Consider the following 65,290-nt stretch of genomic DNA (forward strand, 5'->3'; position numbering starts at 1 on the left):
TGTTCTGAAATTCTGTCTTAATTAATGTTCTTCTCGAATATAAATTTTATGTTACCAGTTTTATTTTTTACTAATTCCATATTGATATTATCTAACAGCAGATTACATGAAGGCAAATTGATAGGAGGCTTGAAGCTCGGTTTGACAAACATCTGGTTGTTTTTGTTTTTTTACCTTCAAGAATCTTTCCATCTGTTTAGAGTTGTGGCAGAGTACATTACAATACTCCTGGGTCTTGTGTGGTGAGGGGGTTGATGGGGGGGATATGACATGGTAAACCTGTGTATTGACCAAATTAAACTTGCACTGTCAAGAAAATATGAGGTAAATGTGTAGTTATTGGTGTGTATGTCAAACCTGTAAAGTTATCACAGGCTTAAGCACTTCAAATGATGTTGAGTTACACTGGAAAATAATTTTTTTGTATACATCTTTCTAAGAACTAAGACTCGTGTTTCCCATGGTGCAAGTATTTGAAGACGGGCTATGCATGTTTCATGTCAAATAAGTTTTTGAGAAGACTGCTTTCAGTGGTGTGACTTTTCATACATTTCAAATGTAAATGGGAGGACATGGCAACTGTACTTAATTAATCACTGTTTACCAAACAAGTTACCAAGAAAACTGCATCGATCGGTGTTTCTCAACCTTCAGACATCTGATCAGCTGCTCACTGATATAGGTAAATATCCTAGAAATAATTCTGCTCCATGTTTGCTTTCATTTGGGTATGTCATTTTAGGAGAGATTTTTTTTTAAAGGGGCGGATCCTTTATCACACCCACCCCTTCCCTAAACTGAATGCTCTGCGCCCCAGCACCAAAGGGTTGTACATACACCAGCGCTTGCGTGCGCGATAGTTCCCTTTACTTTTATTTATAGGCTACATAACCTGGTCTAAGCAACGTTTGAGGATATATTGTACCGTTGGTTATCAAAATATGGTCTTTCAGTATGAAAAGTTGGAAATGTTCTTTGTTGTGAAATCGAGAGGAGAATGACATCACTGACCGAGATGCAGATGACCACCTGCATAGGACATAGGGAAGGCTAAAATATGGCCAACGAAAATTTGTACAAATTACATTTGAACCGGGCCATATCATAGTTACTGTGGGAAAAGTGGTTTCTGTCACTATAATGGAATATTATTAATGTAGTACATGGCACTACATACCATTTCATTTGTCTGGGAATTTTTGTTAATGTTTAGGAATTAAACGTCACCCTCCCAACTCAGCGATATCTCAGCATAACTTCCTGTAGCAGCATTATGACCAGACACCTTTTGCGCTGTAATTATTCCAGGAGACATCCCATTGGGTCCTTGAGCCGGCCTTTCTCTTCGGTATTGAATGAGAATAATTAAATAGTGCAAAACGATTGGGAACTGCGAGACAGGTGATCACATGAGACATAAACATAAAATCCAGATGGAGCTGAATGATGGTTAGTCGATTAATCAGGCTGTAATACACAATTAATTGGTATGTACAGCCTGAAACTAATGCCTGCAAAATAGTGTAAATGTTCCTTACAAGCCAGAATGTTAAATAAAATTACATTTAAACTTACTCTACCGGTTGTCTATGTGGTCTGTTCTTCAGCTGCTTGAAATTTGAGACAAAATATATACAGTAAAGTATTGTAAGATACATTTACATGATTTTGCAGTCATTTCCCCTATTCATCTGTAACTACACTAACATTCATACCTATTTTTAAATTACATGGTATATTTGGATTTTTGTGTGTAGTTTAAAGTACAGGTAGGCCCTACATCCAATTATTTACGATGCATTTGGAAAGTATTCAGACACCTTCCCTTCCACATTTTACATTACAGCCTTATTCTAAAATTGATTAAATTGTTTTGTATTTTCCTCATCAATCTACACACAATACCCCATAATGACAAAGCAGAAACAGGTTTTTTGAAAAAATTTATAATTTATAAAAAATAAGTGAAATATCACAATTACATAAGTATTCAAACCCTTTACTCAGTACTTTGTTGAAGAGCTTTTGGTAGCGATTACAGCCTCGAGTCTAATTGGGTATGAAGCTGTATTTGGGGAGTTTCTCCCATTCTTCTCTGCAGATCCTCTCAAGCTCTGTCAGGTTGGACAGGGAGCTTCGCTGCACAGCTATTTTCAGGTCTCTCCAGAGATGTTCGATCACATTCAAGTCTGGGCTCTGGCTGGGCTACTCAAGGACATTCAGGGACTTGTCTCGAAGCCACTCATGCATTGTCTTCGCTGTGTGCTTAGGGTTGTTGTCCTGTTGGAAGGTGAACCTTGGAGCAGGTTTTCATCCGCCCTGGAGCAGGTTTTCATCCAGGATCTTTCAGTACTTTGCTCCGTTCATCTTTTCCTGACTAGTTTCCCAGTCTCTGCCGCTGAAAAACATCCCCACAACATGATGCTGCCACCACCATGCTTCACCATAGGGATGGTGCCAGGTTTCCTCCAGACGTGACGCTTGGCATTCAGGCCAAAGAGTTCAATCTTGGTTTCATAAGACCAGAGAATATTGTTTCTCATAGTCAGAGAGACTATGAAATGTTTTAAATTTGAGATTCTTCAAAGTAGCCACCCTTGCACACTCTTGGCATTTACTCAACCAGCTTCATGAGGTAGTCACCTGAAATGCATTTCAATTAACATGTGTGCCTTGTTAAAAGTAAATTTGTGGAATTTCTTTCCATCTTTATGTCTTTGAGCCAATCTGTTGTGTTGTGACAAGGTAAGGGTGGTATAGGATAGCCCTATTTGGTAAAAGACCAAGTCCATATTATGGCAAGAACAGCCCAAATAAGCAGAAACAACAGTCCATCATTACTTTAAGTCATGAAGGTCAGTCAATCCAGAACATTTCAAGAACTTTGAAAGTTTCTTCAAGTGCAGTCGCAAAAACCATGAAGCGCTATGATGAAACTGGCTCTCATGAGCACTGCCACAGGAAAAGAACACCCAGTGTTACCTCTGCTGCAGAGGATAAATTTATTAGAGTTAACTGTACCTCAGATTACAGCCCAAATAAATGCTTCACACAGTTCAAGTAACAGACACATCTCAACATCAACTGTTCAGAGGAGACTGTGAATCAGGCTTTCATGGTCAAATTGCTTTTTGGACACCAAAAAGAAGAGATTTGCTTGGGCCAAGAAACACGAGCAATGGACATTAGACCGGTGGAAATCTGTCCTTTGGTCTCATGAGTCCAAATTAGATTTTTTGGGGTTCCAATCGCTGTGTCTTTGTTAGACGCAAAGTATGTGAACGGATGATCTCTGCATGTGGGGTTCCCACCGTGAAGCATGGAGGAGGTGTGATGGTGTGGGGGTGCTTTGCTGGTGACACTGTGATTTATTTAGAATTCAAAGCACACATAACCAGCATGTGTATCACAGCATTCTGCAGCGATACGCCATCCCATCCCAGCAGCCAACAAGTGCTTAGCTTATGTGGGAACTCCTTCAAGACTGTTGGAAAAGCATTCCAGGTGAAACTGGTTGAGAGAATGCCAAGAATGTGCAAAGCTGTCAAGGCAAATTGTGGCTACTTTGAAGAATAAAGTATAAAAGATTAAAGTATAAAATATATTTGTTTAACACTTTTTTGGTTACTACATGATTCCATATGTGCTATTTCATAGTTTTGATGTCTTCCCTATTGTTCTACAATGTAGAAAATTGTAAAAAATTAGTAGGTGTGTCCAAACTTTGGACTGGTAATGTAGAGTTTTGTCCTGTATAATTTTATTAATTCTTATGGAAGACTGCTCCTACTGGAGAGTGTCAATATGGCTGACCGGTGGCTACAAAGTCTTTTGATGGCCAATTCAACCACACCAGCCACTGCCTGCTCACCCTGCTATCATCCAGAATGCGAGGTCAGAACAGCTGCATCAATCTGGGACCGAGAGACTGAAAAACAGCTTCTATCTCAATGCCATCTGTTAAATAGCAATCCCTAGCACCTTCAGAGGCTGCTGCCCTATATACATAGACTTGAAATCACTGGACACTTTAATAATGGAACACTAGTCACTTTAATAATGTTTACATCATTTGCATTACTCATCTTATATGTATATACTGTATTCTATTCTACTGTATTTTAGTCTATGCCGCTCCGACATTGCTCATCCAAATATTTATATATTCTTAATTCCGTTCCTTTACTTAAGAGTTGTGTGAATTGTTGTGAAATTGTTAGATATTACTTGTAAGATATTACTACACTGTTGGAGCTAGAAACACAAGCATTTCGCTTCGCCCACAATGACATCTGCTAAACCTGTATGTGAGCAATACAATTTGATTTGATTTACATCGTATCAGCAATCTAGGTTTTGTAGGTTTTGTATCGTTGCCTACGTCAGATGACAATTCTCCTAATATGGACTATTCCGGTGCTAGGACCCAGAGCCCTCCTGGCTGCCCGCAGCGTGTAAACTCCAGAGACGGAAGAGGAAGCGAGACAACCCATTCGCTGTTTTATTTATTTTTTGTCAAATGACAGTCAATGACCTAAGTAGACCAAACACAACTGCTATTGCATTGGTGTCTATGGGAGACCCACCCCGTTAAGTCGACCGGAACTGATCATTATTTTCAATAGTAAACGGCCTGAGTGAACTATCTTCATTTATCCGTCGGCGCACCCATTCACTTCTTCTTTCGGCTCGATGTATTTATGTTCTGTGATCATGGCTGCGATAGAACACAAGCCATGTTTGCTCATTTGAAACACGAAGGTTAGCGAATACCTGTTTATTTACGTCACCTGTACCTACTTCAACCATATTTGTTCACTCGGATGATAAAAGACATCAGTGCCTTTGAAATCCAAGGATTACAAGGTTAGTCAGTTTTTATTACATTTTCTGTCAAACTTTTGATGTGTGTGTGTGTGAGGGAGGGTGATGCGGTCTCACAATAACTCAGCGAAAACAATGTGCGTTTATTAACTAACTAACAAAAAACACATCAAAAATGTTCAGAAACTTAAACGATACTCCAGGACGACTGATGTTGTTACTCTCCACGTGTTTCATTAACTAGCTATCATCGCAAAAGTTTAAAGAGCACAGACCTGCTGTGACTATTATAAACTAGTTTTACACTGCGTTGTAGTGAACTTCTGTTGATTATTGTCAATAACCTTGAATTTAGCATGATCTTATAAGGGCCTAGAGGTGTCGAATGATATGTTGAAACTATGGGCAACTTAACTTTAACCCGATTGTGTTAAATGTAGTTACATCTCACCTAACGAACTCACTGTTGGATTGTTTTTGTTGCAGTGTACAGTAACGTTAGAAATATATCAGATTCTAACTAGATAACGCTAGATAGGCCTAACGATAGTTGGAAATGAAGTTAACTCGCCACCCGATGGTTTTGAATGAAAGCTAATTTAGCTAACTAATCAAGAAATGGACAATAACAAAACTAAACATGTTTAGCTATGCAACGGCTCGTGCCACCTTTTAATTAAATTACACAACAAGCCCTGACGTTTAGCCTTTTTTGTTTTCGTTATTGACAGTTTTGATAAGCAACTGGATAGCGGGATGGTCTAGCTAGCTAGCAAACAATCAACTTCAATGTGACAAGTTAAATAAGGAGCCAATTTAACCATGACACGTTATCATGAAAGACTGCAATAGCTAGTTTGCTGACTAGTTGAGTATTGGATGAGAGATTCAGGTCTATGCAGAGGGGCGCTATCAGCAACAGCGCATGGTCACGTGTAGCAGACAGCCTTGCTAGTAAGCAATGACAACCGAATCAAAATTTCTGTCGTTAGAAAGTAGGTAATAAATGAATAACTACGGAAGTTGTCTGTTTTCTAATTGCAATTATAATATATTTGTGATATGGCTAAGATTTGTGGCGATCTAGCTTGCTAGTAACGTTATAGCTTAATGAAACCAATGTTTTCAACTAGCTAATGTTCGCTGCTTCAAGCTAATATGCGTTTATCGTGGGATGGATGTTGAAAAACGCAGTTAAATATGAGGAGGAAGGAGGACCATCTTCATCTGTGAATTTCATAAAAATTGTAAAACATTTAAAAAGTTCTTTTTTTTTTTTTTTAGATAAAACTATACTAAATATATTCACGTCACCAAATAATTCATTAAAACCCACTGTTTTGCAATGAAGGTCTACAGTAGCATCAACAGCACTCTGTAGTGGTAGCGTCATGGTGTAGCTGGGGCGATAGCTAGTTTCCGTTCTCCTCTGGGGAGGCTCATGGTTCTCACCCCCTTCCATAGACTTACACAGTAATTATGACAACTTCCGGAAGACGTCCTCCGAGTGATCAGAGCTCTTGCAGCATGAACTGACTTTTTTTTCTCCACCCAATCAAAGGATCAGTGAATGAATCTAGTACTGAATGCATAAGCCACAGCTAGCTAGCACTGCAGTGCATAAAATGTGGTTACTAGTTGACTCGAAGAGAGAAAAACAATAGTTTAACTAATTAATTTCTTCCAAAATGAAGGAGAAGCAAGGGAGAGAGAAAGAGACTTTGTTATTTTTTTCTTCAGTTTCTCATACTTAGCTAGGAAATGCAACTAGCTAGTTCAGCCTACTCAAACACGCTTCTCAAACAGAGAGATGCTATGTTAGCTAGCTGGCTATGACTATCCAACACAACACACAAACTCTTCCAAGGCAAGGTAAGCTTTTGATTTCACAAATGTATTGCCACCAGGGCCCGCCGGTGTAAGTGCTACACTGCTCACTGACTGTATACTGTAATGTTACTGCATAATTGTAGCGCGTTTACTAATGCATCAGTTCTATTAGCTATGTTGACTGTTACTTTAGCTAATATGGTGACAACGATGTAGGCTGTGTGTAGCAGTTATGATATTATATGGTTTGGCTTGGAATGGTTTTTTTTGCCTGGTCACATACAGCTGAAGTGTTGTTCATTGAAGTCCACAAGCAAAGGGGAAAGGTGAGAGGAGGAGAGCGCATGGATGCGAGAAGGAATACAGTGTGGCTACTAGGGACTGTGTTTACGCATGATCAGGGGTGTGTTCATTCCGCCGGTTCTGTTGAAAAACGTTTCTTAAACGGAAGCAAATGGAACGACACAGGGATAAACACCTGAATTTGTCCTATATAAACTGTTGTTTGCAACTGATGGACTAATGATTACACCCTAGATCAGCTAGATGCAGGCAAAAGTGTGCAAAATGGTATTGAATGTGTCACTGTCTGTCCAAAATGTTTCTCTCGACCTGTGTGTGCCTACGTTGTAAACTTTCATTCATAGGTTAGGTTGTAGCAACCTCATGATGGCTATAGGGCAAATAAGAGTATCATGTAGTAGCCTAATCCTATCGCTGTTAGATATTCCATTCCCCCAGTTCAATGTAATAGCGATAGGATTAGGCTAAAACATGATACTCTTATTTTCCCTTTACCCATCATGAGGGTGCTACAACCTAGCCTATCCACAGTCATCCAATATGCTATAATATTAATACGAACAATCTAGAAGAAAAAGAAACGCACACCTATTTAGGCGAGGTGCTGGCTAGCGGAGTAGAATACTTATGTTTATCAAAATTTTCAACGTTGGTAAATTAAATATTTTTGCATCTGAGCTCCTAGAGTGTGCGGCTCTCCTTTATTTTTAAGTATAATATTAATAAGGCCATGCTCATGATGTACAAGCAAAGCTAATTTTATATTGTTTTAAAGTAGCTAGCTAATAAATTAATAACTACTGAAGTTGTCTGTTTTCTAATTGCAATTACCATAGCTTTGTTATATATGGCCAAGATTTGTGGTGATCTAGTGAGCTAGCATAGCTTAATGAAACCAATGTTTTCAGCTAGCTAGTGTTAGTTAGCTCTTCATGCTAATATTATGCGTTTATCGTGGGATGGATGTTGAGAAACGCAGTTAAACATTAGGTTTACGAACGGGCAGACGTTCCATAAAATATGTAGCTACTTGCTGAAAACCACAATATACCTTTTTCAACTTTTAGCTAGATTTCTTGAAAACATGTCTCGCAGACCAACATATTGTCGTTCCCCCGCTGTCAAAACGGGTTCGCTGTGCTTTAACGTGGATCAACCCGTGACGTTCATTGTCCATGAGTGTGCTTGCCAGAGCATCCTATCTGCTGCTCTAACTGCGACATGTTGTGGGAGTGCAACGTTTGTGATGTCGTCAACGTGTCATCATTCATAGCCATCTTCAGGCTTGCCAACGCCTGCATTGTAACCAATACATTTTAGTGTATAGTTCTAGCTAGCAATTTTATTATTTTATTCAAAAAAAAATCACATAGTATTTGTTTAGTTTATACTGCTCACTTATTTTATTAATGGAAACCATCCATTGCATGTGTATTCTGCTTGTAAGAATAGACTATTATGAGACAGCTGCAGGGAATTTCTGTGAATTTTATTTTTTGTTCAGAGTCAAATATTTTTTCCCTTAAATATTTATTGTTTCTCTTCATGGCTTGTGGTCTTTGCTACCTGTTTTTCAGATGGAGGCGAACAACCATTTCAACTATGGCACCCACTCCTCTGTGTCTGTTAACTCAGGACTGAAACTCTCCTCAGGGGATTCTGTCTATACTAACGGGTCCTCCATGAGTTTCCCTCAGCAGGAGAAGAGTGAGTACAGACCCAATTGTCTGTGGTTACGCTGCCTCACTATTTCTATAGTGAACAAAAATATAAACTCTATGTAAAGTGTTGGTCCCATGTTTCATGAGCTGAAATAAAATATCCCAGAAGTGTTCCATACACACTAAAATCATATTTCTCTCAAATGTTGTGCACTATTTTTGTTTACATGCCTTTTAGGCAGCATTTATCCTTTTCCAATATAATCAATCTACCTGCCAGGTGTGGCATATCAAGAAGCTGGTTAAACAGTGTGTTCATTGCACAGGTGCACCTTGTGCTGAGGACTATAAAGGGCCACTCGAAAATGTGCAGTTTTGTAACAAAACACAATGCGACAGATGTCTGAAGTTTTGAGGAAGCCAGCAATTGGCATGCTGACTGCAGGAATGTCCACCAGAGCTGTTGCAAGATAAAATGATGTTAATTTTTCTACCATAAGCCTCCTCCAACGTCGTTTTAGAGAATTTGGCAGTATGTCCAACTGGCCTCACAACCGCAGACCATGTGTAACCACGCCAGCTCAGGACCTCCACATCCGGCTTCTTTACCTGCAGGATTTCTGAGACCAGCCCACCGGACAGCTGATGAAACTAAGGCGTATTTCTGTCTGTAATAAAGCCCTTTTGTAGGGAAAAACTAACTCTGATTGGCTGGGCCTGGCTCCTGAGTGGGTGGGACCACGCCCACTCATGTTAAATCGACAGATTAGGACCTAATGAATTTGTCAGTTGACTGATGTCCTATGAACTGTAACTCAGTAAAATTATTGCATGTTGCGTTTTACATTTTTGTTCGGTGTATGTCAATAACTGATTTAAATGAATAACGCTCTGCCCCAGTCTTTTCACCCCTTATAATGAGCAAGAGATTGTATCTAACTCTAGAGCAGGTTTTTGGTTCATAAGCAATTAATTAATGTAACCTCACACCTCAAATTTGCTAGACAATTTATGATTGTGCAGGATGCATGATGTGTGAATTGAACACACTGAAACATGAATTATCTGACCTATCTTCTCTTACTCTTGTCCCTGACCACCTTTGCAGATATGAACGGCGAAATGAATGTGAATGACAGCACTACTGTAATTGGGTCCAGTGTGCCTGGCTCCCACCCACCAACAGCCCCATACCCTCATATGAGCAACCACCACCACCAGAGTAGCATGGGCTACGACTACCTGTGGGGAGGACAGCCACAGTACAGCCCAGCCATGAGCTTGTCTCCTGGGCATGGCATGCACCAGAAGCAGCCTCCCACTGGGGTGATGCAGCAACAGAGCCAGCAGCATTTCCAGGGTCACGGAGAGTACCTGCTGAATGGGGGCATGCCTGGGTCCCGTCAGCCGCCCCCACCAAACATGACTCTTACAGGGGGCCAGTACTGGAACAGGGTTAACCCGGGACAACAGCAGAGCAGTGCATCCATGGCAGTAGGGTATAACTCGCACAGCGTGTACGGGGCCTACCAGTGCCAGGTGCACCCTGGGATTGCGCCCTCACAGCATCACCAGCAGCAGCCTCCACAGCCACCCCCTCACCAACAGACACAGCAACACCACCAGCAGCAGCAACCTCAGCACTACAGCATGGTATCCAATGGGATTCCCTACTACCAGCACCAGGCCCAGCACCCACCTCTTCCCGCTCCACAACCTCAGGCTCAGATGATGCCCCCTACCTCCCAGAATTTCACCCCTCCACGGGGAAGCCCCCAGCACCACCAGATGGGCCGGGGGGGCACAGGCAGCCCTCTCCCCATGGCGGTGTCCTCTGTCCCCATGATGTCACCCTCGACAATGGCGGATAGTGGATCGCCCCAGAGCCAGACCAGGGAGAGGAGTCCCCATGGTGGTTCTGTAGCGATGCCGGCTGTCATGCAAGGTGAGCTGCACATATTTACACAGGTTTCAAGTCTTCTGAGTAACCTAACCCCTTCTATTTTTATAGCACAGAAGAAGTGTTTCATTTTCATATTTCTGTGGTCGCTAGATACAGTATCTGTAGAAACAGAGCCATGTATCACAAGAGTTTGAAATTCCTGTTTCAAAGCAATTTTTCTTTTCAATGACTCAACTTTCTTTCAATTAGGCCTTATCTGCTAATTTACTAATCAGTGTCTCGGCTGTCAGTAATTTCATTTTCTAAGCAGATTTTTTTAATGTCAACACTGTAAACTGTTTCCATGACAGAACTGAAACCGTGTTTGCATATTCTGTCATCTCAGCTTGATAAGGGACATTTTCTGACGAGATGACATTTTTTGTGGAGAGGAATAAGAATGTGTCAACTGGATTCCTTCTAACACAGGTTACAGTATGGACAAGTCCCAAAAAGTTTAGGAAAGTCACCTCTTGCAGTGGTTTGAGATGTAGGCTTATCTATAGGTCATTCATTGTTCCTGTTTGACTGTAGTTAGCTCTCCATGTCAGAGAACCGTACTGGTTTCCTGGTTTGGACCCTGGCCTGTATTTCCTGGGAGAAATCATGTTGTAAATCTCACTTCACATATTTCCTGATTCTCAACCACTGTAGTCGGGTGTGGCTCACCTCAATTTAGTGTGCACCACAATACATAGAGAAAAACTCCTGGCCCTTGATACAGGTAATGATACAGGTGTCACGTTCTGCCCATAGTTCTTTTGTGTTTTCTTGTTTTAGTGTTGGTCAGGACGTGAGCTGGGTGGGCATTCTATGTTTTGTGTTTCTATGTTGGGTTTGTTGTTTGGCCTAATATGGTTCTCAATCAGAGGCAGGTGTTTGTCATTGTCTCTGATTGGGAACCATATTAAGTTAGCCTGTTTTCACTGTTGGTTTGTGGGTGATTGTTCCTGTTCATGTGTTTTATGTTCTCTAGTTCAGGACTGTAGCTTTGTTGGTTTTCGTTTGTTTATTGTTTTGTTCGTATTGAAGAAGTATTTTGATAAATATGGATACATACCACGCTGCACTTTGGTCCTCCTCTCCTTCTACCGACGAAAGCTGTTACAACAGGCAATATATTTATTGTCATCTCACTGAAGTGGAACGCTGGCATGCAGAAGATTGTCGACAAGGTGTTTTATAAAAGCTCCATCTGCTCTTCAGATTCCCTCCTTTGAATTGCCTTGCCGCTGCTGTGTTTTGTTCTTGTCATTTCTAATGGTCTGACTGTTTTGTGTTCCCTAGGGCGGATGAGTGAAGCGTTTAAGGATGTGGATAAAGGCTACAATGGGATGCTGAGGGCGTCTGTCGCCCAGCGGCTGCCTAAAAGCGACAGCTACCCTCCCAAGCTCCATGGACCTCCCATGGGGCCCACCAGTGACTACTGCCAGCGCTCCAAGCAGCCAATGGCCCAGCACCATGAAATGACAACCTTAGCGAGGGAGTCTGCGCTGCCTGAGCCTCCACACTCGATGTCGGCGCCTCCCCCTGTGGTTTCCACATCTTCAGCTAAGGCAGCAACCCCTCCTAGGGTCTCCTCAGCTGCACACAAGCCTAAGATCACAATGCGCAATGCCAAGCGTCGGCTGGAGTGGTGTAAAGCTCGCCGCCATTGGACTCTGGAGCAGTGGAAATGTGTTCTCTGGAGTGATGAATCACGCTTCACCATCTGGCAGTCCGACGGACGAATATGGGTTTGGCGGATGCCAGGAGAACGCTACCTGCCTGAGTGCATAGTGCCAACTGTAAAGTTTGGTGGAGGAGGAATAATGGTCTGGGGCTGTTTTTCATGGTTCGGGCTAGGCCCCTTACTTCCAGTGAAGGGAAATCTTAATGCTACAGCATACAATGACATTCTAGACGATTCTGTACTTCCGACTTTGTGGCAACAGTTTGGGGAAGGCCCTTTCCTGTTTCAGCATGACAATGCCCCCGTGCACAAAGTGAGGTCCATACAGAAATGGTTTGTTGAGCTCGGTGTGGAAGAACTTGACTGGCCTGCACAGAGCCCTGACCTCAACCCCATCGAACACCTTTGGGATGAATTGGAACGCCGACTGCGAGCCAGGCCTAATCGCCCAGCATCAGTGCCTGACCTCACTAATGCTCTTGTGGCTGAATGGAAACAAGTCCCCACGGCAATGTTCCAGCATCTAGTGGAAAGCCTTCCCAGAAGAGTGGAGGCTGTTATAGCAGCAAAGGGGGGACCAACTCCATATTAATGCCCATGATTTTGTAATGAGATGTTCGACGAGCATGTTATGTACGGATCCGCAGTCTCCACTTCCATTTGCAGTGCTACACTCTTGGCGAGTAAGCTTTCATGATTTGATCTGATGTACTGTATAGTAATCATTCTCAGCCTAGGAAAGGAGGACAAGCAGTTGTCAAATGTAATGAAATATAATTAAACAGAGTAATCTGCCGCCCCCCCCCCCCCCCCCAACCATTTACAATTTCTGTTTGGTTCCCTCTTGTGAGCTGCCTCCTGTGGCATATAGATGGCGATCAGAGAAACAGTTCAGTGTTTTTCAGTACCTTAGCCTTTAAACTTACATGTTTCCCCTTTCCTCCTCACCTGTTAAATCTCAAACAGTCTATCAATGTTCATAAGATTTGCATGTTGTGAAATTCTTTCAGGCATCTGTCTTATTGTTGCTCCCAAATATACATTTTTTAAAACTAATTCCATATTGATTTAATCTAACAGCAGATCACATGAAGACAAATTGATAGGAGGCTTGAAGCTCGGTTTGACAAACATCTGGTTGTTTTTGTTTTTTTACCTTCAAGAATCTTTCCATCTGTTTAGAGTTGTGGCAGAGTACATTACAATACTCCTGGGTCTTGTGTGGGGAGGAGGTTGATGGGGGGGATATGACATGGTAAACCTGTGTATTGACCAAATTAAACTTGCACTGTCAAGAAAATATGAGGTAAATGTGTAGTTATTGGTGTGTATGTCAAACCTGTAAAGTTATCACAGGCTTAAGCACTTCAAATGATGTTGAGTTACACTGGAAAATATTTTTTTTGTATACATCTTTCTAAGAACTAAGACTCGTGTTTCCCATGGTGCAAGTATTTGAAGACGGGCTATGCATGTTTCATGTCAAATAAGTTTTTGAGAAGACTGCTTTCAGTGGTGTGACTTTTCATACATTTCAAATGTAAATGGGAGGACATGGCAACTGTACTTAATTAATCACTGTTTACCAAACAAGTTACCAAGAAAACTGCATCGATCGGTGTTTCTCAACCTTCAGACATCTGATCAGCTGCTCACTGATATAGGTAAATATAGGTAAATAAATATCCTAGCGGCCTCCTGAGTGGCGCAGCAGTCTAAGGCACTGCGTCACTACAGACCCGGGTTCGATCCAGCCGTGACTGGGAGACCCATGAGGCGGTGCACATTTGGCCCAACATTGTCTGTGTTAGGTGAGGGTTTGGTCGGCCGGGATGTCCTTGTCCCATCACGCTTTAGCGACTCCTTGTGACGGGCAGGGCTGACTTGGTTGCCAGTTTCCTCCGACATATTGGTGCTGCTGGCTTCCGGGCTAAGCGAGCAGTGTGTCAAACAGTGCGTCTTGGCAGGGTCGTATTTCGGAGGACGCATGTCTCTCGACATTCACCTCTACTGAGTCCATCTCCATACGGGAGTTGCAGCGATGGGAAAAGACTGGAACTACCAATTTAGATATCACAAAATTGGGGGTTAGAAGTAAAAAATAATAATTCTGGTCCATGTTTACTTTAATTTAATTTCACCCACCCTTCCCTATAAAGCTATTAGCGCTGTGTCCCAACTCCAGAGGGGGCCATAAATACACTAGCGCTTGCGTGCATGCTAGTTCCCCTTACACTTTTTATTTCTAGGCTACATAACCTGGTCTAATCAGTGTTTTTGTGAATATATTGTATCGTTGGTTATCAAAATAATCTGTTATTTCAGTATGAAAGTTGGACATTTTCTTTGTTGTGAAATAATAGAGAGGAGATTGACATCACTTCCGAGATGCGGATGACCACCTGCTACAATTGGAAAGGCTGAAAGATGGCCACCGAGAACTGTGTTTGTACAAAAACCATTCAATGTCAATAGAGTTTGTGTACAATCATTATATGCCAAATTGATTACAATAAAATTAGAACAGGTCCATATAATAAACCGCCTACTGCGTGCAGTTCCAGTGTGAAGGGGGAAATGTGGTTTCTGTCACTATAATGTAATATTGTTATTGTAGTATATGGCACTACATACAATTTCATTTGTCTGGGTATTTTTATTGTTTATTAAATGACACCCTCTCAACTCAGCATCACTTCCTGTAGCTGCATTCTAACCAGACACCATTTGTGCTTTAATGATTCCAGGGGACATCCCATTGGGTCCTTGAGCCATCCTCAGTCTGCGGTATTGAATTAGAATAATTAAGTAGTTGTGCCGTGAAAGCTGTGGGAAAATATTAGGAATTGCGAGAAAATAAGGGTTATCGTGTTGAAAGGGTTCGACAATAAAGATGATAACATGGGGCCCATTCAATGAAATGGCTTAATGAGGAAGCTGTTCAAACATCCTGTTCTTGGGAACAAATATTATTTTTCTCTTTAGAAAGCAACACAGTGTTTTCAATTATTATTATGCTTTTCCTGAATGTGCCCATTTTATCATGAAATTAAGCTGGCAATCTGAAGACTACAGAATATGTTTAGTCTTGTGTAACTTATTTTCTCCTAAAGGGCAGCTTTTTTGCCGCTGGATTTGGATAGTCCTTATAAAAGGTCAATGATGTTTTGCACAATGATATGGTGTGTAGAATGCCTGTTGAGTTCTAAAGTAGACCAGCTAACAATATGTTAAGTGAAATGAATAAATAGAAACACCTGCAAATGGTTATCTTCCCATGAATTGTATTGCACTCAAATTCATATAAGCCTAGAAGGCAGGTAGTTCTATTCCTTTCATAGAATCTGTGTTTTTAATATGAGAATTTGCCAAATGTATTGTAGGAGAGAGTATACCACAATATTACAACATCAAAACATAAATGTAATTAAGTAAACATTTTACCTTGAAATGTTAGACTTTATAACAATGTAACAGGGAATGAATAGGTTAACATTTGTGGCGCTGAGTTTTTTCAAAGTAGCAGAGATGCTGAACGCCCTCAACACAAGAACCATGTGATGTGAGAGACCATATCCCTAATGGCACAAACTAATATCATGATGTATCTATAATTGAGACATTCTTCAAGTTTACATTTTATTTGTCCCAGAGGGCAATTGTTTTGCAGCAGGTGAGCTGCACATGAGATGTCAAAAAACATATAATCCAGATGAAGCTGAATGATGGTTAGTCTGATTAATCAGGCTGTAATATACAATTAATTGGTATATAGCTTGAAACTAATGCCTGCAAAATCGTGTAAATGTTCCTTACAAGCCAGAATGTTCAATAAAATTACATTTAATATTACTCTACTGGTTGTTCGTGTGCATTTGTTCTTCAGCTGCTTGAAATTTGAGACAATACAGGAAAGTATTGTAAGTTACATATACACGATTTTGCAGTAATTTCCCCTATTGATCTGTGATTGCACTCAAATTCGTGCATATTCTTTATTACATGGTATACCTGTATTTTTGTGTGTAGTCTACAAGTACATGTAGGCCCTACATCCAATTATTTATGTATACACTAGATAGCTATTTGGGAGCGCTGTCTTGAAGACACCGTCCTCCATCTTGGCACTCCCCCACTGTCGTAAAAAAAAATATTTTGGAAGCTATAGAATAGCATTTATTGTCTACATTCGTTTTTGCCACGTTTTATTATATTACAGACACCTTAATGCATCAATTTAAATAATGTGAGCTAAACATAAAATAATGATCAAAACACAAAAACATTTTCCTTTAAGTATATATTTTATTAGATGATTAATGTTACTGTCCCCACTACAATAACAAGAATATGTAAATACTTAATTTTGTTCTCCACAATTCCATTCATTCCTTTTTTAAGACAGCTACTTCTGGGGATTGCCAATATGTCCGACCGGTGGCTATAAAGTATTTTAATGGCCAATACATAGCATCAGCAATCCAAGGTTTGCATAGGTCATTGCCTACATCAGATGACAATTCTCCTAATATGGTGCTATTCCGGTGCTAGGACCCAGCGCTTCCCAGGTGTGTAAACTCCAGAGACGAAAGAGGAAGCGAGACACCCCACTCTCTGTTATTTTCTGGTTAAATTAAAGTCAAATAACTAAGTAGACCAGACCCAGCTGCTTTTGCATTGGTGTCTATGGGAGACCCACCCCTTTAAGTAGACAAGAACTGACCATATTTTTCAATGGTAAACGGCTTGAGTGAACTATCTTTATTTATCCGCCATCTCGTAACCATTCACTTCCTCTTTCGGCTCGATTTCTTTCTCTTCTGTGATCATGGCTGCGCTCAAACACCAGCCATGTTTGCTCATTTGAAACCCAAAGGTTAGCGAATACTGTACCTGTTTTATTTACATAGCCTGTACCTACTTCAACCATATTTGTTCGCTCGGATGATCAAAGACATCAGTGTCTTTGAAATCCAAGGATTACAAGGTTAGTCAGTTTTAATTACATTTTATGTCAAACTTTTGAGTGTGTGAGGGAGGATGATGCTGTCTCACTATCTCAGGCGAATACAGCGAAAACAATGTGCGTTTATTAGCTTGGTGGCTAACAAAAGAGAAGCATCCAATGTTTTAAAAACGTAAACAAAAACGATACTCCAAGACGACTGATGTTATTACTCTATATGTTTTAGTTATCATCACAAATGGTTGAGCACAGACCCGCTGTGACTATTATTAACTAGTTTTACACAGCGTTGTAGATAATGTCTGTTGTTGATTACTAGTGACGCTATTGTCAATAACCTTGAATTTAGCATGATCTAATAAGGGCCTAGAGGTGTCGAATGTAATGTTGAAACGATCAGCAAATTCTACAATCGCCCGATTGTGTTAAATGTAGTTACATCTCACTAACGAACTCATTGGAGGATTGTTTTTGTTGCAGAGTGTACAGTAACGTTAGAAAGATATCAAGTCAGATGCTAACCTAGCGCCGTATTGCTAACTAGATAACGTTAGATAGCTTACAGTAGGCCTAACGTTAGTTGGATATCACGTTAACTATCTGGTGGCGAGTTTTGAATGAAAGCTAATTTAGCCAACTAGTCTATATATGAACTATAACAAAACTAAACATGTTTATGATTCCGCTCGTGCTGCTTCTTCAATTCCACTACAAGTACTAACGTGGAGCTCTTTTGTTTTCGTTGACAGTTTTAATAAACAACTGAATAGCGGTATGGTTTGTTTTCTAGCTAGCTAATCAACTTCAACTGGACAAGTTAAATAGCGAGCTAATGTAACCATGACACGTTATCATGAAAGACTGCTATAGCTAGTTTGCTGACTAGTTGAGTATTGGATGAGAGATTCAGGTCTATGCAGAGGGGCGCTATCAGCAACAGCGCATGGTCACGTGTAAGCAGACAGCCTTGCTAGTAAGCAATGACAACCGAATCAAAATTTCTGTCGTTAGAAAGTAGGTAATAAATGAATAACTACGGAAGTTGTCTGTTTTCTAACTGCAATTTTTATATATTTGTGAAATGGTTCACATTTGTGGCGATCTAGCTTGCTAGTATAGCTTAATAAAACCAATGTTTTCAACAAGCTACTGTTCGCTAGCCTCATGCTAATATTATGCGTTTATCGTGGGATGGATGTTGACAAACGCAGTTAAGCATTGGGTTTACGAACGGGCAGACGTTCGTAAACCCAAGGTACTTGTTGAAAACCACAATATACCTTTTTCAATGTATAGCTAGATTTCTTGAAAACATGTGTCTCAGACCAAAATATTGTCGTTTTGGTTCGCTGTGTTTTAATGTGGATCAACCCGTGGTGTTCATTGTCCATGAGTGTGCTGGCCAAAGCATCCCATCTGCTGCTCTAACTGCGACATTTTGAGGGAGTTGTGGGAGTGCAATGTTTGATGTCCTCCTCAACGTGTCATCGTTCATAGCTATCTTCAGGCTTGCCAACGCCTGCAGTTGTAACAATACATGTTTGTGTATGGATCTAGCTAGCTGATTTATTATTTATTCAAAAAATAATATTATTTATTTGATGTGCAGGGTCAAATACTTTTTCCTGGTTTATTTATTATTTTTCTTCATGACTTGTTGTCTTTGCTAACTGTTTTTCAGATGGAGGCGAACAACCACTTCAACTATGGCACCCACTCCTCTGTGTCTGTTAACTCAGGACTGAAACTCTCCTCAGGGGATTCTGTCTATACTAACGGGTCCTCCATGAGTTTCCCTCAGCAGGAGAAGAGTGAGTACAGACCCAATTTTCTGTGGTTACTCTGCCTCATTATTTCTATAGTGAACAAAAATATAAACACTATGTAAAGTGTTGCCCATGTTTCATGAGCTGAAATAAAATATCCCAGAAATGTTCCATACACACTAAAATCGTATTTCTCTCAAATGTTGTGCACTATTTTTGTTTACATGCCTTTTAGGCAGCATTTATCCTTTTCCAATATAATCAATCTACCTGCCAGGTGTGGCATATCAAGAAGCTGGTTAAACAGTGTGTTCATTGCACAGGTGCACCTTGTGCTGGGGACAATAAAAGGCCACTCGAAAATGTGCAGTTTTGTAACAAAACACAATGCGACAGATGTCTGAAGTTTTGAGGAAGCCAGCAATTGGCATGCTGACTGCAGGAATGTCCACCAGAGCTGTTCCAAGATAAAATTATGTTAATTTCTCTACCACAAGCCACAACGTCGTTTTAGAGAATTTGGCAGTATGTCCAACTGGCCTCACAACCGCAGACCATGTGTAACCACGCCAGCTCAGGACCTCCACATCCGGCTTCTTTACCTGCAGGATTTCTAAGACCAGCCCACTGGACAGCTGATGAAACTGAGGCGTATTTCTGTCTGTAATAAAGCCCTTTTGAAGGGAAAAACTAACTGATTGGCTGGGCCTGGCTCCTGAGTGGGTGGGACCACGCCCACCCATGACTGCGCCCCTGCCTAGTCATGTGAAATCCACAGATTAGGGCCTAATTAATTTGTCAATTGACTGATTTCCTATGAACTGTAACTCAGTAAAATTGTTGAAATTATTACATGTCGCGTTTTTATATTTTTGTTGTGTATATCAATAACTGATTTAAATTAATATCGCTCTGCCCCAGTCTTTTCACCCCTTATAATGAGCCAGAGATTGTATTTTAACTCTAGAGCAGGTGTTCGGTGCATAAGCAATTAATTAATGTAACCTCACACCTCAAATTTGCTAGACAATTTATGATTGTGCAGTATGCATGACCTGTGGATGATGTGTGAATTGAACACACTGAAAAATGATCTGACCCATCTTCTCATACTCTTGTCCCTGACCACCTTTGCAGATATGAACGGCGAAATGAATGTGAATGGCAGCACTACTGTAATTGGGTCCAGTGTGCCTGGCTCCCAACCTCCAACAGCCCCATACCCTCATATGAGCAACCACCACCACCAGAGTAGCATGGGCTACGACTACCTGTGGGGAGGACAGCCACAGTACAGCCCAGCCATGAGCTTGTCTCCTGGGCATGGCATGCACCAGAAGCAGCCTCCCACTGGGGTGATGCAGCAACAGAGCCAGCAGCATTTCCAGGGTCACGGACAGTACCAACTGAACGGGGGCATGCCTGGGTCCCGTCAGCCCCCCGTGGTGCCCCCCCCAAACATGACTCTTACAGGGGGTCAGTACTGGAACAGGGTTATCCCGGGGCAACAGCAGAGCAGCGGAGCCATGGCAATGGGGTATAACTCGCACAGCGTGTACGGGGCCTACCAAAGCCAGGTGCACTCTGGGATTGCACCCTCACAGCATCACCAGCAGCAGCCTCCACAGCCACCCTCTCACCAACAGACACAGCAACACCACCACCACCACCAGCAGCAGCAACCTCAGCACTACAGCATGGTGTCCAATGGGATTCCCTACTACCAGCACCAGCCCCAGCACCCACCTCTTCCCGCTCCACAACCTCAGGCTCAGATGATGCCCCCTACCTCACAGAATTTCACCCCTCCACGGGGAAGCCCCCAGCACCACCAGATGGGCCGGGGGGGCACAGGCAGCCCCCTCCCCATGGCGGTGTCCTCTGTCCCCATGATGTCACCCTCGACAATGGCGGATAGTGGATCGCCCCAGAGCCAGACCAGGGAGAGGAGTCCCCATGGTGGTTCTGTAGCGATGCCGGCTGTCATGCAAGGTGAGCTGCACATATTTACACAGGTTTCAAGTCTTCTGAGTAACCTAACCCCTTCTATTTTTATAGCACAGAAGAAGTGTTTCATTTTCATATTTCTGTGGTCGCTAGATACAGTATCTGTAGAAACAGCGCCATGTATCACAAGAGTTTGAAATTCCTGTTTCAAAGCAATTTTTCTTTTCAATGACTCAACTTTCTTTCAATTAGGCCTTATCTGCTAATTTACTAATCAGTGTTTCGGCTGTCAGTAATTTCATTTTCTACGCAGATTTTTTAAATGTCAACACTGTAAACTGTTTCCATGACAGAACTGAAACCGTGTTTGCATATTCTGTCATCTCAGCTTGATAAGGGACATTTTCTGACGAGATGACATTTTTTGTGGAGAGGAATAAGAATGTGTCAACTGGATTCCTTCTAACACAGGTTACAGTATGGACAAGTCCCAAAAAGTTTAGGAAAGTCACCTCTTGCAGTGGTTTGAGATGTAGGCTTATCTATAGGTCATTCATTGTTCCTGTTTGACTGTAGTTAGCTCTCCATGTCAGAGAACCGTACTGGTTTCCTGGTTTGGACCCTGGCCTGTATTTCCTGGGAGAAATCATGTTGTAAATCTCACTTCACATATTTCCTGATTCTCAACCACTGTAGTCGGGTGTGGCTCACCTCAATTTAGTGTGCACCACAATACATAGAGAAAAACTCCTGGCCCTTGATACAGGTAATGATACAGGCAATATATTTATTGTCATCTCACTGAAGTGGAACGCTGGCATGCAGAAGATTGTCGACAAGGTGTTTTATAAAAGCTCCATCTGCTCTTTAGATTCCCTCCTTTGAATTGCCTTGCCGCTGCTGTGTTTTGTTCTTGTCATTTCTAATGGTCTGACTGTTTTGTGTTCCCTAGGGCGGATGAGTGAAGCGTTTAAGGATGTGGATAAAGGCTACAATGGGATGGAGAGGGCGTCTGTCGCCCAGCGGCTGCCTAAAAGCGACAGCTACCCTCCCAAGCTCCATGGACCTCCCATGGGGCCCACCAGTGACTACTGCCAGCGCTCCAAGCAGCCAATGGCCCAGCACCATGAAATGACAACCTTAGCGAGGGAGTCTGCGCTGCCTGAGCCTCCACACTCGATGTCGGCGCCTCCCCCTGTGGTTTCCACACCTCCTTCAGCTAAGGCAGCAACCCCTCCTAGGGTCTCTGCACCTCCTGCAGTGTCTATGGCTCATATGAATCCCTCAGGGCCTCCTGCTGTTTCATCTTCCTCCGTTACTTCTACGCCTCCCCGAAACTCAGCGCCTCCCGTGTACTCTGCTCCTTCTCCCCCTGTGCTCGGGCCTCCTCCCAGGCTGTCGTCACCGCCTCTGATGTTACAAGGCCTAAGACCTTTTCCAGTGTCTGTGTCCACACTCCCATCAGTCGTATCGCCTCCCTCCTCAGTGTCTGCACCTCCTCCTAAGCCACCTGCATTTCCTCCTTTACTGGACAAATCCTCTAGACCTCCATCTGTGTCTGCTCCCAATCCAGTCAGTGCGCCTACCCCAGTGTCTGTGGCACATCAGACTGCTCACACTACATCTGCACCTCCTGCAATGGTCTCGCCTTCTACCATGGTGTCTGCTCCCCCGCACTCCATGTCTGTGCCTATCTCTGCTCTTCAACAGATGGTCCAAGGATCCAGACTACCTCCTCTGACTTCTTCTCCCCCTGCTTTATTTGGAGCACCTAGAGAGAAATGTTGGACTTCGTCATCAATGTCTGCATCTGCGCCTTCCCCAGCGGTGTCTACTCCCTCGGTGGCAGTCATGGCACCTCCCTCAGCAGTGTCCAGGCCTCATTCGGCAGTCAGTTCATGTTCTATATCAGTGTCCTCACTTTCTCAATCAGTGTCTACTTGTCCCCCAGCAGTTTCTGCCCCTCTCACAGTGTCTGTGTCTGTAGTGTCCTCCTTTCCAAAGGAGGTGTCAATGCCTCCTCTAACAGTCCAAGGCCCTAGAGCTCTACCTTTGTCTGGACCTCCTCCTCTCACATCCCAAACCTCCAGAGCTCCTCCATTGTCTGAGCCACCTGCCTTGATGTCTGTGCCTCTTGCAGTGATGACTGCTCCTCTTGTGGTCCCATCTGCGCCTCTACTATCCGCCCCTCCTCCTCCACAAGCTCCTAAACGGATGGTTCCCACAGAGCCAGAGGAGCGATGCATGGGGAACATGAAGGATCTCTCTGTAGAAGCAGACACAGTCAAAACATCATCAAAGATTGATTCCGCAGGGTCTCCGACTCGTCAATGTGAAAAACACTCAAACAAACCCCTCACAGTTATTCCTGGGACGACACTGCACCCCAAGAACCAAGAGGACTCCTCTGGGGAGCAAGTTTGTGCTGAGAAAAATGACACCACCCCGATGAGAGGTGCAGACATTCCCCTGGAGATCTGTGTGACGGATGAGTCAACAGTTGATGAGTCCTTTGACGAGTCCTTGCAGGCGGAGTCCATACGCCTCGACAGCACCAGGATGGAAGACGCCAGCTTCACTGAGGAAGATGACATCAGTAACAACTCGTCATTCGACGATGCCTCTCGGTTTGACGATACTTCTGGACTTGACGATACCTCTCGCATGAATTACACATCTCGATTGGATGACATCTCTCGCGTGGATAGTGATAACTCTCGGTTTGACGATACCTCTCGCACGGATGATGACATTTCCCGCTTTGACGACAGCTCTCGCGTAGATGGCAACAAATCTCTATTTGACTACAGCGCTCGCATGGATGACAGCGCTCGCATGGATGACACATCACATGTTGGAGACACTACAATGGATAGCAGCTTCTCCTCTGTGGAGGACTCTAGGGAATTGACTCTGGATGATACCCAGTCAGAGAACGTTTCTCGGGCAGAGGAGACCATGGACAGCTGCCTGAGCACCAAGGAGTCCATGCTGGAGTCCTCTCTGAACAACACCTCTCAGATGCAGGACTCCAGTGTTGACTTGTCCCAAAATGACATCTCTCGGTCAAGCTCAAATGGCCCTGCCAAACCAACCCCAGCCTACAAAGGTAAGATCCTTGCCATAGTTGATATATGACAACCTATCTTTTTGTAATTTAATTAGCTTTTTACGAGTCAGAATCTCCTGTTAAGTAAGATGTGTGGCAATGTAGAACTTTGCAGGAAAGAGTTGTGGGTTATGTCTTGGAAATCATCTCAGCCAACTATGGAAATACTTATTTTGTCAACAAACAGTAACTCAGTTAATTTGATGTTGCTACACATTGACCATTAACCTTATGCCCTCTTGACACGGTCTGAAGGTGACCGTGAGGCGGAGGTCTGGGATATACCAGACTCCACTGGCACCACCAGCACCAAGGCCAGTGCTGCTACCATCATGGCACCATCTGTTATCATGGATAAAGGCAAGCACACAGCGGCTCTCAGTGCCCTGGTGGAAAGCCTGGTTGGAGCCCCGCTCCTGCCCCTAGCTGCCCCAGCCGTGCCCACGACTGGCCAAAAGACCAAAACACCAAGGAAACCCAGGAAGCCACGCACTCAAGCAGCCTCCATTCCCGGTAAACCAACTTCTCTTTTATCCCTTTTTTATCTGTGTAAATAATTAATTTAGAAAAAGGTAGTGAACAAACAAGGATTTCTGACATTCTGTTGTCACTCTCCAGTTCCCCAGGCCCCTGGGAAAGCCCAGCGGAAGTCTGCTATTAAAATTCCAAAGGTAGAGAAGATAAAGGTAGAGAGGAGGAGGAAGAAGAAGAAGCTTGAGGTAGGAGAGAACAAGGAAAAGGGACCACCTAGAAAGAGAAAGAAGAAGATTGAACCAGTAGCAGCCACAGGAGAGCCTGAACATTCTGCTGAAGGCCTACTTCCTGGTCAAAGTGGACCAGTCACTACCATTGGTAAACCATGTCTGACCAGTGGCGAGACCCCACCAGTGATCAAACCCAAGAAAGTTAGAGTCAAGAAAGTAAGTGTTCTGGAGCCGAAGCCACACAAAATAACAAAAATGGACATTGACACTAAACCCAATGATGATGACAATAACGTCAACGACGGAGACGACAGTTCCACTGCGGGTAATGAATGAGCAAACTACTTTAATACTGGAAATTATTGAAAAATGGCTACATATTTTTCAACTAGATATAGTTATAACCCAATGATTATAAACTCTAAACCAATGGCATTGTTGATGGATGAGTCATTTGGTACCGATCTGATTAAACTATCTTTGTTCTTTGTACAGGTGACACTCCTAGAAGGAGGATAGCAACAGAGGAGCAGGTTTACTTCCCTCTGCTCCACGGGTAATGATACATGCTCTCTGATTTATACAGTTTATGGAGCGAGAAGTCCCCCTTAATTAGGCTTTCTCTGTGCCAAATACTTCTTGTGTGTGGAAAGTGCAGAAGGTTTATGTTCACCCATAAATACAAAACCCCTCAGTTTCATCCTTCTCTTCTAGGCCCACTGCATGGATACTATGTGCTGCTTTTACTCTGTTGAATGTGGTTATTAACTGACTTTCTATTGATCTGTGATTTAGCTGGAGGAGGGAGATCCGGGTCAAGAAGAATGAGGACCGACTCAAGGGGGAGACCTGGTACTACAGCCCCTGTGGGAGGAGGATGAAGCAGTTTCCTGAAGTCATCAAGGTAAATGGCCCTGAGTTACAGTAAAACCTCACCACAGGAGCCATTTTGGCACAACATAATCTTACTGTCAATTTTTAGTGTGAGACATGAGAGAATGTCAGCAGCTATAAATAGCCCTTGATACAATGGGTTTTCTTTCCCTCAGGGCATTTACCACATCAGACAGACACTTATTTTGGGTGAGAGATTGACTGTGACCATCTAAATTAAGAGACCATGGAGAAGCCATGTTTTTAGCATACAGGCATAACTGGAGCTGCATTTGATCCCATTTAATCAACCCATCATTTGCTCATACTATGGGTGGATGACTCAGTGACCTATGACCTGCATTTTTCCATGTTCCTCTGCTCTGATGCCACTGACTGATGATCCTGTTCTCCCTCAGTATCTGAACAGGCACCAGGACACTGCTGTGACCAGGGAACACTTCAGCTTCAGCCCCCGCATGCCCGTAGGAGACTTCTACGAGGAGAGGGACTCCACTGAGGTGTGTGTGAATTTATTGTATTTGCTGACAGATCTTTCATCATAAATACCTACAGTAATAACTCAATGCACACTGTCAGTGTAATATCATAAAACACATTTCCCATAAACCTTTTCATATGATCTCTTCCAGGGAGTGAAATGGTGCCTACTGGCCAATGAGGAGGTGCCCTCCATGATCATGGCCATCACAGGCCGACGTGGCCGACCTCCGAACCCTGACAAAGATATGCCCCGGCCCCGAGCTCGTCGTACCAAGGGTGGGCCAGTCCGAAAGCCCGGGAGGCCGCCCAAACCCAAGATGGCGGACCTGCTGAGCAAGGTGGACGCCAGAATGCTGAAGAGGCTAGAGGCCAAGGGTGAGTGGAGGACATAGCCTGGCGATATGAGTCTGTGTTCACTGGTTGGAAAGTAGGCTCCTATACAGACTTATTCAATGGCACAAAATAATCAGTAATGTAATATTGTAGAATCTGTCTGCATCAAAAAGCTTCAAATAGGTTGGGGATTTTGAAGTCTCCGATGTAAACGTGTTTATCTATTTTTAGATGGTCTGACTGAGGAGGACAAGGAGAAACTTGTCAAAATCAAGAAGAAAATGAAGAGAAAGGTACGGTATACTAAGCATCAAAATCTGAAGACGTGTTGTAACATTGCATCTTGGTGGTGTATCCAGGTTGTCTCCAACACACTTAAGTCAAATGGTTCCATTCCTCTCTTCTAGGCAAGGATGAAAAGAAAGGAGGATAACAAGAATAAAAAGATCCGACAGGAGAAAAAGCAAGCGAAGGTAAAAAAAATATATAAATGTTTTTATTGACCAAAGCAATAATCGGCCACACTCTATTTAACAAACCCCTCTTACCCTCTGTTCAGCTGGACAAAGAGATCAAGGAGGTGAAGGCTGAACCAGCCGACCAGGAGGCCTCACAGCCGGCCCCACCACAGCTATCCGCCCCTGAGCCCAAGAAGCGCGGCCCTAGGAAGAAGGTTGAGGTGCCGCCACCGGTTGTGGAGACGGACCAGGAGAGGTTGGCCAAGGGGAAAAGGGTGCTGGGGGCCAGGAGTAAGGCCAAGGCCCTGGCTAAAGCCCAGGCAGAGGCGGAGGCTGCAGCCCAGGCAGCCCTGGCAGCTAAGAAGCAGGTGGAGAGGAGGGCCCAGGCCCAGAGACGGCTGGAGGAGAGGAGGAGACAGCAGATGATCCTGGAGGAGCTGAAGAAGCCCACTGAGGACATGTGTCTCACAGACCACCAGCCCCTTCCGGAGCTGTCTCGGATCCCTGGCTTGGTTCTTTCTGGCGTGGCCTTCTCCCACTGCCTGGCTGTGGTGGAGTTCCTGTACAGCTATGGCAAAGTGCTGGGCCTCCACATCCCCAGTGATGTGCCTAGCCTCAGCACCCTGCAGGAGGGCCTCCTGGGCCTGGGAGACAGTCAAAGCGAGGTCCAGGATCTGCTCATAAAGTTGGTGGAGGCCGCACTACACGACCCAGGCCTGCCACCCTACTACCAGGTGTGTGTTGTTGACTGTATGGAGATAGTTTTGGAGATGGGTGTTCCTGAATATTTTTTGGACAGTGCTGTCTCCATGTAAACATTTTACTGTTCGCTATAGTTTACCAATTAAAAAATGTATTTAGCTGTATGTTACATGTAAACTCTAGTTCAACAGATTTACCTAGTTCAATTTTTTAAATCCCCCTCTCTTTCTCTCTCCCTCCAGTCGGTGAAGATCCTAGGGGAGAAGCTGGTGGACCTGGAGCTGACTCGCAGCACAGTGTCTGAGGGCCTGAGGATCTTCCTGGAGTCCCATGGCTTTGACATGGAGGTGTGCAACGTGCTGCGGACCAAGACCTTCCTCACCCTCAACCCCGACACCAAAGCTGCCATCCTGGGCTTCCTGGTGGAGGAGCTCAACGGCAGCAACATTGTCATAAGGTCAGGATGACAATACACAGAGAGAAACGAAGGAGTTAATAACAACCATATCCTATGTATGAAGCAAATATCTTTTACAGCAAAAATGTGTCAAAAGAAACCCTTTCTGGAAAGGATATCCCACATTTAAAGTAAACCCTGTTTGTTTTGTTTTGCATTGCAGTGAGATTGACAACACACTGGAAAACAGGGCTACTTACAGGAAGAATAAGTGGATCATCGAGGGGAAATTGCGCAAGTAAGACCAGTCACAGCTCCTTGAATTTAGATTTGTTTTAGTTTGTGGAAGGAGAGTCTTATAATCACTGGGGCTTTATGTGTGTGATCTCCCAGACTGAAGGCAGCTCTAGCACGGCGTACGGGGCGGTCTGAGGAGGAGCTCTATCTAGAGGAGAGGAGGCGCAGTGCCAGGGTGGCAGAGGAGGAGAACCTCAGTCTGGAAGAGGGCAGCGGCCCCATGGAGAGGGGCAGCCGCCGCCGCACACCCAAGGAGGAGCCCAAACTGAGTGAAGTGCGTGTTTGTGTCAATCTCAATGTGTTGGTGAGGATGTCTGTATTATACTCACCAAATGTCCTTTCCACAGACTGACAGTCCCACCAACGCCAGCATTCCAGAGTTGGAGAGGCAGATCGATAAGCTAACCAAGGTAAGGCATTAATTTTGTTCTTCTGTAGTGTCTTTTCCATCAGTGTAACTACATTGTGTTCACAGTTCTGAGTTGTTTTGTTTGAGCAAAATGTCACCCTACATGACCAAAAGTATGTGGACACCTGCTCGTCGTTGGTCCCCCCTATAACAGTCTCCACTCTTCTGGAAAGGCTTTCCACTACATGGTGTAACATTGCTGCGGGGATGTTCAGCCGCAACGGAAGCAAGTTGACTGGCAGGCCAGTCAAGTTCTTCCACACTGATCTCGACAAACCGAGATCTGGACCTCACTTTGTGCACGGGGACTTTGTCATGCCGTAACAGGGAAGGGCCTTCCCCAACAAAGTTGGAAACCGAATCGTCTGGAATGTCATTGTATGCTGTAGCATTAATATTTCCCTTTACTCTAACTAAGGGGCCTAGCACGAATCATGAAAAAACAGCCCCAGACCATTATTTCTCCTCCACCAAACTTTACAGTTGGCACTGTGCATTAGGGTAGGTAGCGTTCTCCTGGCATCCGCCAAACCCAGATTTGTCCGTCAGACTGCCATATGGTGAAGCTTGATTCATCACTCCAGAGAACGCCTTTCCATTGCTCCAGAGTCCAATGGCGGCGAGCTTTACGCCACTCCAGCAGACGCTTAACTTAGGGATAGGCGTCCCGTCAACGGGACAGTTATATATCATGCAGCGTCACGATCGCAGATTTTAGAGAAACAACAAATGTTAGTACATATGTGTCTTATATCGGCTGAAAGCTTAAATTATTGTTATATAACTGCACTGTCCAATTTACAGTAGCTTTTACTGCGAAAATTTGCCATGCTATTGTTTGATAGCTCCTAACAACAAAACACCTTTTTTTCACCGCGATAGGTTTGATAAATTCACCGCTGAAGGTGAAATGTGTACTTAAATCAGAGCAACATTTCAGAATGTATCATCCAAAGGGTCCCAGACATAACATGAAGTGTAATTTTGTTAGATAAGATACTTTTTCATATCCTAAAAAGGTCCATATAGCATGCATGTTTGATTTTGTATTTCCACTCGTTCAATTTGCAAAGAAAGGAATCTGTGAAAATCTAACCCTAAATGTTGTTTCAACCAGTCAAATCACGTTCGTATTTATTCCTCAGAGATCCTAGAACGTAACCAGGCTTCACAATATCATTAGGAGTGTACTATATCCTATAGGACATCAAATTTGGTCAGAGAGCGACGCCTTCATGGCACGCCGATTACGTGGGTGGTCTTCACTTGATTGACTAACTTTGTCAAACAACGCTAGCTAGATTGCCAATGAGCTGGGCTTTACGGGAGTATGCGGAAACCCCGACTCTTTCGCCAAGTTCTGCTGCTAACCTTGTGCGACAGCTAGCCTTTTCCTTTTGGACAAAAATTACAAGAATATGGAGTTATTAAAACTGGGTGTTTTGCAAATGTTGAACTTACGATATGGCTACTAATACTGGAAAAGCTAAATCAAAGTCCAAGTATACAGATTTGACGATATTCTTGCAGAAAAATGTAAATGTCTCCTTCGCGATTTGCCCAAATGTACCTGGGTGACTAAACACTAAATGTCATGTAGTTTGCTCATACTTCAAGTTATCCGTCTGAAACTTAGCACATATACTGCTGCCATTATGTGGACACCATCGGAATTACAACCAGAGTGATGGCTAGATTTGGGACCTTTCTGTTGCATTTCGAAGATGGTGGTAGGGGGAAAAAGTGTTCTTTTTTTGTGTATTTTCTTCTACTAGATCTATTGTTTTATATTCTCCTCCATTCAATTCACATTTCCACAAACCTCAGTGTTTCCTTTCAAATGTTACCAAGAATATGCATATCAAATCAAATCAAATGTATTTATATAGCCCTTCTTACATCAGCTGATATCTCAAAGTGCTGTACAGAAACCCAGCCTAAAACCCCAAACAGCAAGCAATGCAGATGTAGAAGCACGGTGGCTAGGAAAAACTCCCTAGAAAGGCCAAAACCTAGGAAGAAGCCTAGAGAGGAACCAGGCTATGAGGGGTGGCCAGTCCTCTTCTGGCTGTGCCGGGTGGAGATTATAACAGAACATGGCCAAGATGTTCATAAATGACCAGCATGGTCAAATAATAATAATCACAGTAGTTGTCGAGGGTGCAGCAAGTCAGCACCTCAGGAGTAAATGTCAGCCGATCATTAAGAGTATTTCTACCGCTCCTGCTGTCTCTAGAGTTGAAAACAGCAGGTCTGGGACAGGTAGCACGTCCGGTGAACAGGTCAGGGTTCCATAGCCGCAGGCAGAGACAGTTGAACCTGGAGCAGCAGCACGGCCAGGTGGACTGGGGACAACAAGGAGTCATCATGCCAGGTAGTCCTGAGGCATGGTCCTAGGGCTCACGTCCTCCGAAAGAGAGAATTAGAGAGAGCATACTTAAATTCACACAGGACACCGGATAAGACAGGAGAAGTACTCCAGATATAACAAACTGACCCTAGCCCCCCGACACAAACGACTGCAGCATAAATACTGGAGGCTGAGACAGGAGGGGTCAGGAGACACTGGGGCCCCATCCGATGATACCCCCGGTATAGCCTGAGTATAGGCCAAGTATAGCCCGCTTCAGGGCCTGAGCTACAGGCAGTTAGATTTGGGTATGTCATTTTAGATGAAAATTGAAAATAAAGGGGGCTATCCCTAAGAAGTTTTAACTTTGCGCGTGGTGTTCTTAGGCTTGTGTGCAGCTGCTTGGCCATGGAAACCCATTTTCATGAAGCTCCTGACGAACAGTTCTTGTGCTGAAGTTGCTGCCAGAGGCAGTTTGCAACTCTGTAGTGAGTGTTGCAACTGAGGACAGACTATTTTTACGCGCTTCATCACTCGGCGGTCCCGTTCTGTGATCTTGTGTGACCTACCATTTCGCGGTTGAGCCGTTGTTGCTCCTAGGCGGTTCCACTTCACAATAACAGCACTTACAGTTGACCGGGGCAGCGCTAGCAGGGCAGAAATTTGACAAACTCACTTGTTGGAAAGGTGGCATCCTGTGACGGTGCCACATTGAACTGCGCTCTTGAGTAAGGCCATTCTACTGCCAATGTTTGTCTATGGAGATTGCATGGCTGTGTGCTTGATTTTTATACACCTGTCAGTAACGGGTGTGGCTGAAATAAACAAATACACTAATTTGAAAGGGTGTCCACATACTTTTGTGTGTGTTTATATATTTATTTTTTCTCCTCCACAGCGACAGGTGTTTTTCCGTAAGAAGCTGCTCCAGTCCTCCCACTCCCTGCGGGCGGTGTCTCTGGGCCAGGACCGGTTCCGCCGGAGATACTGGCTCCTGCCCCACCTGGGAGGGGTGCTGGTGGAGGGGCCTGAGGAGATCCTAGGTAAGTTGCAGAGCAACTGCCCTCAACCCTCTACTAGCCATCTTTTTATTGACTCTAAACATATCCCTCCTCTCTGTCTGTTAGCAACAGAAGATATCCTGGTGAAGGAGGTGCCCGTCACTCTTCTGAAGAGGGAACCCAAAGTGGAGGAGATGCCCACTACCACCCCTGCCCCCCCTGCCTCCTCTCCCCAGTCCCAGACCTCCTTGCCCCCTAAAGAGGACCCTCTCCCCGGCACCGCCTCTCTTATGAGCAGTCCCAGGGCCCGGGGTCGCCCCCGCAAGATCAAACCAGAGGTGGAGCTACACCTCCGCACCGCCAAGTGTCGCCGCCGTCGCCGTAGCAGCAAGTCTGGCGGGGAGGAGTCGGTGCCAGGCGTTTCCCCGGAGACCACCACCACCAATAGAACAGAAGACCTCACTCAGTCCGTTTTCAGTAACTGTCTCAGCCAATTGCAGGGCGCCTTAACCAATGGGACGGAGCCAGCAACAGGGACGGCACCTAAAGGCAGACTACCAGAGGATAGCGTGAAAGAGATGGCGGAGAAACAGGGGCAGTGGTTCAACCTGCTGCCAAAACAGCCTTGTGACAAAACCTCTCTGACAGAACCTCAGACCCCCCCCAGCAAGGAACCCAAGCACATCCCTCTGACCCCCAGCACCCTGCCCGCCCTTGCTGCTCCACTGCTGCAGGTGAGTCCCCCTCAGCCCCCTGCACACTCTTCAGGACCCTCATGGGAGAGAACACTCAACGTAAGTTATTACTGTTGAATAGTCAGTAGTAACTTATGGTCTTCTTTCATCAAAGAATATTTTATTATCTCTTATTAAACTATCTTTCTCCCTCTCTCCAGTCTGTACCAGACCCCACACCCCAGGTGACCCCCAGCCCAGCCAAACCAGGGCGGAGGCGGAGGAGGGGAGGCAGTCCCGCCCGCAGGGTTGGAGCTAGAGCGGCTGCAGCTAAGCGTCGTGGCCGCCCTTCTTCCACACTCTTCCAGGAGACAGAGCAACAGTACTTCACTCAGCTCGTGGTCAAGCCCATTCCAGCATGTAAGCCTTCAATCCATTCAGTTCAATCCTGTATATATTTTTATACATGCTATTGAAAACCACCTAAGGTTTATCCAATATCCTCTCTAGTGTCTGACGATGACACTTGTCAGCAATGTAGAACATGATGCAATTTGAGCTGCGGATTTGGCTTACATGATTGTATGGTTATCCGAAGTAGCAAACATCTTATACAAGATCTAATCATATGCTTATGTGTGGTTAGCCGATTATGGCTAGCATGGTTTGCTAACATGCTATGCTATAGGTGTGATGCTGGTGTCAAGTGTGTGTGTTGCTGTTGTTTTGTTAGCAATGGTGCGTGGCTGGTGGTGGATAAAGGAGCCTGAGGACCTGACGGCCACCCTGCAGGCCCTGCACCCACGAGGCATCCGGGAGAAGGTGCTCCACAAACACTTGGCCAAACATATGGAGTACCTGGCTGAGGTCTGCACACGGCCCATCAACGGTGAGTCAGTGAGCACTGGTCACCGTGTCCGCTATAGGAAAAGATGGGGATATGAAAAGTCATAGTGTGACAGATTTGGTTGTTTCATAGTGAAGCTGCTTTGGACATCAATGGGACTTTAAAGAAGTATGTTGTTGTAATGAATGGAAAATGGATGATGACACTTTCCTTATCCTTTTCTCTCTCCCATCTCTCTCTATCCCCTTCTCCTTGCATCTCCCTCCCTTCTCTCCTCTCCGTCCCCCCGTCAGACCCTATATTCCAGGTGAAGGTGAAGGAGGGAGAGGCCCTGTTAGAGTCCCTGCAGCAGCCATGGCAGGTCCAGGAGCGGGCCCTGGAGACAGATGTCGGAGCCCTCCGCTGGGTGGAGGACCTGGAGCAGAGGGTCATTGCCGCCGACCTGCATCTCAAGGTGAGACGCCAAGGGGACAGAGGGGCCCTGTCTCAATAGTCTGAAGTGTCTTTCTATCCCTACTTACATCCCTCATCTGCACAGCTCTGGAAACACAGATAGTGGAGAGTTGATCCCGAAATACATTTCCGTCATATCATCCCCGCATTTACCGCCTTTTCAGATCTGTGCAGACCAGGGCAAGGAGGACACTTTAGACTGTTGAGATGCACACAGGGATGCATGGGTAGGGTGGGTGCCTGGTAGTTTGTAAAGTAAGTTGGGTTTGAAATGTCCAGAGCTTGTCAGTTTATATTTTGTCGTTTTTTTTCTGTTTATTTTTTACTATGGCTGCAGTTGCACTGAATATCCAGAGGGTGGCGTAGGTGGCATGTGCTGCTGCAGTTTGTACAGTGACCGTGTCCCCCTCCTAGCATTGTCATGCAAAAACAGGGAAACTTATCACACTCATCACATCATATGTCCATTACTTATATTTCAAGATGGCTCCTCAGAATGGAAGGAGCGACACTGACAATAACACGGAAACGCCAGCCGCAGGATTCCAGGTACAAACCAGGTTTTCGATCTACCGTTCACACATCCTCACCCTTCTTTTGGATCTACACTCTTTCACAAGTCTTCATGTTTCCCTTTTAAGAATTATTTTTGTCACCTCTTAAAATTTAAAAGGAGATGCTGTGTCTGAAATCTGTCTTGTCTACTACTTAAATTGCATACTGTGTACTACATACTATTTGGAACATACTTTTAAGTAAAAACGGATAAAGTAGTCAACGACTAGGCTCATCCTACTGAGAATACGTTATCAATGTGCAATTACATTGATTTCTGCCATTTGTTAATTTTGGTACAGCGCGATTATCAGCTGTTGTCAGACACTCTTCAGCGAATTCTACTAAATGACACATACTATAAGAACAAAATGTGTATGCCTACTATTTAGATCGCAAGTACAGCTATTCGGACACAGCCAGTGTGTCTAGAGTTGTCACGTTAACACTCCTGCTCCTAACACTGTTTGAAATAAGCGCTGTCTGTGTTCCTTATATTCACCCAACCTCTGTTTTTTAGGGGCCTGCTTTTATATTTTGAAAATGGTTGTGTGGCTTAAAAAATGTATCATTTGATGTCTGCACTCACTTACCTTACCTCGCCCACCTTACCAACTTACCTTACCTACCTCCAGTGGCGTGTATTCATGGATGCCAGAGGTAGCCAGGCTTCCCCAAAAAATGTACCAAGTAAAAAAGAAAACATACATTTATTTTCTCTGTTTGATAATTTTCTTTAAATTTGCAAGAGGCTGAATGTATCTCATCGGAGAAAGCATCCGAGCAAGTGAAACAGCACATATCTGTCTCTGTGTAGGCCATCAATCTAATGCTGTCTGGTCCAAAAGAGTATGACATTATTGCCATCCTTAGCATTGAATGCAAGGGAAGCCAGTGAGCATTTAGCCTCCCTTGATTAAAATAATAGGCAATTAGCATTGAGCTAAACTGAGTGCTAACAGCTGTGAATGGTCCTGGCGCACCAAATAAAGTGTCAAGGGAAGCCAGTTTGGATTTGGCGTCACCCCTATCAAATCGCATTGAGAGCATACGTCATCATTCCCTTTCCTAAATTAGCCATGGCTGCAGATGGGGATTTGGACTTGTGGTTTTACTTAATTCTCCATACTGGCCAATGATTCTTACGGTGAATCTGATCCAACTATTAATTCATACATTCTGCCCCTGGCCTGAGATGATGGAAGTTCAATATGTAGTTAGATGTTGAAGGCCCATGAAAGGAAGTTAGGCTTGCGCGTAAGGATTTTAGCCAGGTAGCCTGACAGAGTGATAGACCATTTCGTCGACATGAGAGGATGGCTGCATTGGCGTATCTCTACAAGTAGGGTGAGTCAACATGTTTTTATACTTGCGCTCACAGAAATCAGTACCAAGGACAGCCACATCATATTTAGCTTACGTTGGACTAAATTGTTTTTGGTATCTTTTAGTTGTCACCTGTATTAGACTAAGCATAGTTGATTTGATGATGAAGTTGAATTGGTTCTGGAATAGTGGAGGCAGCTCCTGTTTTCTGGTTCTAAATTTAATAGTTGTTTAGTGGTCTGAAAATGTCGGAAACGTTAACTTGCTTGACCGTGCTGTAGGTCATGTAACTGTTTGTTACATGTAATATGCTTTGTAGACTTCTCCGGACAGAGGTTGCTCTCCCGTTTTGTGATGAAACAAAGGTGTGGTTGGATTTATTCTTATTGTCTCTGCTTTTTAGGCCTATATATCACAGTCGCAAGGCATTTAAACTAACTGGTTACAGAGCAACCAATGCAATTATCACAACACAGGTTGTAATATGGCTTTTTTTTCTTACTTTCCCAGTGATTTTTACCCACGTACTGCTTACCTCGCCTACCGTACCTCACAACCCTTTTAAGTCTTGCTCTAGCTTCAAAGTCCTTTGCTTCACTGCTTTTTGATTGTCGAGAACTATAATATTCTATTTTCTGTCATTCTCCCTCCTCCCCACCTCAGCCCTACACAGTTCCAGAGGTGGACTCCACGCGTGAAGACCTGCAGTACTACGAGCATGATGTGGACCCCCGGGACGACTGGATCGTGCGGACCAAGAAGGAGTGGTCAGACCTGCCCCGTGTGGCCAGCCACCCGCTGGACCTGGCCGTCCTGCGCCTGGCCAACCTGGAGAGAAACATCGACCGGCGCTACCTGAAGGAGCCCCTCTGGAACCTGGCCGAGGTGGTGCGTCTCGCCCCCCTCACCCCCGAGGAGAGCCAGATGGACGTCATGAGGTGGGAGGGACAGGGTTGGGGTCAGAGGTTGGAAAGGGTGGAGTGGAGCGTGATTTAATAATATCATGGATTCAATTTGTGTGTTATTTGGTCAAATTTCTCAAAGCTCTTCAGAGTGATTTAAACCTTCATCTCACTTCAGCTCTTAATTGTGTTGAGACCTATTTTTATAATCTCTTTCCCACAGTCTGGAGAGTGAGATCACCCCCAGATTGAGGACATGGCGTCAGGCCCTGGACCGCTGTCGGAGCGCCCCCCAGCTATGTCTGTGTCTGCTGCAGCTGGAGAAGGCCATCGCCTGGGAGAGATCTGTGGTCAAAGTGGTGGGGACAAGCCCAGTAGCAATACTCAATATGTACACTGAGAATAGAAACCATTATTATAAAGGGAATAAAATTATGGATGTAGGTGAAACAAGGAATATAGAACATTCCTATGGCAAATATCATAGTAGTGACATGCTGATGAGATCATTGAGAAGACCCTTTGATCCAAAGCAACTTACAGTAAACACAGGTTGTATTACACCGTAGTCTGAAAGATGGCAACAGAGCATTTCCCTTAAAGACTACCTGTGTCCCTGTCTGTGTGGTGTTGTAGACGTGTCAGGTGTGCAGGAAGGGGGATAATGATGAGTACCTGCTGCTGTGTGACGGCTGTGACCGTGGCTGCCACATGTACTGCCTGAGGCCAAAGGTCACCCAGGTGCCAGAGGGGGACTGGTTCTGCCCCACCTGCGTCTCCAAGGTGAGGACTGACTGGGGCTGCACTCTGCTTGGCTACCCTTATGGACCACAACAGGGGTCACTGCTCATCTAACAAGGGGGGAGTTCAGAAGGGTGAACCGTTCAGACCATTCAACTTGGCTGAGATTAAGAAACTATACGCTGATTTACTTTTTGTAAATCCAACCAAAAAGTCACGTTGGTGCAACATAATTACAATAGTAATATATGGTGAAACAACATGAACACAATGGTAGCTTTTAGTCCCCAGTGTATTAAACCATAATATTGTCAGAACCTACTTCAAAAACCTGCCACAGCAGTACCCTCTGTAATTTCTGCTCCCCGTGACCTCCTTAACCTTTCTCTCAGGGCTGTTATTTCATCACTGTCTCACTGTGTCTTGTTGTTTATAAGGCCAGTGACGGTGAGTCACCACGTAGCAACCATCGCTCCTCCAAGCAGAGGACCCGGGTGAAGAAGAGGAGGTACGAAGACGACAGTTCTGACGAAGAGGCGGTGCCAAGCAGACGCAGCGGCGGTGGTGCTAGCATGGCAACACGGCATAAGGACGGTGGCCCTGCCTCATCCTCCCGTTACTCTGGAGATGGAGGACGCACAGCGTGCTTCTCACCCGCCAAGCGCCGCCGCATGACCACCCGCAACCAGCCCGACCTCACCTACTGCGAGTGAGTCTGACCTCAGATCAGTTGTCACAATGTTGCAGTGGTTATAGAACATGATATTAAATTACTCACCTCAAATGAGTTATCGTGTCCCGTTGCTCCAGTGGTTTCTATAAGACCATTAGATTCATGTTCTCACTAATGTGATGATAGTCCAGTTCTAACTGACGTGTGTTTTGTGTGTAGAATCATCCTGATGGAAATGGAGTCTCATGCTGACGCCTGGCCCTTCCTGGAACCCGTCAACCCCCGCGTGGTGCCCGGCTACCGACGCATCATCAAGAACCCCATGGACTTCCTCACCATGAGGGAGAGGCTGCTGCAGGGAGGGTATGGGGGGCACTCATTCTCTGTCTGTGTGTGGGCTTGTATTACTATGCTTGTGGGTACCGGAAGTGCCCTCAGGGATAGTGAAACAATGAAAATTCTCCCTTGTGGGGACATTTCCCTCATCCCCACAAGGACAAAGGCTATTTTAAGCTTAGGGGTTAGTTTAGGGTTATCTTTAGGGGTTAGTAAAAATAGGATTATAGGTCCCCACAGTGTTGTGTTCGAGATCACCTAAGGCGAGACCTATCCAAGACTGGAGGGGGGGCAAGACTGAGTCAAGACCGAAACCAGAAACATGCGAGTCCAATTCAAGACCATGATTATAATTTTGTCAAATCACCACCATAATAAGAGTTCAAAATGTCCAGTATTTCTGTGTTCATATTTCAGAACAACATATGGATTCTTTAGACATTCAGAATAGTGAATAAATGCATGCTGAGGGAAAATTGAGCCACAAAAATGATTACAACCCAAACAGTGGGGAATAATGGTCCTTCAGAGAAGGGCTAAGGATATATAAAATAATATTATTTTCAATGATGTTCTGATTTAATCGCTTCAGTTTTTGTTGGAAAGGGTTAACGCTGAAGAGAAAAAAAAGATCCAATCAGGATTTTTCTTTGCTGGTTTTTGAGGAGATAAATCTAGCTAGCTACGTCAGCTATTGACTAGGCCATCCGAAGTTAAAGGCAACTGCCGTTCAACTGTATTAGGGCAACATTTTGGGGTGACAGTGGAATCAACCAGTCACATTTTGACTTGTGGGTGGGATCGTTTGATAGGCAGAAGTTACCATATGTTTTTATACAAAGAGGATATTGTTGCTAGTTTATAACTTTCAACAAGTTAAGTTTCAAATTATTATCTGGTTGAGTGGAACTGTTTGTTATTGTGACGCGCTTGTTGTTAGCCATCTCTTTGAAAAAACATTATTGCATTTAAAGTAGAACTGACAGCATTTTAGCAACATGAAGTCTGTTCATTTACACCCCCCAGGAAGAATATTGCACTTAAAAAAAAAAAAAAAACAATCTAACATTCTCATAAATTCTTAGAATGTTTGGGAATTACGTATACTAAGGCATTTGTGAAAATTCTATAGCAATATAGAAAGCGGCCGTGCATTTGGACAATTAATAGACACTGCAGTAAATAAAACCAAATAAAAACATCTGTCTTGTCCAGGACCTATAGCCAATCAGAGCTACATTAGGCCTTTATACAAACACGCCATTTGCCACACGGAATTGTAGCCTCCTCATCCTTCTGTAGCTTGCTTGCCAATGCATGCTTGTCCCAACCAAGCACCCAAGCTATCTGGCTAAAGTTGGCTAGCTAGCTACTTCCAGACGCAAATGAGAGAAACTCACTCTGACCATTTTACTTGCCGTAGCAGAGCTGGTTGTCTAGAGCGTTGTTGACTAAATATTATATTTCTTGCCTACGTTTACTGACACCGGTCATATTCAGCTGGTGTTGCACGTTTGTAAATTCATAGTTTGTTCTGCGCTCTGGCACACTCCGATCCATCTATTCTGACAACAATGCCTTGGTGTATGTCATGGAACGTTGAGTTAAATGGAATCTATTTTTAAAACCTCTTATAAAGTTGGTTTTGTAGCATAAACTGGGAATTAAAAATGTGATTTTTATCATGGTCTGTTTCATATCTGCACTTTAATCTTTAGGTAGGTCACTGGTTACTTTGTGTGCTAAACTTGAAATGTTTTTTCAATGGGAGGTAATAGTTGTACAGTGCCTTCGGAAAGTATTCAGACCCCTTGACCTTTTCCACATTTTGTTACGTTAGCCTTATTCTATAATGTATAAAAAAAAAAAAAAACTCATCAATCTACACACAATTTCCCATAATGACAAAGCAAAAACGGGTTTTTAGATATTTTTTCAAATGTTTTACAAATAAAAAATTAAGATATCACATTTACATAGGTATTCAGACTCTTTACTCAGTACTTTGTTGAAGCACCCTTGGCAGCGATTACAGCCTCCAGTCTTCTTGGGTATGACGCTACAAGCTTGGCACACCTGTATTTGGGGAGTTTCTCCCATTCTTCTCTGCAGATCCTCTCAAGCTCTGTCAGGTTGGATGGGGAGCATTGCTGCACAGCTATTTTCAGGTCTCCAGAGATGTTCGATCAGGTTCAAGTCTGGCTCTGGCTGGGCCACTCAAGGACATTCAGAGACTTGTCCCAAAGCCACTCCTGCGTCGTATTGGCTGTGTGCTTAGGGTCGTTGTACTGTTGGAAGGTGAACCTTCACCCCAGTCTGAGGTCCTCTGAGCACTCTAGAGCAGGTTTTCATCAAGGGTCTCTCTGTACTTGGCTTTGTTCATCTATCCCTCAATCCTGACTAGTCTCCCAGTACCTGCAGCTGAAAAACATCCACACAGCATGATGCTGCCAGCACCATGCTTCACCACCGTATGGATGGTTCCAGGCTTCCTCCAAACGTGGCACTTGGCATTCAGGCCAAAGAGTTCAATCTTGGTTTCATCAGACCAGAGAATCTTGTTTCTTGTTGTCAGAGTCCTTTAGCTGCCTTTTGGCAAACTCCAAGTGGGCTGTCCTGTGCCTTTTACTGAGGAGTGGCTTCCATCTGGCCACCCTACCATAAAGGCCTGATTTGGTGGAGTGCTGCAGAGATGGTTGTCCTTCTGGATGGTTCTCCCATCTCCACAGAGGAGCTCTGTCAGTGACCATCGGGTTCTTGGTCACCTCCCTGACCAAGGCCCATCTCCCCCGATTGCTCAGTTTAGCCAGACAGCCAGCTCTATGAAGAGTCTTGGTGGTTCCAAACTTCTTTCTTTTAAGAATGATTGAGGCCACTGTGTTTTTGGGGACCTTCAATGCTGCAAAAATGTTTTGGTATGCTTCAACACAATCCTGTCTCGGAGCATCTACCGACTATTCCTTCGACCTCATGGCTTGGTTTTTTCTCTGACATGCACTAACAACCGTGTGACCTTATATAGACAGTTGTGTGCCTTTCCAAATCATGTCCAATCAATTGAATTTACCACAGTTGGACTCCAAGTTAAATAAACATCTCAAGCAGGATCAATGGAAACAGGATGCACCTGAGCTCAATTTAGAGTCTCATAGCAAAGGGTCTGAATACTTATGTATTAAGTTATTTCAGTTTTTTTTTTTTTTTTATACATTTGTTAAAATTTCTAAGCTGTTTTTACTTTGTCATTATGGGGTATTGTGTGTAGATTGCTGAGGATTTAAAAATAAGAAAAATCATCCATTTTAGAACAAGGCTGTAACAAAATGTGGAAAAAGTCAAGGGGTCTGAATAATTTCCCACGGCACTACATTTCAATTGGGAAATTTTTAATGGTTGTGTTTTTGTATTCTTCTGATTGGGACCTACTGGCTTATGTCAGTTTATGGACTGATTATCCTTTGACATCATGCTGTGTATGACTGCTGTCTTTCCATCGGCCCTGTGTAGTGGTGCTTTAACATCATTCTGTGTGTGACTGCTGTCTTACTGAAGGCCTATAGGTTCACCACTCTACTAACCTGTCACACACTGAAGGCCTATAGGTTCACCACTCTACTAACCTGTCACACACTGGAGGCCTATAGGTTCACCACTCTACTAACCTGTCACACACTGAAGGCCTATAGGTTCACCACTCTACTAACCTGTCACACACTGAAGGCCTATAGGTTCACCACTGTACTAACCTGTCACACACTGAAGGCCTATAGGTTCACCGCTCTACTAACCTGTCACACACTGAAGGCCTATAGGTTCACCACTCTACTAACCTGTCACACACTGAAGACCTATAGGTTCACCACTCTACTAACCTGTCACACACTGAAGGCCTATAGGTTCACCACTCTACTAACCTGTCACACACTGGAGGCCTATAGGTTCACCACTCTACTAACCTGTCACACACTGAAGGCCTATAGGTTCACCACTCTACTAACCTGTCACACACTGAAGGCCTATAGGTTCACCACTCTACTAACCTGTCACACACTGGAGGCCTATAGGTTCACCACTCTACTAACCTGTCACACACTGGAGGCCTATAGGTTCACCACTACTAACCTGTCACACACTGGAGGCCTATACGTTCACCACTTCGCAAACATGTCTATAATAGATATAAAGGCTGTTCAGATATTGTTTCAAGAAAGGAGTGTATATATTTGGCCTCAGGAAACAGTTTTATGCAGTGGCTGAATGTAAGCTGTAAATTATACGTTTTTTTTACTCCACTGGTCTTGGCTGTTCTCGAAGAAATTACAAGTCCTCACTGTCCGAGACCGAGTCAAGACAGAGATGCAAATAACACTGAGACAAGACCGAGACACTCAATATGTGGTCTCGAGTACTACAACACTGGGTCTCCACAAGGATAGTAAAACTGTGTGTCTACAACATGACCCAAACTTCCATAATTTTCAACAATGTTACGGAAAATGTGTCCGCTTATATTTGACCTGTTTTTCTCTTCTCTGCTCTCCAGGTACTGCAGCTGTGAGGAGTTTGCAGCAGACGCCCATCTGGTGTTCAACAACTGTGAGCTGTTCAACGAGGACACGTCCGAGGTGGGCATGGCCGGACACTCCATGAAGCGCTTCTTCGAGAACCGCTGGGCTGAGTTCTACGCGAGCAAGGACCAATAGGAGCCCAGGACTCTTGTGCTGGGGGCGGGGTCACCCATTGGCTGATGCTTACGCTCCCCGTTACTACGAAGACTTTTTGGGCCGACGTACCCTCCGGCTCGCTGTATACATATATGTATAGATTTGGATATTTGTCTGTTCTTGTTTTTCCCTTTCTCTGCTTCACCTTTTTTTTAAACCTTGACCCTGTTGGCTTGAAATTCTCTCGACGAGGGGGATGTTTGAGCTCTTTTCTTCCCTCCTTCCCTCTGCACCCTCACTTCTGTACCTAGCCACCTGTTTGGAATTTTCCTGTTGTCATGTTCTCTCCTAAGCCACACCCCTTGTCTCATAAGGCCACGGTATTCGTCCATCCCTTCCTCTGGGGGCGGGAGGAGGGTCTGAGGCCCTGAGCGGATTGGGTTCTCAAACTGTGCCCTCTGACCGCGACAGGAGGTCTGCCAGACCAATGCGTCACTGCAGACCGGACATGCTCTGACCTCGTTTCCACCATATAGATCAAAACCCTAAGGTCCTCTGAACTCAAACACTTTGGGATTGGACCCTCTTAACTGTTCAATGGAAATGTAGTATGGTCTTATGCCTGAAGCAATTTTTCTCACTATATTTTTATTATATATTCTATATATGTGTATATATATATAGAGTACAATAGCTGGGATTATTTAATAGCAATAGCTTGTAGTGAATGTGTACAGACTATATAGTTGAGATGTCTAGACGATTTATGAAAAGGCCAGTAAAACAAAATGGAAAGGAGTGTTTTTTTGTGTGTTTTTTTCCCCCCCTGAAGACTCACATTTTTAGACTCTTACATTGTGTAACGCAACCCCTGACCTAACTCATACACACCCACACTCCTGCTGCTTTGTGAAGGTCACTGGTTTCAGAAACTGGAGGCTTTAGTGGTTTTTTTTTCTGTCCTGTATTTAGACCCTTTTTTTCCTTCTCCATAATGACAACTAAGACCGGTAGTCACAGCAACGGGAATTGTCAGGTGTGGTGTGTTCATAGATGGTGTCAATAGCACTGAAATGACGCTACCGCCATTATTAAACGCTGTTTGCTTTGTGTTGCAGCTCTTTACCATATTGGTCAAATTGTGCAGAAAGCTAGCAGGCTGCTGAAATCTTATTGGGTGACTGTTCGCAAACAAAATGATGTCACGTTTTTTAGCGACACCCGTTCATGGGAAGAATTGTTTTGATTTTACTGAAAATTGTCACTCAATATTTCTTACAATGCTTTTCTTTTTTTTTTACTAAATTTAAAGGACCTTCATAGGAATTTGGTTAACACTGAAAATGTTCAGTCTCATCAATTTCAAATGAACGTAGACACATAAACTTCATACAAGAAATAATACCCCCCCCCCCCATAAAAAATATTTAAAAAATAAAAGCTTGATAGCTTGATGTAACCATTTAAAATTGGGGAGAAGCTATAACTCTTATTTTTATGAATACTGCAGAATAACAGTAAATATGCATTGAGAGGTTTTCTGCTTGTAGGTTTCTGAATCTTGGCAGTTAAGTGCAGGAACAGGTATCACTTGTGTGTTAGGAGAAACATTTTGTTCTAGACACCTACTGATTAAAAGCCTTCAAAAACAAGTATGTGCACATTTTGCTAAGCTCATGTTCCATTTATGAATCAGTTTTTTTTCTCTGTAAAGTGGCCACTGTGCTCTATAGAGCCCCACAGTGGAGTCATAATACCCATAAAATACTAGTGGTCAAACAAGGAAATGGTTCCAATTGTTTTTACACTGTACATTTTTCCAATATGGGGAAAAACACTTCAAGGGCTGTGTTTCGTGTAGGCTTACCCAGGTGTGACGTTTTGATAACCATGTAAATCTCTCTCGTACAAGGTGACTTTTTTATCAATGTATTTTTCTCTTTTTAGTCTGATTTGAAAATGCTAATTAGCATCAAAGTCGACATGCAAAACTACAAAACCCTGCAAGCTCCTACATGTCATCTCTAGCTGACACCTTTATTAACAGGTATTGTTAATTTAAAACTTGCACGAGACAGTTCACAGAATTGTCAATTTTTAAAGTAATGTAGCCAATTTATACAATACCACATTTAGATAACATTAGTTAATCCAGATATTCTTACCTTTGCCTCAATTCGGCAGTCTCGACCAGATCATCATGGCATTTGTAGTTATTTTTGATAGCCTAATTAGCAATTAATTTTTGGGGGGTAAATACAAGCGAATACATTGATAAAAGTCACCTTGTCTGAGAGAGATTTTACAAGGTAATTGAAATGTCACCCCAGGGTAAGCCTAAATGAAACGCAGCATTTTAGAAACACAGTTTCTAAAATCCCCTATGGGAAAAATATTAATGGTGGAAAAAACGATTGGAACCATTTCCCTGTTTGACCTCTAGGTATTATGACTCCTACTGTGGTTCTCTAGCGTGGCATGGTTGGTGTGTTATGGGAAAGGTATGAAGGCGGCATGGCGATACTTCACAATCCGGGTTTTATTTAAAGCGTGGTTTCTTACACTGAACTCAAACCGGTCGATAGGAAATGCATTTTTGTGTTCCTTTCTACACAAAAGGGAAATTCTTTTTTCTATATAAAAAAACAAACTAAAAGACATGAATAAAACCAAATCTGGTGTTAAGTGAATTTTTCATAATGTACAGTTTTTGTGACTACATTTGTTCCTTTCTATATTTTTAGGACCAATATAATTTTTAAGAGGTATTACAAGACCATGTTGTATCTTGGTGATGTAACACGTGTGCATCTGTAGAATGTACTGTTAGTTGAATAAAAACCACATCTAGTAGAGACTACACACTGGAACTGTCCCTGGGTCCTCATTTCATTCTCCTTTTTATTAAATCACAGAAGTAGGACATCCAATAAGAATTATAGGAACCAGCAAGCTAGTACAGTAAGTAGCCTGAATGGAGAGCAGTGCTGTACACCCATTCACAGACAACCCTATATAAGGTGCATTCGGAAAGTATTCAGACCCCTTTGACATTTTCCACATTTTGTTACGTTACAGCCTTATTCTAAAATGGATGGAACTGTTTTTTTCCCCACTCATCATTCTACATTCCACCTTCCGGAGACACCTGAAACCCCACCTCTTTAAGGAATACCTAGGATAGGATAAAGTAATCCTTCTAACCCCCCCCCCCCCCCCCCCCCCTTAAAATAGTTAGATGCACCATTGTAAAGTGGTTGTTCCACTGGATATCATAAGGTGAATGCACCAATTTGTAGGTCGCTCTGGATAAGAGCGTCTGCTAAATGACTTAAATGTTAAATGTACACACAATACCCAATAGTGACAAAGCAAAAAACGGTTTTAAGACACCTATGGACGTTTATTTGAAAACAACCCCGGAAATATCACATTTACATAAGTATTCAGACCCTCAGTACTTTGTTGAAGCACCTTTGGCAGCGATTACAGCCTCCAGTCTTCTTGGGTATGACGCTACAAGCTTGGCACACCTGTATTTGGGGAGTTTCTCCTGTTCTTCTCTGCAGACCCTCTCAAGCTCTGTCAAGTTGGATGGGGAGTGTCGCTGCAAAGCTATTTTCAGGTCTCCAAATATGTTTGATCGGGCTTTGGCTGGGCCACTCAAGGACATTCAGATACTTGTCCTGAAGCCACTCCTGCGTTGTCTTGGCTGTGTGCTTAGGGTCGTTGTCCTGTTGCAAGGTAAACTTTCACCTCAGTCTGAGGTGCTGGGCACTCTGGAGCAGGTTTTCACCAAGGATCTCTCTATACTTTGCTCCGTTTGTCTTTCCCTCCATCCTGATTAGTATCCCAGTCTCTGCCACTGAAAAATATCCCCACAACATGATGCTCCCACCAGCATGCTTCACCGTAGGGATGGTGCCAGATTTCCTCCAAATGTGACTCTTGGCATTCATGGCAGAGACTGAATGGTTTCATCAGACCAGAGAATCTTATTTTATTTTATTGAATATCCAAAACATACGATATACTTGCAGTGAAGCCGCTCAACAACTACACCACACCAGTCATGCAACAGATGCCCACTCAGAGCAACACACAGAAGCATCCAGGGTCAATGCCCTGCTCAAGGGCACGTCAACTGATCTCCCACAAGGCCAAAAACGGGGACCCGAACCCTCCAAGATGGGGGATCTTCCCCAAGACCTGCCTGTCAACCATCCGAGACCCCTCCCACAGCCCCCCCCCCCCCCCCCCAAAGAAAGAAAAAAAATGTCCATTCCCCACCCCCAATAACCCCCCCAATCACCAACAACCAAGAAAATGAACTAAAGAGAAAAAAGAAAAAGACAAAGAAAAACAGAAAACAACAATGCAAAAGGACATCAAGGACAACTAAAAGCATAACAGCAAGGACAACTGTATGTTTGAGTGCATGTCTGGCACTATTTATATGTATGTGTGTCTGTGTATGTGTGCATTTGAATGAGAGTGTGTGTATATGCATGTGTACAAACACCTGCACGGCATCAGCCTCAGGCAAACAGGCATTAGCTGTAAAAACACTGGCCCTCAGTGTCATTCAAACGTACTTTTTATTATGTTTTATTTTGACTTTATTTTTTATACTTTTATCTTTGACCATCATTCTATCCCCGCCCAGCAACTCCACTCCCACATGTCTCCAATTCCACATCCCAACCCTCAGCTTCCCTCAGCCCATCCCACCTACAGTTGAAGTCAGAAGTTACATACACTTAGGTTGGAGTCTTTAAAACTCGTTTTTTTCAACCACTGTCTTGTTAACAAACTATAGTTTTGGCAAGTCGGTTAGGATATCTACTTTGTGCACGACACAAGTCATTTTTCCAACAATTGTTTACAGACAGATTATTTCACTTATAATTCGCTGTATCACAATTCCAGTGGGTCAGAAATGTACATACATTAAGTTGACTGTGCCTTTAAACAGCTTGGAAAATTCCAGAAAATTATATCATGGCTTTAGAAGCTTCTGATAGGCTAATTGACATCATTTGAGTCAATTGGAGGTGTGCCTGTGGATGTATTTCAAGGCCTACCTTCAAACTCAGTACGTCTTTGCTTGACGTCATGGGAAAATCAAAAGAAATCAGCCAAGACCTCAGAAAAAACATTGTAGAACTCCACAAGTCTGGTTCATCCTTGGGAGCAATTTCCAAACGCCTGAAGGTACCACGTTCATCTGTACAAACAATAGTATGCAAGTATAAACACCATGACTGTTTGGCCATAATGACCATCGTTATGTTTGGAGGAAAAAGGGGGAGGCTTGCAAGCCGAAGAACACCATCCCAACCATGAAGCACGGGGGTGGCAGCATCATGTCGTGGGGGTGCTTTGCTGCAGGAGGGACTTGTGCACTTCACAAAATAGATGGCATCATGAGGAAAGAAGATTATGTGGATATATTAAAGCAACATCTCAAGACATCAGTCAGGAAGTTAAAGCTTGGTCACAAATGGGTCTTCCAAATGTACAATGACCCCAAGCATACTTCCAAAGTTGTGGCAAAATGGCTTAAGGACAACAATGTCAAGGTATTGGAGTGGCCATCACAAAGCCCTGACCTCAATCATATAGAACATTTGTGGGCAGAAATGGACAAACTTATTGTTGGAAGCTTGTGGAAGGCTACCCGAAACATTTGACTCAAGTTAAACAATTTAAAGGCAATGCTACCAAATACTAATTGAGTGTATGTAAATTTCTGACCCATTGGGAATGTGATGAAAGAAATAAAAGCTGAAATAAATCATTCTCTCTACTATTATTCTGACATTTCACTTTCTTAAAATAAAGTGGTAATCCTAACTGACCTAAGACAGGGCATTTCTAATAGGATTAAATGTCAGGAATTGTGAAAAACAGAGTTTAAATGTATTTGGCTAAGGTGTATGTAAACTTCTGACTTCAACTGTATCTCTGCTGGCCACCCTCTTCGGATTTATACGCAACATATGTATTTCAACTATGCTGTGATATAATCTCCACCCGGCACAGCCAGAGGACTGGCCACCCCTCATAGCCTGGTTCCTCTCTAGGTTTCTTCCTAGGTTCTGGCCTTTCTAGGGAGTTTTTCCTTGCCACCGTGCTTCTACACCTGCATTGCTTGCTGTTTGGGGTTTTAGGCTGGGTTTCTGTACAGCACTTTGAGATATCAGCTGATGTAAGAAGGGCTATATAAATACATTTGATTTGATTTGATATGCATATTCTTGGTAACATTTGAAAGGAAACACTGAGGTTTGTGGAAATGTGAATTGAATGGAGGAGAATATAAAACAATAGATCTAGTAGAAGAAAATACACAAAAAAAGAACACTTTTTCCCCCTACCACCATCTTCGAAATGCAACAGAAAGGTCCCAAATCTAGCCATCACTCTGGTTGTAATTCCGATGGTGTCCACATAATGGCAGCAGTGTATGTGCTAAGTTTCAGATGGATAACTTGAAGTATGAGCAAACTACATGACATTTAGTGTGAAGTCACCAGGTACATTTGGGCAAATCGTGAAGGAGACATTTACATTGCTTGATGTTTGGGGTTTTAGGCTGGGTTTCTGTACAGCACTTTGTGAGCACTTTACATCAGCTGATGTAAGAAGGGCTTTATAATTACATTTGATTGATTTGATTGATTGAACGTACAATGTCAATCTATCTAATCGAATAAAATCCACAGATTGTGAGTTGAAGATAAATACTTTTACTAAGAGTGTTAGTATATTAGTAATTGACTGACCCGGTCTCTCCAGATCTCCCATCAGTACTATTTCTAGGGTCAATTTTAGGTCAATGTTATGCATTTTCAGCCATTCCTGAAACTGAGACCAGAAGCAGGCTACCTGAAGGCAATACCAAATTAAATGGTCTATTGATTCTGTATCCTCACAACAAAATCTGCAGAGCTTTGAGGATTTTATGCCACAAATATTCAACATTTTGTTGGTGGCAAGAATTCTACATAATAATTTATTAAGTCTTGAATCTTGCATTGTTTTATATATCAACTCATACACCCTGTCCCATGGAATTGGTACATCAAAAATTTCTTCCCAACTATTTTTCAATCTGTATGGCAGTTGTCAACATCCTGGTACTCAAATGAAACTGGTATACTTTCCTATTTATGCTATTTTTATTCCTCAACCAGTTTTGATCCTTTATATTGGGCAGACAGACCAGTTCCCTACCTCCTCCCGCTGCCACCTGTCTCCTCCATTTTTGGGGTAATGCTGTAATCAATTGGTTGTACTCTTGGATTGAGCAGACTTTCCCGTACAATTCTTATAACTCCATGATAGACATAACTCTACCATTCCAATTTACAATATCATTTAAGAACAAAATACCCTTTTCAAACATCTTTCCCATAAATACAGGTATTTTATCAACCAGCACATTTGAGTTCAGCCATAATATTTATTGTAATATTTGTTCTATCTTTTCAGGGGGAGGAAATTGAAATTATAGCCAGCTCTGCAATGCTTGCTCGAAAAATAGATGCTTTGAAAACAGTACACCCAAAGTGTACACCTAAAGTCCTCCTTCAACAACGACTGGGTTGTTGAAGGAGGAGGACACCACCTCTGAGACGCTCTATTAGAGAGAGACGTCCGCCAGACTTTTTCAGATCCTAAAGGAGATCATTTTTGAAAAAATGTAAATAAGAATATAGCATAGCTCAGAAAGGAATTAAGTTGGGTTATTAGCTTTAAACGGGGGGAATGTAGTAACCTGGTATATGTATGTTTACCAATAGATGGCAGTATTGACTCAAGACGGGGGTTTGCTTCCCGCTATCCGTAGCTATTTCCTATGTCTGCCTATTTAACTATGATTAAGAAAGCTTCAGGTAGTTTAAGCCAGGTGCATAAGAGAATGTAATTCTAAGTTACAATTAAATACTAAACCGTACTTAAGTCTCACGAGTCGTAATTCTAAGAAGCCTTTAAGGATACTACAATTTTCAATTAATCTAAAATGAGACATGGCAATCTGCACAAAGGCAAAAATGGCAATTTTTAAACAATGGTTGAGCTTTTCTTAGTAATCTACTTGAGAACCATTTAGGGTTCAAGTCAAACTTTTGAATAAGTGAAGCTTTTAGAGAGGTTTAGTGCTTTTGTATTTAATAATCTCAACCCACCCAATTCCTATTCATTATATAGATAGGCACGCTTTATTTTGTCTGGTTTAGAGTCCCAGATAAAACGAAATATTTTTTGCTCATATGATTTGAAAAACGAATCATCAGGAGTAGGCAGCGCCATAAGGAAGTGAGTAAACTGAGATTTGACTAAGGAGTTAATCAGGGGAATTTTTCCATAAATAGACAGGTATTTACCTCTCCATGGTTGCTGTACGTTACTTTGACCCATTTTATAAGAGAATCACCAAAATTGAAAAAGTCCAGGCTTTTATAAATAAAATCCAGTCTTACTTTATCAAAGGCCTTTTCAAAATCCAATATAAATACCAGTCCTGGCTTTTTAGATGTTCTATTATTTCTAGTAGTTGTCGTATATTATTTCCAATGTATCGTCCATGTAAAAAACCTGTCTGATCAGGATGAACAATACCTGGTAAAACCTTTTTAATTCTGAGTGCTATGCATTTTGCTAGTATTTTTTGCATCACAACATTGAAGTGTAAGGGGCCTCCAGTGTTTTACATAGACTGGATCTTTATATTTGCCATCTGGGTCTTGTTTTAATAATAGTGAAATCAGACTTTCCTGCTGAGTACCTGACAGACTGCCATTTCTATAGGAGTAGTTACAACAATCTAACAATGGAGCTTTTAGTATATCAAAAAAGGCTTGATATACTGTACCTCTACTGGTATGCCATCAAGCCCTGGGGTTTTTCCAGACTGAAAGGATTTAATAGCCTCAGAAAGTTCTTCCTCTGTAATTTGGCCTTCGCACTGATCTTTCTCTACATTTGCTAATTTTCCATTTTTGTATTATTTGGAAAGAATTCATTAACGTAATCTTCATTCAGCAGGAGAGGATGAGATGGAAAAGAAAACATCTGCTTAAAATATTTAGCTTCCTCTTTTAAAATTTAATTCAGAGAATCATAGATGGCTCCATCTTCAGTAACGAGTTTCTGCAAATTCTTTTTGTTAGCGTTCCTGAGTTGGAGATTCAGGAAGAATTTTGTGCATTTTTCTTCACATTCCATCCAGTTTGCTTTCTTTTTGTAATAGATTACATTAGATCGTTCTTGAATAAGTTTCCTCAAGTTCTTTTTGTTTATCCTCTAACTTACTTTGTATCTCTGTAGTATAATTTTTATTGCTATCTACCTGTACTATTAGTTCATGTATTTCCCTTGTTAGTCTTGTTTTTTTAGCCTGAAACTGCTTTTTTATTATTGATGAATATTGAATTGAATGACCTCTGAAGGTCCAGTTGAAGTTGGAAGTTTACATATACCTTAGCCAAATACATTTAAACTAAGTTGTCCTTAAGTAAAGTTTGATTAAATTTCCAATATCCCCGTCCACGTGGAAATTCTATAAGAGTTATGAGAAGGCCAATTAGATGATGATCCAATCACATTCTGTCTCCTATTAAAACTTTTGAAACCTTTGATGAAAGAGAGAAAGAGTCAAGAATGTAGTCAAGACGACTTGCTTGATTAAGTCTCCTCCATGTATATCTCACTAGGTCAGGGTTTTTTAGTATTCAAATCTCCACAATCCATAATATTTGTGATTTCCTTAAGGGTACGGTGATGATATTTTGCAGAGTGATTTCCTTTACGGTCCATTGAGGTACTTGACACTGTGTTATAGTCTCCCACCATAATGATTTGATCATTTGTTGCCTGTAAGTTGAATAAATTGGTATAAATATTTTCGAAGAAGTATGGATCATCCTGATTTGGACCATACAGATTAATGAGCCAAATCTCTTTTTCATCCACTTTCATATTAAAAAAGATCCACCTTCTATGCGAATCATTCCTGACTATTTGCACATTCAGATCGACATTTTTGTTAATTAATATCATCACACCTTTTCAGTTCCTTCATCTAAGGATGTAGAGTGAGTTTCCTGTAAACAGTATATGTTATATTCCTTTTCTTTTAGCCACATAAAGACTGATCTTCCTTTTTTATAATCTGCTAAACTGTTACAATTATAACTGGCTATACTTATTTCACCCCTTACCATAACTATATAATATTCTCAGTCTAAATTGACCATAATTAGTGTTTGTAAAGTTAATGCCATAAGAGGCATTATGACGGTCAAAATTAGAGCTTTCAAATGTCTGATATTTAGAATTCAAGAAATAGGTTCGAGCAGTATTTGTTTTATTCCCTTGCCTGTTTTCCTGTGAGCCAATGCCACAAATGTTAGAAAATTGAGATGATGTGTGTAGTAAATCTGAGTAGGTTGATGTGTACGATGTCTGTATAAGAGTAAGACTATAATGTGTGATGTCCAAATAAATAATAACCCCTCCGACACATTTGTCTGTGTGTAACATGTAGTGCGTATAGCCTTAATATTCAAGATGAATATTGTAATCCAGATCGTATCACCGTCATAGTTGCATCATAATTACCTTTAACATAATTGAAAAACATATCCCAGTATTTCCATAGCAATTGATGTTTCACATGATCATGAAAGAGACCTTGCATTACTATAGACACGGCTTCACCTCAGTACAAATGTATCCTGTACAATATGTTATTATTCCCCAATGTCCCTATTCAGATATCTTCCACTTGCTTGTTGTAAACATATATAAACATGTAGACAAAGACATAGAAAAGACAAACAAGAAACATATTAAATTATAGAACAGTTCTCAACAATAGAGAGAATCTTGTTTCTCATGGTCTGAGAGTCTTTAGGTGCCTTTTGGCAAACTCCAAGCGGGCTGTCATGTGCCTTTTAATGAGGAGTTGCTTCCGTCTGTCCACTCTACCATAAAGGCCTGATCGGTGGAGTGCTGCAGAGATGGTTGTCCTTTTGGAAGGTTCTCCCATCTCCACAGATTAACTCTGGAGCTCTGTCAGAGTGACCATCGGGTTCTTGGTCACCTCCCTGACCAAGGTCGTTCTCCCCCGATTGCTCAGTTGGCCGGGCAGCCAGCTCTAGGAAGAGTCTTGGGGGTTCCAAACTTCTTCCATTTCAGAATGATGGAGGCCATTGTTGTCTTGGGGAAAACAATGCTGCAATGCTGCAGACATGTTTTTGTACCCTTCCCCAGATCTATGCCTTGACATATAAGGGCACAAGGCAAGACCCATATGCAGACACAGGAGGCAGATGATTGAGCTCCGATATTTATTATAACACAAGGGGTAGGCAAAAGGCAGCTCGGGCACAGGCGAGAGTTCATAAACCAGGTCAGAGTCCAAACAGTACAGGGCGTTAGACAGTCTCGAGGTCAGGACAGAAAGAATGGTCAGGCAGGCGGATTCGGTGTCAGGACAGGCAAGGGTCAAAACCAGGAGGACTAGGAAAAACAGAGACTGGGAAAAATAGGAGCTAGGAGATAAACGCTGGTTGACTGGGCAAACAAGACGAACTGGCACAGAGAGACAGAAAACACAGGGATAAATACACCGGGGATGATGAGCGACACCGGGAGGGGGTGGAGACAAGCACAAGGACAGGTGAAACAGATCAGGGCGTGACACGACACAATCCTGTCTCAGAGGTCTACGGACAATTCCTTCAACCTCATGGCTTGGTTTTTGCTCTGCCATGCACTGTCAGCTGTGGGACCTAATATAGACAGGTGTGTACCTTTCCAAATCATGTGCAATCAATTTAATTTACCACAGGTGGACACCAATCAAGTTGTAGAAACATATCAAGGATGATCAATGGAAACAGGATGCACCTGAGCTCAATTTCAAGTCTCATAGCCAAGGGTCTGAATACTTACGAAAATAAGGTATTTCAGTTTTTTATTATTAATACATTTTCCAAAATGTATAACCTGTTTTTGCTTTGTCATTATGGGGTATTGTGTATAGATTGATGAGATTATTTTTGTATTTAATCCATTTTAGAACAAGGCTGTAATGTAACAAAATTTGGAAAAAGTCAAGGGGTCTGAATACTTCCCGAATGCACTGTACACCTCAGCACCCCGGTGAACCCTGTCTGGAGCACATGCTGCAGGGAAGGCCCTTCCATCAGCGCCAGCTGGACTTTCCCCTGTTTGAAATGGGACAGAGTGGAAGAGGTCTGGGGTATGGATAACTTTCACCTATGTGCTGATTATTTAGAGGTTGATGTTATAGCAAAGGGAGATAACAGCATAACCCTTCAAACACTTTCTTCTGGCACTGTGCATGAGCTCTCTATTCTGGGATATGATAGATAGTCTCTCTCCCTCTGTCTCATATCCCTTAGCTGGCACTTTTGGAGGGGTTTTAGTGGCAACCAGTTAGGGGTCTGAGTGGGGTTTTGTGTTTGTGTATGCATGGTTGTGTGTGTGGTTGTGTGTGTGGTTGTGTGTGTGGTTGTCAGCACTCTGGGTGGAGGGGGCTGAAAACTCCCCATGCCAGCGGGTTTGACTGCTCCCCCCACTCATGCCTCCCCACACAGGAGGGCTTAGTTCCACAAAAGGGAGTATAACAGTACCTGTGGTGGGGGGTAATCCACCCCATAATAGGGCACGCTAATGCTCCCCATAACCAGTTCATTCTGGACCGGGTCTGCTACAGAGTAGGACCCTGAGGCCTAGGGGGCTTCTCTTGGCCATTGCCCTCCTCTGGTCCCCTCTTTTCCCCTAAACGCCCCTCTATCACTCACTACCACTCACCCACTGGGTAGAGGTGTTATCCAGCGTCATCTTGGCCTAATTTAAGCCTGATCCTTTGATTAATGACTAACAAACAAAATCATCACACAGCCTGTTGCATACGTCACAACTTGAAATTCATGGACGTGAAATTTGGTTTATATCTTGACTTTATTGCAAGGATAGGGTTTATAGAATGTTTATCAAATACCCAATAACAATGTAAATACATAGAGCATGTTGTTAAAACACAAGAACTCTGTGTGTGTTTTTTAGGGAGGATCTTCACAGAGGTGATGTTTGTTTCATATCAAAGAGGATGAGAAAAAACATCCTCTGAGCCAGCATCACAATAGGTGCCATGGCAACTGCATCCCGAAAGAGACTGTCTCCATGGCGATTAGAACGGTAGATTGATGAAAGACAGAAAAGGCAAGAGGGGTGGGAGGAGAGGGTTAGAGTGGGAGATGAACAGTTTAGATATTAGATCATTGAAGATAAACTTTAGATGCGTTAGAATTGTTTGGCTCTTTTAATCCCAGTAAGGTGTTCTGTTATTTTCCATGTGGAAGGACCATGAAGTCATGATCAACCTTTCACTTTCCTTCAGTCAGATACCCCTGTACTCATCCCTCTATCACTGCAGTCGCTCTCTCTCTGACTCTTTTTCTCTATGCCAACATGATAACATTGTTACAACTATCAACATTTTTGTCATTTAGGGCAGACGCTCTTATCAAGAGCGACTTACAGGAGCAATTAGGGTTAAGTGCCTTGCTCAAGGGAACATTGACATATTTTTCACCTAGTTGGCTCAGGGATTCAAACCAGCAACCTTTCGGTTACTGGCCCAACGCTCTTAACCGCTAGGCTACCTGCCACCCAATAATTTTAAACTGTATTGATTACAATATGTGTGATAGATTGACCTTGTGGTTGGATCCAGTCAAACTGCACCCAGTAGCTTCTCAATTCATCCTATAATGTGGATGCTGTATTTGGTACTGATATGGCCTCTCTCTCTCTCTCTCTCTCTCTCTCTCTCTCTCTCTCTCTCTCTCTCTCTCTCTCTCTCTCTCTCTCTCTCTCTCTCTCTCTCTCTCTCTCTCTCTCTCTCTCTCTCTCTCTCTCTCTCTCTCTCTCTCTCTCTCTCTCTCTCTCTCTCTCTCTCTCTCTCTCTCTCTCTCTCTCTCTCTCTCTCTCTCTCTCTCTCTCTCTCTCTCTCTCTCTCTCTCTCTCTCTCTCTCTCTCTCTCTCTCTCTCTCTCTCTCTCTCTCTCTCTCTCTCTCTCTCTCTCTCTCTCTCTCTCTCTCTCTCTCTCTCTCTCTCTCTCTCTCTCTCTCTCTCTCTCTCTCTCTCTCTCTCTCTCTCTCTCTCTCTCTCTCTCTCTCTCTCTCTCTCTCTCTCTCTCTCTCTCTCTCTCTCTCTCTCTCTCTCTCTCTCTCTCTCTCTCTCTCTCTCTCTCTCTCTCTCTCTCTCTCTCTCTCTCAGGACACTCCAGCTGAGCTTAGGCCAGGAGGAGAAGCCCACCGCTGGGGAACATGACCTCATACTGGAGGAGGGGGAGTTCAAATGGTGACCAAACACACTTGGGCAATCACTTCACCTAATTCGTAACACACAGGTAGTAAGGGGGAGGAGGCAGAACCAAGAGGAAGGAGGTCAGTGTAAGGAGGGGTGAGAGAGAGGGGGGAGGAGGGGGATAGAGGGGGGAGGAGGGGGATAGAGAATCTTTCAGGGAAAGATTCTCAGACTGTCTGGCCCCAGTCACACAGACGGATCACACGGACAGAAGGACAAACAGGCAGACAAGATATAACTAAATCAAATAAAATGTTATTGGTCACATACACATACAAATGCTTGTTCCCCTAGTTCCGACAGTGCAGCAATATCTGACATGTAATCTAACAATTGCACAACAACTACCTAATACACACAAATAAGGAATGGAATAAGAATATATACATATAAATATATGGATGAGCAATGACAGAGCGGCATAGGCAAGATGCAATAGATTGTATAAAATACAGTATATACATATGAGATGAGTAATGCAAGATATGTAAACAAAGTGATCCATTTATTAAAGTGGCCAATGATTTCAAGTCTGTATGCAGCAGCCTCTCTATGTTAGTGGTGGCTGTTTAACAGTCTGATGGCCTTGAGATAGAAGCTGTTTTTCAGTCTCTCGGTCCCAGCTTTGATGCACCTGTACTGACCTCGCCTTCTGGATGGTAGCGGGGTGAACAGGCAGTGGCTCGGATGGTTGTTGCACTCTACCTGTTCACTATACCTGTTCAAAATGACACTGCGTGAGGTGAAAAAATAAGCATTTTCCTTCCTACGTATAACAATTTATGAAGGCTTTATAGAGCATTAATAAAGTTTTCATGTGCCCTACATATGTTCCTACTTTTCCTTTATCTTATTTTACCTGAAATTAACTAATGTTTGTCCAAGAGAACCAATTACGATTTACAATGACAGCCTTGTAAAGAGCGTGTGCTTGCATGTGCATTGGTGTGTAAAAATAATGCTGGGTTTTACTACCTGTTGGCAAGAAGTGAATGGACATTATCAGGCAATTAGTTAGTCAAGTGATGTTAATAACCTGAACATTTGATCAACGTGACACTTAGGTCTGTTCAGACATTGATAATGATCAATCCACAGATTACTACTGTAACCTGATTATAACCTGCTAGGCCATTTGATTTGGATAGTGTTGGTTAGAATGCTAATAGAAGTCATATATTTCTATTCAAGACACAGGGTTTTATATGGTATTTACAATGGTAGTTGAATGCTAGATAAGCATTTTCCTCTGTCCCCTTTCCCTGAGGAGTTGCGTAGTCGTGAGTTCTGGCGTGCCATGCTGGCCGAGTTGCTGGGTTCCCTGGTGTTTGTGAGTGCTGTGCTGGGGGCCTCTGCGCCGGGCCCTGGAGAGGCCTCCATGGGCTCCTCTACCCAGGCCTGGCCGCAGGCATGGTGGCTGTCACCCTGGGACACTGCTTTGGAGAGAACAGCTGGGCACAGGTGAACCTACTTTAATGGACTTGGTTGTGTGTCTGCATGCATGTGTGTGACTCTAACCCTTTGCCACAGAATTACTGTGAATTGATCACTATTATTTGTCTATTTTTATATCTGCATGTGAACCCAGCAGTGACCCTGTCTCTGTTGGCCAATCAAAGGCTGGACTTGCTGAGGGCACTGGTGTATGTGGGGGCTCAGTGTGTGGGGGCCTCCCTGGGGGCTGGGGCTCTCTACCTCGCCCCTAAAAACCACAGCAGACTGCTTCGTCAGCAGGCTCAGAGTGTGTGTGTGTGTGTGTGTGTGTGTGTGTGTGTGTGTGTGTGTGTGTGTGTGTGTGTGTGTGTGTGTGTGTGTGTGTGTGTGTGTGTGTGTGTGTGTGTGTGTGTGTGTGTGTGTGTGTGTGTGTGTGTGTGTGTGTGTGTGTGTGTGAGAGAGAGGGGGGGGTCTAAATCTAATCATGGACCTGTACCTTATCTCTCCTCCTCCCTCTCTCCCACCCCTCCTCCTCATCCTCCCTCTCTCCCACCCCTCCTCCTCATCCTCCTTCTCTTCCTCTTCTAGGTTCCTCTGGAGGTGAATGTGGCCCAGGCTCTAGGAACTTTGAAAGTTTCTTCAAGTGCAGTCGCAAAAACCATCAATCGCTATGATGAAACTGGCTCTCATGAGGACCGCCACAGGAAAGGAAGACCCAGAGTTACCTGCTGTAGAGGATAAGTTCATTAGAGTTACCTGCAGCTCAGATTGCAGGCCAAATAAATGCTTCACAGAGTTCAAGTAACAGACACATCTCAACATCAACTGTTCAGAGGAGACTGTGTGAATCAGGCCTTCATGGTCAAATTGCTGCAAAGAAACCACTGCTAAAGGACACCAATAAGAAGAAGAGACTTGCTTGGGTCAAGAAACACAAGCAATAGACATTAGACCGGTGGAAATATGTCCTTTGGTCTGATGAGTCCAAATTTGAGATATTTGGTTCCAACTGCCATTTCTTTTTGAGATGCAGAGTAGGTGAACGGATGATCTTCGCATGTGTGGTTCCCACCGTGAAGCATGGAGGAGGAGGTATGATGGTGTGGGAGTGCTTTGCTGGTGACACTGTGATTTATTTATAATTCAAGGAACACTTAACCAGCATGGCTAGCACAGCATTCTGCAGCGATGCGCCATCTGGTGTGCGCTTAGTGGACTATCATTTGTTTTTCAACAGGACCTCCAGGCTGTGAGAGTGATGGAGTGCTGAATCAGATCACCTGGCCTCCACAATCACCCAACCTCAACCCAATTGAGATGGTTTGGGATTAGTTGGACTGCAGAGTGAAGGAAAAGCAGCCAACAAGTGCTCAGCATTTTTTGGGAACTCCTTCAAGACTGTTGGAAAAGCATTCCCCATGAAGCTGGTTAGGAGAATGCTAAGAGTGTGCAAAGCTGTCATCAAGGCAAAGGGTGGCTACTTTGAACAATCTAAAATCTAAAATATATTTTGATTTGTTAAAAAATTTGTTGGTTACTATATGATTCCATATGTGTTATTTCACAGTTTGGATGTCTTCACTATGATTCTACAGCCGACTTCCCGCTCTACTTGAGAGAGCGTGCTGTAGAGCGGACCCACTGTAACCTGATGCTTCAGATCTTCACATGAGAGTCATGACAGTCTCCCTCTGGTGGGTTCAAGTTGGAAGGATCCTGCAAGTTGTAACCCAACATAAGAATGAATCTCGGATGTCCTGGTTTGTGGATCAGCGTAGAAGTCCCCGCCACCCTGGTGATTTACCCTGGTAGGCTTCCTGACAGCTGCAAACCACCAGAAGAATGGCGGGCGTGACAGTGATAAGTCTACAGCTGTAAGGCACCAGCTTCGGGCAGTCTACAGTGATGACCTATGAACCTCTTGTGGAGAAACTGGTGAGGACTGTAGCTGTAGAGTCAAAGGCCTCAGAATAAATTTTCAACTTTACTAAGGCTGGTATTTTGTTCGGACCCTTAAGTGATCCGAGCATAAATCCTCATTAAATGTTCCGTTGTACGTGTGCGTTTGTGCTTACACAAGCACACATACCAAGGGAAAGAACCAAGTATCTGTGTAGGCTGCAACCTGTTCAAAATGAGTCTGACGTCATCAGATCATTTCCAGGTCAATGCCTGGAGTTCAGTAAAAATTGATGTCAACCTCAAGACGTGGTAGTTTTACTACACGTCAATGTTTCTTACACCATTGTAGTGGTGATAGGTATGTTTGTGGGTTGGGTGCAGAAACGTAGCGAACAGGTCGATTGAAGCAGTAGTCGTTTCGATGGCGACGTACTTTACAGTTATTTCGACTGCGGTGGTTATTGGATTCGTGGTTTCGTGGTAGAAACCGTTGTTGTGCGTCATCTCGCAATGCTCCAATACCTGATAATGCACCCTCTAACTGGAGTGAGTGCTCCTGTTCAAACTTCAAAACCGAGACGTCAGGGTTCTTAGCGATGCCTCAAAAGCTGTGCTTGCAAGCTCTCTGAGTTGTAAGATAGGCAAGCCATCATGGGCTGTAGGTCCCAAGTAAGTAATGAAGGTGGGATACATGTTCGACAGAAACATTTGTTTGAATGGTAACAGCTCTTCCATTCCTGTTTCACTGAGTAGGCCAAAGCAAGCTGAACGAAGCCTATGATAGTAAGCTTGTGGGGGTTCATTCCGAGCTTGTTTGACAGTGTTAGCCAGTGAGCTATCGTGTTTGCGAGTCGCAGAACCACTGAATTATAATTTCAAAGCTGTGGCAAGTTTAGGGTAGTCGTTTATCATGTGTTGCTGTTGTAGACGAATGAACCTCGTCACGTGTCTATTCGACGTTTGCTTGAACAGGTAAAGCCTGTCAGAACCTGTAGTGTTCGGGTAGCCATCCAATGCATCCTATGTCAGCTAGGAACGTCTCAGTATCATTTGGCTGACCTGGAACGCGGTCAAAGGTGGGGAAATACTTGACGAGTTTGTCAAGGCGTTCCGCGCCAAGCGGGTGGAGAGGGTTGGCTTCATCCTGTGGGGAAATTGGGTCCGAAAGGACAAGAGGAAAAGCCAAGCTTTGTCTTTGTTGGCAAAGAGGCGCAATATCACTCAGTGCCGAATGGCCAAGATGAGAAGACTGAGGGACACATGAGGGAGGCAAAGTCTGAACCTTCTATCGTCTTCACTCCTTTGAGTACCGGGTTCTGGTTGCTTAGTTGGGTAGTTAAGCTATAGCGCGTGATCGCAGAGTCCACTTGTGTGCTTAGAGTACTGATTTTGGACACGTGAGTATAGCACTTGCTCTGTTCGGTCATACTTATCTGACATGGTTTGCAGATAGAGGTCAGTGATGAGATTCAGTGATGAGATTTCCTCCGCTTGCTTGGAAATCAATATTTCCATCTTCATCACCTGAGTTCTCTCATCATTCAATAGGTCAGCGACTTCAATGAGTTCTGGTGACTTGTCATCCAACTTATTCATGGTGGTCATCAACTGATCGTCTTTGGTCTGCAGAATTTGGAGTAGAACATTGTTACTTTGAGTAACGTTCAACAAAACTGCATGCATATTATCAAGAGCACGCTCCTGTTCGTAGATAACTTGTCAGATGTATCTAGTTTGGTGTGGACATTGTCGTATTTAGTTGGGCTAAATCGAGTTGTTCCTGTAGAATACGATTTTGTTCCTGTAGAAGACCGTTTTGTTGAAGAGTTTGCACTCGTTCGTCGTCATACGTTTTTGCAATTACATTTAATTGATCCGTTTTCAAACGCAGTTCCATAGCTAGCAGAATTTTTCCCTTTTCTGCGTTTGTCATTAGTTTCCTGGTTCTCTCCACCTGTCCCTTTGTGTTTACAGTGTCATGCCCATGCTTCGGCTGAGCACTGCGGTATTGGACCGATGCCAATCTTGGATGGCAAGACATCAGGGCTAAACTGGAGAGAACCTTTACAAGGCCTGGGCCCATGGTTGATTTTGGAGAGCATTTGTCACGATTTCGACTGTTTTTCCGCTAATGGCATATTTAGGGTTGGTATCAATGCTGAGGTCAGAGATCAATCATTTTATGGGTGAGGGTTCACTAATTAATGGGTGAGTGGGGACCACCCCCTCTGATAGCTTGCACATTATTTGAAAAATTGAGAGGAAAAATGTTCCTATTTTTTTTCTAAAGTTTGGGTTTGGAATTCATTGGAAGCTGCAAAGACGATTTTAATCTATTTATAGACGTTAATGAACCAACAATACTGTATCAGCAATGTGGGAGTTGGACGTGAATTAATTTGCAAAAGCAAATTGACTTGATTAATCAATAATAATGATTAATCATACCTGGATAGGCAACTGGGAATTAAACTTTAATTAACCTGAAAAGTTGGTTCATTTAGGTTAATATGGAAAAGTTTAAAATGTCTCATTTAATTGGAAAACTCTAAAAAGGCATGTTCGACAATTTAGTTTATTAGATTGAATGAGAAGATTAATTGAGATTGGCTGGATTATCACAAGTGTAACCAGTAGTTCAAATGTTAGGGATTAGTGACCCTGGTGGTGAATGTACCCTAAGGCCAAAGCCACATGGGATTCCCGCGAAGGCGGGACTTTCGTCAGTACTGAGTAGTACTGACTGAGCTTTGCAAAAGCAAATTTGACTGATTAATCAATGTTAATGATAAATCAAACCTGTATAGACTATTTGGGAATTAAACTTTAACTCACCTGAAAGCGTAGCCGTTTCAAGCTTAATGTGGAAAAGTTTAAGTTGTCTCATTTGTAGAAACCAATCAATTTGGATATTATTTAAAATGTTAATTTGAAAAAGGTAAGCCTGCCAAATTGACCTCTTAGTTAAATTGAATGAGACAACGATATCCAATCAATTGAGATTGGCTGGATTATCATAAATGTAATCAGTAGTTTAAATGTTAGGGTACATTCATCACCAGGTTCACATATCCCTAAGGCTGAAGCCACATGGGATTCCCGTGAAGGCGGGACTTCCGCCAGTAATGGGGGTTTGTACTCATTAATCAATGTTAATGATAAATCAAATCTGCACAGGCTATTTGGGAATGAAACTTTAATTCACCTGAAAGCGTAGCTGTATCAAGGTGTAACGCTGTACGCTGCGAGTCGGGAAGCAAGTTCAGGGAGTGAAAACATTAAATAAATAAATGAAAAAAAACAGCGCACCGACATGAAACAGAAACACCTACAATGACGACTGGGAACGAACCAAATGGAGTGACAATTATAGGGCAGGTAATCAAGGAGGTGATCGATTCCAGGTGAGTGTCGCAATTACGCATTATGATGGTGACAGGTGTGGGCCATGACAGACAGACTGGTGACCTAGAGGCCGGAGAGGGAGCACATGTGACACAAGGTTAATGTGGAAAAGTTTAAATTGTCTCATTTGTAGAAACCAATCAATTTGGATATTATTTAAAAAAGGTAAATCTGGCAATTTGACCTCTTAGTAAAATTGAATGAGACATCGATATCCAATCAGTTGAGATTGGCCGGATATCATAATTAACCACTTGTTGTCACGACTTCCGCCGAAGTCGGCTCCCCTCCTTGTTCGGGCGGCGTTCGGCGGTTGACGTCACCGGCCTTCTAGCCATTGCCGCTCCATTTTTCATTGTTCCATTTGTTTTATCTTGTTCCCCGCACACCTGGTTTACATTCCCTAATTAACTGCATATATATATTCCTCTTGTCCCCCCATGTCTTTGTGTGGGATTGTTTTGTTACGTGTTTTGTATTGACGCGCCTAGCTGGTTTTCCCTCCGGGTACTATGTTTCAACCCGGAGTATGTTTAATTGTTAAACATTTTTGCTTATTTGTGACTTTGTCGTGCTTTGCACTTTTGCCTTTGGCTGGAGGTTTGTTGGACACTGTTGCATCCATCTGTTGTTTGCTTCTGCCGAATAAAGTGTGTGTCTGATCACAACTCTCTGCTCTCCTGCACTTGACTTCAACACCAGTAGCGCATACGCTGACAGAATCCCACACCACCCATGGAGTCAGCAGGAGCAGGTACCCTGGTTAGAGGAGTCGAGGAACGCGTCCGAGAACACTCGGCGATGCTGCAACATCTCGGCGCCACGATGGATCACGTTGTCCAGACCATGGAACGCTGGGAGAGACAGGGAGTCTCTCCAGCGCCTCGACCAGCACAACCAGGGGTACCTCTAACCGTC

General features: G+C 43.3%; 2 protein-coding genes across 8 annotated transcripts; both read left to right on the forward strand.

The window, feature by feature from the left end:
- The first annotated feature begins 4,511 nt into the window (after positions 1-4,511).
- On the forward strand, positions 4,512-16,089 carry LOC139542764 (protein tweety-like). 2 transcript variants are annotated; one of them, XM_071348574.1, is made up of 4 exons: positions 4,512-4,866; positions 8,535-8,664; positions 9,727-10,563; positions 11,848-16,089. In XM_071348574.1, exons 2-4 carry the CDS (start codon positions 8,535-8,537, stop codon positions 12,822-12,824), a joined length of 1,944 nt encoding a protein of 647 aa, XP_071204675.1. In that variant the 5' UTR covers positions 4,512-4,866; the 3' UTR covers positions 12,825-16,089. The 2 variants fall into 2 exon arrangements, with proteins under 2 accessions (XP_071204675.1, XP_071204676.1); XM_071348575.1 differs by lacking the exon at positions 4,512-4,866 and adding an exon at positions 6,120-6,696.
- Positions 16,090-17,041: 952 nt separating this feature from the next.
- Positions 17,042-44,871, forward strand: LOC139542765 (bromodomain adjacent to zinc finger domain protein 2A-like). Of its 6 annotated transcripts, none has more exons than XM_071348578.1 (29): positions 17,042-17,108; positions 18,880-19,009; positions 20,102-20,956; positions 21,864-24,020; positions 24,276-24,533; positions 24,639-25,049; positions 25,220-25,280; positions 25,520-25,628; positions 26,017-26,118; positions 26,251-26,476; positions 26,666-26,727; positions 26,842-26,907; positions 26,994-27,626; positions 27,837-28,051; positions 28,215-28,289; positions 28,385-28,562; positions 28,636-28,698; positions 31,946-32,090; positions 32,175-32,842; positions 32,944-33,142; positions 33,456-33,611; positions 33,863-34,023; positions 34,506-34,571; positions 36,567-36,841; positions 37,029-37,164; positions 37,442-37,588; positions 37,984-38,255; positions 38,439-38,582; positions 43,099-44,871. In XM_071348578.1, the coding sequence occupies exons 2-29, from the start codon at positions 18,880-18,882 to the stop codon at positions 43,256-43,258; spliced, it is 8,130 nt and encodes a 2,709-aa protein (XP_071204679.1). In that variant the 5' UTR covers positions 17,042-17,108; the 3' UTR covers positions 43,259-44,871. The 6 variants fall into 6 exon arrangements, with proteins under 6 accessions (XP_071204679.1, XP_071204677.1, XP_071204681.1 ...); XM_071348576.1 differs by having other exon boundaries at positions 17,080-17,219; XM_071348580.1 differs by having other exon boundaries at positions 17,080-17,219; positions 32,175-32,782.
- The last annotated feature ends 20,419 nt before the right edge of the window (positions 44,872-65,290 follow it).

The sequence above is a fragment of the Salvelinus alpinus genome, chromosome 17 (genome assembly GCF_045679555.1).
Source record: "Salvelinus alpinus chromosome 17, SLU_Salpinus.1, whole genome shotgun sequence".
NCBI lineage: Eukaryota > Metazoa > Chordata > Actinopteri > Salmoniformes > Salmonidae > Salvelinus > Salvelinus alpinus.

Excerpts from the sequence above, each read along its gene's own strand:
- LOC139542765 (XM_071348578.1), top strand. The coding sequence starts at position 18,880 with ATGGAGGCGAACAACCACTTCAACTATGGCACCCACTCCTCTGTGTCT. Across the intron at positions 20,957-21,863 it reads GATGCCGGCTGTCATGCAAG|GGCGGATGAGTGAAGCGTTT; the intron begins GTGAGCTGCACA and ends TGTGTTCCCTAG. Across the intron at positions 34,024-34,505 it reads CCGCCGACCTGCATCTCAAG|ATGGCTCCTCAGAATGGAAG; the intron begins GTGAGACGCCAA and ends TTATATTTCAAG.
- LOC139542764 (XM_071348574.1), top strand. The coding sequence starts at position 8,535 with ATGGAGGCGAACAACCATTTCAACTATGGCACCCACTCCTCTGTGTCT. Across the intron at positions 8,665-9,726 it reads TTTCCCTCAGCAGGAGAAGA|ATATGAACGGCGAAATGAAT; the intron begins GTGAGTACAGAC and ends CCACCTTTGCAG. Across the intron at positions 10,564-11,847 it reads GATGCCGGCTGTCATGCAAG|GGCGGATGAGTGAAGCGTTT; the intron begins GTGAGCTGCACA and ends TGTGTTCCCTAG.